The sequence below is a fragment of the Hippopotamus amphibius genome, chromosome 7 (assembly GCF_030028045.1).
Source record: "Hippopotamus amphibius kiboko isolate mHipAmp2 chromosome 7, mHipAmp2.hap2, whole genome shotgun sequence".
NCBI lineage: Eukaryota > Metazoa > Chordata > Mammalia > Artiodactyla > Hippopotamidae > Hippopotamus > Hippopotamus amphibius.
In genome coordinates this window covers 57887753-57959841 of record NC_080192.1, presented here as the reverse complement: position 1 = coordinate 57959841, position 72089 = coordinate 57887753, and the positions used below count along the sequence as shown (strand labels likewise).

At 43.5% G+C, this 72089-nt stretch overlaps 1 protein-coding gene and 1 pseudogene across 1 annotated transcript; one reads left to right on the top strand and one right to left on the bottom strand.

The window, feature by feature from the left end:
* The first annotated feature begins 43266 nt into the window (after positions 1-43266).
* On the top strand, positions 43267-50345 carry LOC130857618 (intelectin-1a-like). Its single transcript, XM_057743353.1, has 8 exons — positions 43267-43278; positions 43507-43570; positions 44119-44229; positions 45179-45430; positions 45745-45920; positions 46350-46470; positions 47682-47785; positions 50193-50345. The coding sequence occupies exons 1-8, from the start codon at positions 43267-43269 to the stop codon at positions 50343-50345; spliced, it is 993 nt and encodes a 330-aa protein (XP_057599336.1).
* A 2139-nt stretch (positions 50346-52484) lies between these two features.
* On the bottom strand, positions 52485-53076 carry LOC130857617 (voltage-dependent anion-selective channel protein 2-like; annotated as a pseudogene).
* Between the last annotated feature and the right edge of the window lie 19013 nt (positions 53077-72089).

The window sequence follows — 72089 nt, the reverse complement described above, 5'->3', positions numbered from 1 at the left end:
GTCAAATATCTAATGTCCACTTTTGGACAAGGGTCTAAAGATTTTCTAAATGCCATGGTGATTTGAATAGCTTCCTGGTTTGCTATAACTGATTTGTAACATCTCACTCTTCCGTTCTTATAGAAAACTTTTGGGGTTTTCTTAGCACTTTTAGATATAATCTCATTTAACTCTTCCAATATTCCATCAACCAGAAAAAGACTGTGTCATAATCTATGAAGGCAACTCCTAAAGAAAAGCTGTAATAACATTTCAAGAAAGAATCATGAAGCACAACACATGATAAAGCCAAGGAATTATGTGAGCAAGAACCTCTCATCTCAGGACCTAGGAACCCTAAAGAGTCTCCTCAGCCCATGGGGAGGCAAAGTGGGGCCTCAGTTGCAACCAGAGTCCACGTGCTTGTGATAAATTAGCAGACCCTAACATGTGCACAAATATTATTTTGTAAGAGCATCAAGGAACGAAAGATGGAAAACACCAAATTAGTAGAAAGTGCTGGTGTGAGGATCAGAACTAAGTTTAAACTCCTCGCCACCTCACTGGTGACCTTAGTGACTTAACTTCTCTGGAGCCCCTCGTCAGGCTGCTCCATAATTATTAAATTAGGACTGGTTTCGGCTACTCCCAAGGTCTCTTCTATCGATAAATTTCTGTAATTTACTTACATTTATGTTTCATGAGTCATTTAATTAATGTCATTTACTTACTTTAAATCACTGGTCATTTAATTAAAATTCCTAAATTCAGTCTGTCATTCAATAGGTATTTATTAAGCACTTAATCTGTGCCAGGCATCCAAGAATCTGGAAAAGAGGTATGGAAGACACAGTCTCCTAGTATGGGGGTAAATACATGTTCTTTTGAATAAATAACCTATTTTATTGTGAACAATCCTTGTGTCTCTTTAAGTGGTTAAACAGTAAAGCATACTGGATCTTTGCCCAAATAATAGAAATCTGCATAGATAATGGAAAGCTTGCCTGTGTAAAATTAAGAAATATTAACTTTAATTGTAGACATGGCTTCTGCCAAGATATTAGGCTTTTCTTCTTTGTATCCTGCACTGGCTTTAAGAAAATTAGAACATTTAAATTTATTGGTAAACTGCATTTATAATCAAAATCAATTTTCAAAGTATAAGTTTATAAAAATAGTTTATTTCAAAGACTCTCCATAGGACTTATTTTCACATATACCAAGAAGAAAATCAATGTGTTCAGTGTATTTTAGTCCATGATGAAGATGTTCCACATCTATTATTATTAGATCTACACACATAATGTTTAATTGGACAGAGTTCAAAGTTTTAATTAAATATATTACATAATTGGATTCCTCCCCCACAAGTTTAACATTAAATTTTCATGAGTACAATTTCACAGTGGTTACAATATATATGAACTTATAACTGAAGCAATCATTTAGTAATTTACAATGCTTTAAAAATCTAGCTCCATAATCTCTCTTTAAAAATCATCCTTCCCATTATATATACATGTATATATATATGTATGTACACATGTGTATATACACTTATATATAAAGTCCACATTTCTCAGGAAATGCATACATCCACCTAATAATAAGGTCCAAAATGAGAAGCATTAGTATCTCCAGAGGAGGAGGGTGGAGACAGGGATGGGGGTAGGGGATATGGTAGGGGAATTAATGGGTGAGGAGCCACAGCATGGACAGCCCAGCCCATGTTTGCAGGTGCAGGTGGGGGTGGGGGTGGTGGATGGGGAGGGAGGGAGAAGTTATGCATGTCAAACCCGGGAGGAGGGAAGGGATACTGTGGCATCGTATGGCCATCCTGTCTCTATGGTGGATATCCTGAAATCTCCTGAGGTACCTTCTGCTCTGGGTTATAAAACTGTGGAGATGGGGGCCTGACAGGGCAAGACTGAGGATATCTACCCTGGGGAAATCCTCGTGTGAACTTTCTGTTGTGATAACCTTTTCAAGGCCCTGAAGCAGAGCTATGAACATTCCAATTCTGATGTACCACTGCAAAATCTGCACCTTTGGGGGAAAAAGCATAAAAACAAAATTAAAATTAATTTTAATACATCAAAAACACCATTTAAAATTTCAATAATGCCTTATTTAATTTCCAGTATATCTTATGTTAATTATAATTTTATAAGGCTTAAAATGATTAATTTTCAATGAATCCAAAATGCCAGAGGATCAGGAAAAGGAAAGTCTAGCAAGACAAAACATGACTAGGGAATCACAGAAACTCAAAGTTGGAAAGAACCATCCTAGTTAGCTATAAAAGGGAATGCAAATTTCTGATCAATTGCAATGTTTGAGCTCCCTCTGTAATACCCGGTTATTAAGATATGCTTGACATCTCCAGTGACAGAAAACATCACCTTTTGAGGCAGCCTATTCCATCTAATTCTTAGAAAGATCTTTCTAATTATGGAGTTGGAGTCTGTATTCCATTAGCTCTCTGTAAAGTGTCTAATATCTATCCCTCTTACATTTTAAACTATTGCTACAGGTACTACAGTTCCTGGCAAACTAATTAGAGCATAATACAGAAAGGAAAAGAAAATCTGGAACTCACCAAGGGAGAGGTTGGAAGTAGGCATAGGGCATGATATCTTTAAATCCATCGTGACAAATGAAATCATTGTGAGAATATAATTTCTAATCAATTAGCACATTTATTAATTTGACTAGTGCAGATGTGACATCCCAAAAGACACAGCTCTTTCGAATTAAAAACTAAATATGCCAAGAGTTATGAACCATTTCCCCAAAAATTCAACCACAATCTCCTTAATTTTTAGGAATATCTATGACACACAATTCTATATGAAAATGTAGAAAATGGAAATAGTAGTATGTACGCATCAAAGGAAAGAGTTTCTCTTAATTTAGATAAATCTGTTTATTCCCTTTTATCATCTTAACACATTTTTCTGATAGAATATATTAATGATATTAACATACTGTTATATTAGCACGATCTTTAGAAAACCATTTTGTTTCACAGAATATGCCCTTTGAAAAGGCCTCTATTAATAATTGTGTACTCCTGGGATTACAGGAAATGCACAGCTTCATGATAGGAAATGAAATCCACTAAGAATCTTCCTTCTCCACGTGCTCACTCCTGCCTTAGCCAGCTGGTAGATAGCTGGCAGAATTCTGGGACTTGATAGTGTGCTGTGATTTTAAGATACTGTAGTAAAGCCAGGAAACTTCCCCAGGCAATTCAACTCATCAGGAACTAAATTATGCAGCAGGATAGTTTATGCATAGCTTTTCTGCTCTGGCATGAAAACTTCTCACTTCCTTGCACAATACATCATTTATACTGAATTTAATGTGTACACTTCAAACGTCCAAACATGGTCATCGGTGACCCAGTTCAAAAGCTAAAATGGTGAGTCATCGATATTTATGGCTGGCAGACGGACTAGACATTGTGCTTGGATGAAGAAACTTTGATGCTATAGATGCAAGAGATGCTCAAAAATGTTCATTACAAAGAGTTAAAGATCACAGCACATGGACATGTAGTCCACGAAAGAGAACTAGACAGGGTGAGCCAATGGGCCTAAATCCTACTGACCATGGTTATAAATGTGATGCAGCTACCTGCCACCAGTGCATGTTCAAGGTCACACAAAGGCAATGTGCTGCCTGGCAAGGCTGGATCAGTCACAGCTGCTGTTGGTTTGGTTCTTTTTAAAGTAAAAGAGGTGTGGGCAGTTATGCAAACCTTGATGGGCAAGGATCCATGCTGTATTCCTTCAGTTTTGATTTTGGTTTCACATTCTCAGAGTAGTGATGGCAACAATGGTCAGGAACCACCCTCTTCAATTGGATATCCACACATTCAGCAAAGTTGAGCTGACACCCTAAAGCAGCACAACAGGAAAGTCTGAAGATTGCATCTCTTTGGGCTTTGCTTGTCAAAGTTATCACATGCCACACACTTTTGTTTTCCTCTTTAAGAAACTTAACTCAGTGGTTCTCAAACCTGGTTGTACAACAGAACTGCTTGGGAGCCTTTAATACACACCAATGCCCAGGTCCCTTCCTGGTCCAACTAAATCAGAAACACTGCAGCCAGGAAATCAACATTTCCATGGGTCAAAGTGGAAGGAGTGGGTGCTTTCCGTTGCCACCACTGTGTTGCAACCAAAGACACACAGCTGGATAGTAGAAGCAGCAGCTGCCCACTGCTTAATCCCCAGGGGGTGTAAGTCTTTAGCCAAAACACCTGTGGAGAGCTAACAATTGGATTGAGTGCTATTTTCATTTTCCTGAACTATTAATACTTTAGGTTTAGAGTTACTTTGGGGAGCGAATAGGTCATGTGTGTCAAAGCTCTGTTAAAAATGTAAATCTCTAGACAAATTCTAGGTGGTATGATGCAGATTGAGAATGACCACTTGAACTGATTGTGTTACTCCTAGCACTTATAACTAAAAAGTTACAACAGAGTCCTTTGAAAATATTTGGAGCTCAGGTGCAGAAGGTCAGTTATTCATTGTCCTCAGTTCATTGTCGCATCTCCCCACGGTCAGCATGGCACTATGCAAGGCTCTTGTTTCCATATATTTCCTTTTCTCCCATCACCATGCCCGTGACAATCCCCCAGAGACACCTATTTATTGTTTACATGTCCTTAAATATACATCTGTTTTGTGTAATGTTGTTTTGTGTGTATCTGTTTTCACTAAATAAATGATATTGTGTTTTAAATCCTGTTCTGTTTTCTACTTTTCTCAACATTGCATTTCTGAGGACTACCCTTGTACTGAGTTTTTGCTTCTTTCTACTGTATGATATTCTATTGCTTGTACCTTTTATTCATTTCCTGCCCTGGGCTACCTAGGGTACCTCTGATAACATAAACTCTCTAACTGGGGAAATAGCATTGTCTATACAGAGAGGAATAAAATCCTCCCCTGTTACATCTTCCCCTGCCTCATAAACCTTCAAAGAAGAAGGCATGAAGACTTATTCCTGATTCTATTAAATTCAATGTGTATAGTCTCTGAGGAAAGTGAACATTCTGCATGGATGAGTGCTATAAATTTAGAAAACAGCTCACAAAATGATGCTTGTATTTCCTGAAAGATTTAATTCCAGGTTTTCTGTCACTACATAAGTGTCAGGTTAAGTTGAAGAAAAGGTAATTTTTCAAAAATCAGAATGAGCTCTTTAGGGAAAAAAAAAAAAAAAACCAACGTTAAGTTCTCAGCCTCAGCCAACTGGTCTAAAGTTCTAAAAATACATTTAAAGGCCCAATTGCCAAGAGGAATCAAATTTTATAAACCACTACACAGCTTTCTACAAGTCATGGCTTAAATGTAAGCTGAGTGTAGAAGTGCAGACTAGTATGCATTATATAAAGCAAGGTCAAAACCACAGGAACAAAAATCCAAATGGAGTCAATAAAATAGTACTTGGGTGCCAATATCTGCCAGAAAGTCTACAATATCAGATGGCAGTGGCAGTCTTGATTCTTTCTCTAAGCTAATCTCAAGTGTCCCACATAGACAAGACCAGGAAAGTCCATGCAAGCACCTTGGAAACCAGCAAGCTAGGTTTCCTGTTTACCCCCAAAATTCTGAAATGCCATTTACACAAATCATGTAGATTTGATTACTACTGTAATTAAATTTTAGTAATGCTTTCCTTGTGGGATTTATGTGTGTTTTGATTTTCCCCCAAACAAAAGCAGAATGAGATTACAGCTCCCTGAGTCACAGAAAAAAATCTTTGTTCTAAATGGAAACGTATTTCTAGGAGGAGACAAGGCACATACAGGTGTTTATAACTTGGGAAGAGACACAATTAATTTTCCTCTTTAATTTTATCAAAGTATGGAGATAACTACAAGAGAAAGAAATAAGGCAGATTGCCTTCCTACGTTATGCACAAATGTAGTGAAATTCTGCTGGTGGGATGTTGGGGGAACCCCCAAAAGGAGCCAAAGTTTCCCTTCTGTCCTTACAGCCAATGCTACCTTTGCTGGATGGTCTCATGGCCAGGTGCTTCCACTGAAGGTTCCAGCAGGACTGGAATCGTGTCTTTCCCTGTGCACCCAGATATGAGAAACATCTATCCTCCTCCCAAGAATTGAACCAACTGAACGAAGCTGAGTCCCATTATAAATTTCCCTCCCAGAATGGAAAGCTTCTCTTTTAACTTAGATGTCCAAATGAGAATATCTCTCTGTGTGTGAGAGCTAGGGAATAAATTAAAAAGAAAGAGAGATTTGTTTTTCTGATGGGTAAGAATTAAAAAGCCCCTATCTTTTTGCTTTTATCTTGGGGTCCATGAGAGACAGGCAAATATGTTTCCAGCTCTTTGCTCAAAGTAAAGGGTGTTTTCTACATCCAGTTGTCACCTGTCTTCAACAATAAAGAAACTGCACGTTCATTAACACCACTGCATTCCAGGCCGCTGAGTAAGATGCTCTGTGGTTACACATCTCTAATTACCACACTAATTTTAAAGCCAGCTTCAAAAAGGCAAATGTGTCATTTTGAACTCTGAGCTCTAAATATTCATGAACAGTCCATGCCTCACCTCCTCCATATGTCACAGTGCAGGGAAAGAAGTCAGTTTGTCTCCATCGATGACTGATTGGTTGGCAAAAGAAGAATTGGACCACGCTGTCCTTGGCCCCAGTGTACCTGGTCTGGATGGAGAGAACTGTGATCACATATTTGCATACAAGCTAGTGCCTTCCACACCTTTAAATATGAAGTGAACCCAAGTCACCTACGTAGACAAGCACGTCTATCACAACAGACTCTGGTACATGAAGTTTCCCAGAATTTTAAGATGTGATAGCATTTTAGTTAGATTTGTCATAAACGGGATCTCAGAATATCTTCAAATAATCTCCCTGGAGTCATTTCCCCAGGTAACTTCATGCCTGGGAATGAGTTCACAAAAATATAGGTGGACATTTTTTGTTTATTGGTTTCACTTTTTTTTTCTTTCTGATACATTTGAATTTAATTTCCATGAGAACAGGAACGGAGACTTAATCTGGGTTTGCTTACAACATGGCACATAATTGGGACTCTTACATTTAGGTAACAACATCTTTAAGCATCTCTAAGCAGATCCTGAAAAATTTTTCTGAAAGCACAACTACAGAAACTCAAATGTACACAAATCCGTGGTGTTTGCATATGAGCCTTTCAGTATCTAATTAAAATAAAGGAGGGGCACTACTGAACATGAGCAGGCAGTTATAGACAGAGGTAAGTTTACTTTCAGGTTATTTTACTCAGGCAGCATTGTCCTCTCCCTACTCTTTTTTTCTTCCCTCCTGATTGAACAAATGAGTGAATTGAGGAAAAGTCTCAGAATGCAACACAAAGAGAAAAAGAGAGAGAAAACAAAGGTTAAACTTGTGGAGGATAGAACCAGAAATGTCAGCATCACATGGAGTTCAAGAGGAAGAATAGAAGGCTTCCCTGGTGGAACAGTGGTTAAGAATCTGCCTGCCAATACAGGAGACACGGGTTCAATCCCTGGGCTGGGAAGATCCCACATGCTGTGGAGCAGCTAAGCCCATGTGCCATAACTATTGATGCCTGTGGGCCTAGAGCCCGTGCTCTGAAACAAGAGAAGCCACCGCAATAAGAAGCCTGTGCACTGCAATGAAGAGTAGCCTCCGCTCTCCACAAGTACAGAAAGCCTGCACGCAGCAACAAAGACCCAGTGCAGCCAACAAATAAAAAATAAAATAAATAAATTTAAAAAAAGAGAAAGAATAGAAAAAATAATGAAGAGGCTCTACACTTGATTACATAATTGTTGAGAATTTCCTAGACCTTAAGAAAGAGAGAAGTACTCAGTCTAAAAATATTCATCACATTCCGAGCAGACACTGTAAAAAATACAACAAAGATAAAGAGAAACTCTGAAAGTTATTAGAAAGAAAAAAATGATCCCCTATAAAGGAGTGAGAATCAGAATGATATCAGCTTTCTTGTGGGCAATTGGATGCAAGAAAACAAAAGCATTCAAAGTGATGAGGAACAATAGGTTTTAAATCTAGAATTCTACAAGTAAATTATTCATTGCTAATCAATAATCAATTGTCAACTTATAAACAATCTATGATCAAATTATCAATCAGTAATCAGGGAAATAGTTTTTTTGAGACACAAAATGACAAATTTTACGACTCAAACTTCACTAGGAAAAAACAACTAGTAAAAGATGTACTGAAAAAGAACTGATATAAATGCACAAGTAAGTCATGGGGTGCAAGAAGTAGTAATGGTGAAATAAATCAGTAAAGATTATTAGTAAATCTAAATAAGGGTTGACTGAAAAAAATAATGTATTTAATTATAAAACAGTAAAAAAATGTAAATTTAGAAAAAGGTGAGAAATTCCAGACATGAGATGTGTGGAGAGGGGGAGGGGCAGGGTTACAGTGACAGGATGAGGAGATCACAGGAAAGACTTCTAGGGAGTTTTGCTTCTGGCTAGGGAAGAATGGTTTGTTTCAGATGAATCCTCCCAGTGAGAATAAGTAAAAGTGCTGCATAAAATACTGTTTAATGTATTTGAAGGCATCAGAGAATTACCATAGTAGTGGGGAATTGCAGGGCCAATATCTCAGACACAAAGGAAACCCAGAAAGGTGAGTATAACACTTGGCACCACCTTTGGTACCACCACCTCTGCTCAAGACATTTTCCATTTTACAAGCAGTGACTGAGAAGCTGAGAAGCTGAACAGGGCTGTCATCAGACTCAAGTGGCCGGGGAGCAAAACCTGGAGCTACAGGCCCACCAAGGTGAGGAGTGTTCACACAGCATGCACAAACTTCCCTGACAAGGAATAGAACCCATGCCCCCTGCAGTGGAAGGGTAGAATCTTAACCACTGGACCACCAGGGAAGCCCTTGTTGCCATTCTTGTAATGAAGAAACCAACATCCACAGGGCTAAAAAGGTATGGTCACATAACTAACATGCCACTAAATCTGGGACTGATTCTAGATTTATCTGGCCCTAAAGGTCACAATGATTTCAGGAAACTGAACTTGGAAGTGGACACCTTGAAGATATTGAGTGCTCTGTCACTCAAGATGTTCAAGCTGCTGCCAGGATACTGCAGAGCAGGGGTTCCTGATCTGAGCCCCATTTCTCCAAGGGAACCATGGACTTGGATGGGAAAAGGATTACATCTTCATTGTCACAAAGCTCTAATGGATAAACATGTAGGTACCAACATATACTAGTATTAGGAATACCTGTGATTTTGTTACCAATAGAAATCATAGCTGTTTTCACATGACATGAACATTGTGGCAGGCATCTCAAAACAGCAATTATGTCCACCATCATTTCAAAATCAATTGTACTAGTACATCCTATTATTTAGTGTGTTAATAGAGAAGCAAATCTCTTACTATACCACACTTTTATTTTCTTCTTATTTTTTAAAGATTTATTGTTCATTTGGGTTTGTTTTTTTTGGTTGTTTTTTGTTTTGTTTGTTTTTTTGGCTGTGTTAAGTCTTCATTGCTGCTTACTTGCAGAAAGCAGGGGCTACTCTTCATTTTGGTGCACAGACTTCTCATTGCAGTGACTTCTGTTGTTGTGGAGCACAGGCTCTAGGGGCACAGGCTTCCGTAGATGCAGCACTTGGGCTCAGTGGTCATGGCTAGCGGGCTCTAGAGCACAAGCTCAGTAGTTGCAGTGTACAGGCTTTGTTGCTCCGTGGCATGTGGAATCTTCCCAGACCAGGGAACGAACCCCAAAACCTGAAAGCTTTTAGCAAAGCCCTCTTATGGGAAAGGTGAGAGAGGGGTGTGGTTAGTTGTTGCAAACTTCTAGGTGTCAGCTCCTTTGTTCTGGAGGTCAGGTCCTGATTAGGTGATGTGTTCCTGTAAAGCTGCACCAAACAAATGTTACTCTCTGTGCTGACAAGAAAGGGCAAGGTCCCAAGGCACAACTCTCACCCTCTGAGGTCTAGAACTGGCTAAGAGAAAGGGATCCCTGTGGGGGGAAGGGGTGGTTACCCCACCCCAGGGTACTCATCCAGCACCTAGTCTGGGTCCCCACCAGTGCCCAGGCCTGGCTGAGGAGGCAGATCTCTAGTGCTGGTCCATACTAACCTCTTATAGTTTCTGCTTTTAGGTGGTTCACGGGTGCATGGTCAGAGTGCTCTGTGTCTTGTGGTGAAGGATCCTGCAGTCACCAAGTGACAGGTCAGTGCACAAGAGCCAAGGGAACTGTGCAGGTTATGCCTCCAAGAGCACATGCCCCCAAAGACAGGCCTCTGGAAAGAAGGCCCTGTTCTAGTCAAGAGTGTGTTCAAGGGCTCGCTGAACCAGGGAACCAGGTGACACAGATACATCTCATGTTTTGATAGTAGAGTCATCCAGGATCACCATCCATTTCCTGTGGTCACACCCAAACAGCAAACAATTAAGAAAGGAGCTTCCCTGGCAGTCCAGGGGCAAAGACTTCACCTTCCAACGTGGGCAGGTGTGGGATCGATTCCTTGTTTGGGGAGCTGAGACCCCAATGAAGACTTTAATAATGGTCCACATTAAAAAATAAAACAAGAAAAAAATCATGCATCAGAGTCCCTCCCCAAGGCGGGGAGAACCTGACCCCTGCATGATAGTCAGGAAATTCAGCGGCACAGGGACCTGACCACAGCACACACAGGCTGCTTCACAGGACCTTGTTATCCTATCATGGGCCTCTTGGTCATAATTAACACAGGCCGCAGGGACAAACGTTCCCCTTGGGGCTTCTGACAATGTTTGGGAATATCAGTGCAGGAAGGCAAAACACGCTTTCTGCACTTCTGCCCCACAGTGCAGCAATTGTTGCTGTTGGGACTCATCGTACTAATTCTTTTAGGTCATTTTTCCATTTAGTTGTTTTGATTAACTCCAAGTACTACATGACCACCCGCTTCTCTAACTGGAAAAATCACAGCCCTAATTCTGTGCAAGGAGGATGCAAAACAGTTTATTAACAATCAATTTAATAAACAGCCACTCTGGCCAGCCTGTGAAGAAAACCCAGGGGTGACAGTGGTGATGACTCTGGGCTCAAGGTGGGACCAGTTGCAGGACTCAAGAACAGGCAGCTAGAGCTCCCACCTACCCAGGGTGGGGGGCCTGTACCATCACTGTCAGCACTGTGAGGCCCTGCTCTTCAACTGAACTCAGTAGCTTAGATGTTGAGCCTTCCCCAAGCCCTGAGGTGTCCACCCTGATACTCACAAGGTTCTACCATGCAGAAAAGGAGCTGCTGCATGAAGACCAAGAGTCAGGGCAGAAGACCAGCAAGTCTGCCAGTCCCCCACCCAGCCCGGAGGAGCGGACCACCACCCCAGCCCAGTGCCTCAGTGTGGCCCTGGGGTCTCCTCCTCCACCAGCAGCACTGGCAGCACGACTGGACCCCCAGAGGAAAGCAAATGTCGCCCGGATGTAGACAACACCAGAAGCCCCTCCCATGCTGGGCAGCCTGAGAGTGTGTCCCCAACCACTCCCTCTGGCCACAGCCAGAAACAGAAGAAGGGGGTGGCTGGGAGAATCTGGAACTGCATCTTAAAACATCCCTGCTGCAGGCTGCCCAACAGGAAATGTTTCAACAAAGTTAAGACCTTGTAAATAAACCCCATGACCATGAAGAAGCAAGATGAAAACACACAGGAGGGAAAATCCTTGGACTCTTTCTCTAGGTGTGTAATACATACATGCAAATAAAATGCCTCAGAGGACAAAAAAATAAAAATTAAAAAATAAAAATAAAATAAACCGCATGGATGACCAAAGGAGGTCAAGTTGCCGTGCTCACTGGGACTGGTCTGCTGGTTGATGGGAGTGTTCTCTGTGCCCCAGATGACTGAAGGAACTCAGGCTGCTGCACTCCAGGGGACCTGGTACAGTGAATGATGAGAGTGATCTCTGCATGGAATTCAAATCCAGCACCTCCATGACCATCAGAAGAATTGTTTAACACCCCCCCCAACCCTGCCTTGTTTCTTCCAGTGGCTCCTCCTGGCCCATGTTCACCCATGGATGAATCATGAGGTCCACTGTGTTGCTTCTGTCACTGGAGTTGATGGCAATCATTTTTTTTACACAGATTTCTGATCACTGATGACAGATACAGCAGAATGCGGTATTGCCCTCTTAGGATTTGCTGCCGCAGGTCCCAAAACCATCATCCCCCAAAGGGCAGAGACCTGGTTACCATGGTGTACAGGACGACTCCCAGGCTCCACACATCCACTGCAGGGTCATACTAGCTCTCCCCCAGGAATGTTTCCGGGGCAGTGAAGCAGGGGTACCACAGAATGTGTCAAACATTTCCCCCCTCCTCACAGTTATTGCCAAGGCCGAAGTCACAAATTTTCAGATTCATGTGGGCATCCAAGAGGAGGCTCCCTGGCTTCAGATCCCGGTGTACGATGCCCCTCTGATGACAGTGCTTCAGGGTGGAGACCAGCTGCCAGAAGGGGCCTCAGGCCTCTGCTTCTGTCATGCAGCCGTGGTCCTCCAAATGGCTAGAAATGTTTCCCCCACAGAGGTACTCCATCACTATGAACAAATAAAATGTATTGGATTACAAATTGGAAATATAAAAAATATATTTCCAATTTATTTTTTAAATGGAAACCAATTATATTGAAATACAGTTATTGAAATATTTTTAAATGTGTGATGTTGCAGAAAATCGATCCCATGAGAGACCAAGCACCACACTCAGAAGGTTGGAGAACTCAGGTTTATTGAGCTGGTGGACCCAGATGAGCTAACGCTCCAAAATTCTGGGGCCCCGTTTCAGGGGAATCTTTTCCTTTTATAGGTTAAGTCATATAGCTATAATTGGCACAAACTGATTGGTTGGTTTAAACGAGGCTCTAGTTGAGTTTGGCACAAACTGGTTACATAATTACTATAGATTAGGGCAGTTACAGAGCTCAGGAGTTGCTATGGGTTACATGCAAGGAGTGGGAAGGGTTCCAAACAGAAACTTGCATGAGCAGGAGCAGGACATTCCATACTTATCAGAACATCTTAAGGTTAGAGCTGATAACTAGGTCATCTTGTTCTTATCGCAGAACAGCAAGCAGTCTTTACAGAAACATAGCTAGCATAAAGTTATAAAATTCAAATTTTCCCCCATCATTCCCCCCTCTTGACGCCCTTTAAAGTTCTTATAAGATGTCAACTTCTTGGTCATCCAGGCCCAGGGGCTGGTAACCTCTCAGAGCTAGGAGGTGTGTGGCGGCCCCCCTATCCGAGGTGGCTTCAACTAGGCTGGATATTATCCTCATGAATAAAGGCAAGCAGCAAGGTAAGAGGAGGCAGGTCCCAAGGAGGAGTACAACTATTTCCACAAGAGTTTTGAATCCTCCTAAGTAAGAGAGCCACCCCCAAATAGCTCCCCGGGATTCCATCCTTTCCAAGTCTGGATTGGGACATGAACTATTTTAGTCATCTTGTTGGCTATTTTTTTTCTATAACCTTGCCCTTATCATTTATCTTTAGACAACAGTTACTGAGATTGAACTTCCCATAGATGCCTCTCTCTGCAGCCAGTAAGTAATCTAGGGCCAGGCGAGTCTGATAAATAGCATTATGCATCTTGGTTTGTCATTTTGTTAATAAATTAAGAGCCTTGTCCATTTCATTAGTAATGATTTCAACTACTGCCTGGAGCTGGATAATTCTGTTAAACATGTAAATTGGGGTGCGGAAGCCCCAGGACCCATCTTCAGCCCAGATGTCACCTTGTAGGGATTTAGTGCTTTTCTAGATATGAGGAGATGCAAGGGTTGGGCTCATAAAATCAGCTCCTGAAGATATCTAACTATCTAAAGACCTATTCTACCCATCCTCCAGGGCACAGAGTGCCTCATTTCTGGTCTCCACCCTGAATTCCCTTCAGGGGATGTGGAAGGTCAGTAGCTGCAGCACCACATAGTGATTTAGTCCTTGTACAGGCAGATGGCAAGTTCCAATTTGTAGTTGACAGGGGCCCCTCATGGTCATAAATTCGATCATGCTTTGGGAGGCATTTCATGACCATTTGTCCCACAGTGCTAGGAAGGCTCATTCCTAGGTCTGATGAAGATCTCGCCGATAGGCCACTCAATGTGCCAGTGCTGGGCTAGGTCTTTGTAACAAAAGCCAAAGTTCTCTGGACCACCTCTATTCCTAACCTGTTATTGTCCAGGAAAAAATCCCTCTTGTTGCATCTTCCCATATCCAGAGTTACACTATTATAATCATTGATAACATACAGAACTATATATTCAATCAACTGCATCAAGTAGCCTAGACATCATTATTTTTGTTGACGGTTCAGTCACACATTTAATAATATGAGAAGTAATAATCTTGAAAAGCAGGCAAAATACAAATATAGCTGGTAGTGTCAATAGAGTTACAAGTAAAAAGCCACGAGCTTCCCAAGCCAAACCAGTTTTTGAAGAGGTCAAGACTTCGGATTGGGTTGCAGAAATCTGAGCAGGTATTATTAATTGGCCAGGAAAGGGGATCCCTGAACAGGACTATTGTTTTTTCTTTTTCTTTCTTTCTTTTTTTTTTTTTTTAGAGCAAATTTCCTAAGGGCCATCTAATTAGAGCCTTGGAGGGGTGAAACCCGCCAAGGCAGCCCAAAAGTACTAGTCATAGATAATTGGCCGCAAACCCAACTATTGGATTGATTTTCAAAATTAGCATAGGATTATGCTCATGATAGAAAAACATGTGATTTATATGTAAAGGTCCAAGAAGTCATGAAAATATTATAAATGCTCATACTATTCAGGTCCAGCATCTTGGGCTAGCTGTCTACTTCTGATGTCGGCTTCTTCTAGTCCTAGTGAGTGTAGTTTCTCCTTTGATAAGTGTCCTTTCATCTAGGTTGCAGGTTGTCTTTTAAATTATGTCCTTTTAGTATCCATAATCATTCAAAGAGAGATTATGGAGATAAGCTTCAGAAACAAACTTAGAGTGTCCTTTTAAAAACTTAGTTGGATTTTACATTACTATAGCACAACAGCAAGGAACTTTCCAGGGAGTGAATCTTAGTAAATACAGACCTCCATCAGCAAAACTGGCATTTAATATTTATTGAACCATAATCTTCTTCTCTTTAAAATTACCCTCATTTTTACCTAATATAACCAGATTAAGGCTAATTTGTTTGCAAAATAAATCTGGTCTCAAAAGCAACTTGGCCTGATAATTGATCATATAGGTTTTGGCTTTGTTGAAACTTGTATAAAGAGTCTCAGGCTGGACTTTTAAAAGACCTTTCAGGGCTAGGAAAGCCATGCCAAGGGCTTGGGCTTAACACAGATTTTTGCCTAACAAATGTAGGTGAATTCCTCCCTTTTCAAGGTTCCCAAAATACCTTAAGTTTTCTACACCTCTTAGTGAGGTAGCCTTTCTAATTTATCTGATAAAGCTGCTGGGAAACTAAGAGTTTCCAATGTCTGGAGGGAACAGAGAGAGAAAAGATAGATGTTTCAACCCTGCTTACAAATGTACAATCTACCAAATTATTGTAAATTATAATTAGTTTGAAGGGAAGGTTTTCCTTACACCTGGAAAACAGATTTAAACCAGTAATTTTTTAGATAGAAACCATAAAATTTATAACCATATTCACCAGTTTACTCAGTCCTATGTAACATCCTTTTGTTAACAGCTTATGAAGCCATCATGTTTCTCATTAGGATTCTTCAATTTTTTTTTTTTTTACCCCATTCAGCATTATGGTCTGAAAGTCAGAAACTTGTATTTATTCAAAAGTCCTTCTTGTAAATCTTCTTGAAGAGGAAGCATTTTGCAAAGGTATCAGAATAAAATCAGAATCATCCTAAGACATAAGGCTTAAGAAGGCATGTTTAAAATCTGATTGCAAGGTCAATCAATTAGGTTATTGTTATGTCATACAACATTTTAAGATAATAACTAGAATTATGACTGATAACATTTTACCAGGACATATCAGAATTTTAGGAACTCCATGTAATTTCTAGAATATCTATATTAATAACAATTACCATACACTAAAATCTAACATTTATTCATTTGACAATACTTCTTATGTAACTTAATGTACCAAATGAACCTAGTTTATATCTCTCTTTGGGATGTTTCAGGGGCCCTTTGAAGCATCTCAAAGTTAGCTAGAGGTCAAAAGGACTTCATTAGAATTTGTTTTAGGAAGTTTTGTCCAAAATACCCAAAAAGGATTTAGAACACTCTGTCAGATAGGCTCACAGGTAACTGTGAAACAATAGTTAGTCACTTAGCCAAAATAACAAGAACAGATCACTTAAAATGTAAAGAAACTTAAAATCTTTTTATCAAAGGGCAGTTCAACATTTTAAGAAAACTTGTCCTCTTAAAGGAGAGAAAAGCCAAAATCAAATTTTGCACCAGCTTACTTTCCAAATTAATTTACTCAACTAAATCTATCTAAACTTAGTCAGTCCTGATCATGCACAAAACTCTTTTCTCGGGGTCCACTTTCCACACACCTTCTTATCACTTTCTGTATCATTACTTTATTTCCCATTCAGTCACCTGTAAGTCAGACCTACCTTCTTTTCCCTTAATAAAATGTAATTCCATTCCTCAGGCCTTCTTTACTGAAAACACACATCCTACTTTTCTTAAGCAACCATGAACTGTCCCTTGTGACAGCATTCTGTAGAATGGTGAACATAAATACCAGTGATATTTTCTAAAAACATTTGCTTTCTTTACAGAACGTGGCACCAAGCATGTTTATCAATAGTCCTAAATATATTTTTGTCTCTCTGTAAAAGCAAGCCAACGTTCAGTAATTTAGGTTTCAGTATCTTATTTTATTTGGAAATGATCCAGCTGGTCATAAGCTTTCATCACTTAATTTAGGGCAATTCCAGAATTTCAAGTTACCAGGATCTGGAGAGACTATTTTAGGTAAATATTCCTAAAGCATAATTCCTCTTGACAGAGTTTATCTAAAAGCTCTTATCTCATTTACATTTTCTTTCCTCAGAAGTTTCTTTACATCAGGTTACTTTCCATGCTGACAAATTTGTAACAGACACAACAGGACCTTATTTAGCTTATATTACATATAGGCACAATAAAAAATTTATATAAAAATTATACTTGATGACTCTAAAACATGTCTATATTAATCAAACCAATTAGCTTAAGCCATCTTCGATATCATATATCAGTTTAGTACTGAATTTTCCAGATGTCATGAACCTGAAATTCATTCTGGCCAGATTATTTTCTATTTCTGAGTATCTATAAGCGCTTAATAATTTTTTAAAGCCAATTAGAGCTCTTTTATGAATTCTTTTTTGCAATACCATACACCTACAACAAACATATAGATACACATGAACACACACACAAACACAGAGGCCTCATGATTCTCATTCTAAAATTTCAGTACTGAGTCAGGTACAACATGAAAGCCATCAGTCACAAAGGGTTGGATTTAAATTGGCTTCTAGCAGATGGAACAAATCGAGGTCACCTATCTAGATCGCTAAACCCTTTTACTATTTGCAGAAAAGACAGGATTTCTATTTATATTTGACAAGTCAAGTTTTAAATTACTTTAATTTTTTTTAATCTGCATTTTAAAAGAAAGCAGAGATAAGTGTTCCTTAGATGACCAGATAAGACATTTACCTCTCAAAGGTACAAGCAAGTTCCTCCCAAGATGACCCTGTTCCCCCTTTGTTGACAAGTGTAATCTATTTCTTTGACCAGGAAGGAGGAGGCGCACATGGAAAGGCCCCGTCCTAGGGCCTAATAATCCAGGTAGCGCCGATGTCGCCACTCCCAGAAAGCCCAGAATTCCCAGACAGCACCACCATGTGCCTCCCTGAAGATGGCCCTGATCATCAACTTTCTCAGGGAGATGGGGCTGAAAGGAGGCGGCCCCTTGCAATGGGGTTCGCAGAGGAATAACTTCAGGTGGGGCTCCGGAGGGTGTCTGGGGTGATTGACCCTCTCGAGGGCACTGAGCAGGCAGAGGAGCAGTATGTGTGTACTCCTCGCCTAAATGAAGAGCCTGAAATCTTTGGGGAATCAGGGGATTATGAAGGACGGGTGGCAGGGGAAGGCAGCCTTATAATGAGAATCCAAAAGTATACAAGAACACATCAGAGTGTGCCTCTCCACATGGACCAGCCCAGGGGACCTAGAGAGAGAGAGGTGTAGACCTGTCTGGCAAAAGGGGCAAGTCTTTTGGGGAAAACCTAATTTCTCAATAAGTTGGCTCAAAAAGTCAGCTGACAGAAGGGGAGAGTGAGCCTTAAAATTTTAAGAAAACTTTGGCGGAGGGCCCTAGGGCAAAAGCGCCGTTTGGACATACATAATTGCTAAATCAAATCAGTAACAAATTCCCCCCCTGTGTCGATGATGCAAAGACAAACAAGGGTGGGTGTCCCCTCTGAAAAGGAGGCCACTCAGGTGCCCACCTGGCCATGTCCCCATGGGGAGCTTAGGTGCCTCTTAGCTTTGGTGGGTGGTATAAAGTTCCACTTGAATCTGACTAGTAGAGAGGGACTGGGTCCCCCAGAGACAGATACTGCCCTGAGCCATATGAGGTCACCACGGAACCGCAAGTTAGGGCCCACTGGGACTCCGTAGCCATGAAGGCCATGGGGCCACACAATTGCCCTGGAATGAGGACAAACCAGGGCACTCATTCACACACACATTCACACCAGAGTTTATCACAGTGCTTCTACCCCAGGAAGGCCTCTAACTGGTGGGTACCCTCCCCCCCTGGAAAGGCCCCTGCCTGATGGGCACCCTCTCCCCCTGGAGAACCCTGCCTGATGGGTAGCTTCCCCCTCTGGGAAGGCCCCTGCCTGATGGTCTTCTTACTGAAGACCGTAGGAGGTGATCAAGCTCCTCTTCCATCCAGAGATGGGACCTGACCAGTTTCAGCACCCCAGGGGCTCACCTGATCCTATGGCCATTCCTGGTGAACTGATCCATGCCTCAAAAGAGTCCAGTTGGGGCCGGCCATCTGGAGAGTCGGAGCACCGGTCCGAAAGAGAACCCGTAATACCATCGGGTGGCGCGCCTCCTCTTTCATCTCGGAGCTCCTTCGCCCCGACCCGGCCAAGCCACCGGTCCGGCAGCTCAAGGGGCTTGGCATGGTTGGAATCTCACTGGGGCCTCCAAAAATATTGCAGAAAATCGATCCCACGAGAGACCAAGCACCACACTCAGAGGGTTGGAGAACTCAGGTTTATTGAGCCGGCAGACCCAGATGAGCTAACGTTCCAAAATTCTGGGGCCCCATTTCAGGGGAATCTTTTCCTTTTATAGGTTAAGTCATATAGCTATAATTGGCACAGACTGATTGGTTGGTTTAAACGAGGCTCTAGTTGAGTTTGGCACAAACTGGTTACATAATTACTATAGATTAGGGCAGTTACAGAGCTCAGGAGTTGCTATGGGTTACATGCAAGGAGTGGTGGTGGGGGGGGTTCCAAACAGAAACTTGCATGAGCAGGAGCAGGACATTCCATACTTATCAGAACATCTTAAGGTTAGAGCTGATAACTAGGTCATCTTGTTCTTATCGCAGAACAGCAAGCAGTCTTTACAGAAACATAGCTAGCATAAAGTTATAAAATTCAAATTTTCCCCCATCAATATAGGGACTTCCCTGCTGACACAGTGGTTAAGAATCTGCATGCTAATGTTACTGAGTCCAAGCTCGTTCTGTTCGCCGCATGACAGGCCAATGAATCCGAGACGAGGTGTTGAGGCAAGGAATCCAACTTTATTCAGAAAGCCAGCAAACTGAGAAGATGGCAGACTAATGTCTCCTTAAAAAACCCATCTTATTGTGGTCTGGATGCTATTTTGTTTTATAGAACCAGAGAGGGAGGGGCTGTGGGGAAGTCCTCAGTGAAAGGATATGTTAATTTCAGCCATTCACACAGGTGGGCAGGGCAGATTGTCCACCCGTGGGCTGAACAGAGGCACTTTAGTTCAACATTCAGGGAGAGGGGCAGTGTTCCCAGAGGCAGGCGATCATATATGATTACAATAACAAAAGCAACAGAAAGCAAAAATTTAAAGTCAAAGAAACAGATCTAACATGGAGTCCAATTTAGCTATACATGGTGACATTGATGCAGGAGACATGGGTCCAAACCCTAGTCTGGAAAAATCCCACGTGCCACGGAGCAGCTAAGCACGTGCGCCACAATTATGAACCTGCGACCTAGAGCCCACTAGCCACAACTACTGAGCCCGAGTGCTGCAACTACTGCAGCGCCTGCCCCTAGAACCCGTGCTCCACAACAACAGAAGTCACTGCAATGAGAAGCCCATGTACCGACATGAAGAGTAGCCCCTGCTCAGTGCCAACTAAGCAGCGATAAAGACCCCATGCAGCCAAAAAAAAAAAATAATAATAAAATAAATGTGATACAGTAGGAGATTTGCTTCTCTATTAACACTCTAAATAATAGGATATACTAGTACAATTGATTTTGAAATGGTGGTGGACATAATTGCTGTTTTGAGATGCCTGCCACAATGTTCATGTCATGTGAAAACAGCTATGATTTCTATTGGTAACAAAATCACAAGCATTGCTAATACTGCTATATGTTATGACCTACATGTTTACCCATTAGAGCTGCATGACAATGGAGATATAATCCTTTTCCCATGCAAGTCCATGGTTCCCTTGGAGAACACCATGAGGCCCAGGTCAGGAACCCCTTCTCTGCAGTATCCTGGCAGCAGCTTGAACATCTTGAGTGACAGGGCACTCAATATCTTCAAGGTGTCCACTTCCAAGTTCAGTCTCCTGAGATCATTGTGACCTTTAGGGCCAGATAAATCTAGAATCAGTCCCAGATTTATTGGCATGTTAGTTATGTGACAATACCTTTTTAGCCCTGTGGATGTTGGTTTCTTCATTACAAGAGTGGCAACAAGGGCTTCCCTGGTGGTCCAGTGGTTAAGATTCTACCCTTCCACTGCAGGGGGGCGTGGGTTCAATAGATGGTCAGGGAAGTTCTGTATGCTGTGTGCTGTGGTAAAAGAAAAAAGAAAAGAATGGGGAACAAGATAACACTTACATAAGATAACATGTAAATATGTAAATATCTCTCAGCACAAAGAGCCCATAGGCCCTTTAATAATACTTTCTTCCCTTGAGTTTCAATGAGTTGAAATCCACCCTTTTGAAACTTCCACCCAATTTCTCCCTAGCTCAACTCGCTGAAGCTGTTACCAAAATGCAAGGGCAGTGAGGCCACACAATACCGAAACATTGGTGTTTGGAACAGAGAACAGTTTATTATAGGGCCATGCAAAGAGGTGGGTGGCACATGCCTGAAAACCCCCCCAAACTCAAAAGCTTTCAGCAAAGCCCTCTTATGGAAAAGGTGAATGAGGAGTGTGGTTAGTTGTTGCAAAATTCCAGGTGTCAGTTCCTTTGTTCTGAAGGTCAGTTCGTGGTCAGGTAATGATGTTCCTGTAAATCTCCACCAAACAAATGTAACTCTCTGAGCTGACAAGAAAGGGCAAGGTCTCAAGGCACAACTCTCACCCTCTAAGGTGCAGACCTGGATAAGGGAAAGGGGGATAGGGGTGGCTACCCCATTCCAGAGCACTCACCCAGCACCCAGTTTGGGTCCCCACCAGTGCCCAGGCCTGGCTGAGGAGACGGGTCTCCGGTGTTGGTGGTTCCCCCAGGGCCAGGTGCCCAGAACCTGCCCAGCTGTCATTGCTGAGGGAGCTGGGTGCCCAGAACCCAACCGGCCCTCATTCTCCTCAGGCTGCCCACACAGTGGGGTCCGGGTAGCCCAGACTATGTCTCATGCAAACGGCCACTGTCATGAGGGTGGCAGAGGTAGGAGTGCGGTAGAGGTTCACCGCTGGCTCAGGACCTTGGCCTGGACAGTGGATGGTCTTGGCCAGGGCTCTGGAGCCCTGAAGGACACACCCCCAGCCTGTTCCCTGGGACCCCAGAGGAGACAGCCGGGATCAGCCTCTTACCTCACTCTCCACCTGAGGAGCACACTCCACCAACAGTTGAGGGGAAAAAATGGTCCCCACTAACGGTCGCTCACTGAGAGTTGCTCATTTGGGGGAGGGGCCTATTGCGGTGCCAACCAGTGGCTGAGGGGGGCCCCCTGTGGTGCCTGCCACTGTCTGAGTGGGACAATTAGAGTGGCATTAGTGGTCTCCTGGTAACCATTGCCTGGTAGTGGGGTGAGGGAGTAACAGCCGGCAGCAAGGGCTGTGTGCTAAGGGCTGCACACTGCTGGCTCTACTATAAAGCCACATGAGCGACAGCTCTTATATCCTTGAAGACGGCTCTATCCCACCTCTATGTTGGTTGTCTCTACATGGTAATTCTGTTGCTTCTCTGAGTAAACAGAATCTGAGAATATGGCTGGGAGTTATCTGTGCTGCTGCTCATTCCCAGAGAGACATGTGAAAGCCCTGAAACAGCCATAATGGCAGGATCAATCTTTCCCTGGTAAGGCTCTCCCTGTAGGGTCTGTCCTACCAGTCTTTACTAAACTCCTGTAGTTTTGTTCTTTGGTTCATGGGTTTGAGGTCAGTGTGCTCTGTGTCTTGTGGTGAAGGATTCTGCAGTTGCCAAGTAACAGGTCAGCGCACAAGAGCCCATGGAACTGTGCAGGTGATGCCTCCAAGAGCACGTGCCCCCAAAGACAGGCTTCTGGGAAGAAGACCCTGTTCCAGTCTTATACTGCAGTATCTTGAAAAGTACAGTAGTATAAGCTATCTCACTGCTGCTTGTATGCATGCTTCCAGACAAACTGAGCTTGAAATAAAGATACTGTGCAACTGTACTCTACACAATACTGTACAGTAAAGTACACAAAAGCACGGCCACTTGTAGAGGATGCACACGTGATAATGTATGCCAGACACGTGAACTAACTTACAGGATTGGACATGCAAATGCATGTTTGCATCTTTGAAAGTTCACAACTTGAAGGTTCATATGGAGGGGACTTACTGTATATTTTTAATACCTACTCATGGTTGAGGTTGTGCCAAGACCTGTCAGTGTTCAGACGAGAGGCTCTCAGAAGCTAGATTCAGGCTGACTGGAAGCTAGAACTTCAGGATCAGTTTTTCCTTTAAGTATGCAGACATATACAGTACTGTGGGACTACAAGTGTGATCCCTGATGACCACCAAAGTCAGAAGATTTGGAGAAGTGGTCTGGGTGGCAGTTGCAGAAATCAGGGCTCCAAATGAGTGTATAAACTTCTTTTCTGGGTGATACTTGTGAGCTAGAGTGAGGAGGAAGGAGAGCGCCTCCACAGCCTACATTGCTTGAAAGTAGCTCCACAGGTCACTACATGTGAGCCAGACCTGAAGCCAGCCCCCTCAGGCTGAAGCTCCAGGACAAGCAAAGAGCCCTCCTTCTCAGAAAGACTGGGGATGTGTTTCAGTCCTCTGTCTGTACAGTGCCCTGGAGGTGGTAGCCTGCTGAGAACTCTCTCTCTGATTGCCACAGTCCTGTGGGACCGAGGAATGCAAGCCCTACAGCCCCCACCACCTCCCTACCCTCCCACACCTGTCCCTACCCCCACCCCTCCCACCCCCAGCCACCAGAGCCACCAGATCAAGGAGCATCCCCTAGGTGGCACTGGATACATATGAACTTATTTACAAAACTGAAACAGACTCACAGACTAAGAAAATGAACTCATGGTTAGTAGGGGGGAAGGGTGGGAGGAAGGGATAGTTAGGGAGCTTGAGATCAACACTCACACACTGCTATGCTTAAAATAGATGACCAACAAGGACCTACTGTATAGCACAGGGAACACTGCTCAGTATTCTGTAATAACCTAAATGGGAAAAGAATTTCAAAAGGAATAGATATATGTACATGTATAACTGAATCAGTTTGCTGTACACCTGAAACTAATACAACTTTGTTAATCAACTATATCCAATATAAAATTAAAATTTAAAAAAAATCAGGGTGCCAGAGGTAAAAATCAGAGCACTGGATGCATGTACACTTGCCACCAGGAAACACTGGTGCCACGGAGCCTAGAAGAGGGTGAGCACGAAGACAGCTTCTACCCTCAGATGTCTCTGGAGGGGATTACAGTCATCCCCAAGATGCCTGTTTAGTCAGAAGACTGACCCTTGGGCATAGCCATGATGCTTAGCTAATAGGCCTCCTTCACAGAAAGAACGAGCACCTGGCTGTGCCCTGGGGGATGGTTGCTGTTTAAGAAGGCTTTCTGCATTGGTCCCAATCCTGTGGGACCCCCAAGTATAAGCCCTTTTGGCCACTAGAGCCATGTGATATAGAGGTGTCCTCTGATAGCAATCACAAAAATCAGGTACCAGATAGGAGTGTGAGCTCTTTTCTGGATGACACCAATTCTTACACTCTTGAGGGACCAGGAACACAGGCTCCCCTGTCCTCCAGAGCTGGGCGATCCAGAGGCATGTGCTATGCAGCAGTCACTAAAATCAGGGCAGCCTTGTGCAAAAGCTCTTTTCTGGGAGATTCTGAAGCTCTGGAGAGCAGCAGAGGGAGAGCTTGACAATGGCGCCCACTGATCCTCCTCCCCAGAGTGTCCCCGCTGGCTCCTCAGAATGTGTGTTAAATTAGATGCCTAATGTTTTTACCTCTCCTCTTAATATCAGATTGCAACTTGTATTCAGTTTACTTACATTTGTTCCTTTTTCGTGTTTATCCAATGGAATTTGAGCAGAAGACTAATATTTAACGAGCTGAAAACTGATTCTGAATATGCTAACATTGGAATAATACATAGTGCTCAGGTTGCATGAAAATATTGGTAATATGGCAATATAGAATATCATTAGTAGTGTTTTATGTGTTTCTTAATTACACTGATACATTGATAAATTGCACAATGGCCCTGATAAAGTCTGTCCTTTCATCTTCCCTTTCTCTCCTTGCTGTAGAAATTGCTATGGATAACAAGAGATGTGGATCAACACTTAGATTAAAGCAGTTAACCTTCTGTTGGTATTGGTTATTATTTTGAATTTGTAGTTTTTGTAAAATAGAAACATTTCACAATAGGTATTTCACAGAAACCTCAAATACTTGATTTTTTCCCCATAAATTCTTCTGTTGGTACTTCAAGTTGGTATCTAATAACAAAAAACAAAATACACCTCCATGTGTTATATAAAGTCTAAAGACAAGAGTGATAGCAAAATAAACCAAGCTTTCAAAGCAAAAAAATGAAAAAAAAAATTAGATGCCTGCCCCTTGGTCCTCAACATGCTTACAGAAATTTATCCTGTTCTCCAGGCAGAGTTTTCTTCCTCTCATTGTCCCTGTTCCAGTGAATGGCACCACCCTTTAGCTGCATGGCCTCCTTCAATCCTTTTTCTGCTTCATTCCCCCGTATAACAACAGTCACCAAGTTCTATTGGTTTTTCTCCTTAATGTTTAATAAAGGAATCTATTCTCTCCAGATCCCCTGCTCCCACCATTGTTTCAGCACCCTTTGTGTCTCCCCTCAGTCGCTTCAGTAACCACCTAACTGGTCCTACTGACCCTTGACTCCCTCTTCCCCATTTTAGGTCATATCCAGAATGATGATTCTAAAGCACCAATCTGATATTTTTAACCACTTCTTACAATAGTTAAACCATTTCCTATTTCCTTAAGGATAAATTCCACCAAACTTCTTATGGTGGAGAATAAATTTCCATCTTTATGGGCACTGGGTGACCTCTGCAGTTCTTTCTCCTCACTCCTACTCCATGTACTTTAAGCTCCAGTCATAAAAATTCAGTTTATGATTTCCCAAATGCACTATATTTTCCTTTGTGTCTGTGCCTTTCTGCACGCTGGTCCCTCTACTTAAAACAGTCTCCCCACCACTCCCACCCCCTTCACTTGGTGTGTTTCACTTGCCCTAAAGTATTAGCTTACATGTTCCTTCATGTGCGAAGCTTCCCCTTCTTTCCAGTCTGCATTAAATACAGCTTTTGTGTGCCAATGGCATCCAGTGTTTACCTTTATCATAAGCCTTTATTTCCTTTGCAATCCTCTGTTTCCCTCCAAAGGAGGCAATTAAAATTAAAAGTTTAAGACTAGGACTTCTCAGGGAGCTTGGGGAAGGCACTCAAGAATCAGACAGGTTAAGCCTACACCATTTGTTTACAATCTTCCATTGTTAAGACCCTAGAGGACCACAAAATCATGGTTTCTAATATTAAGTTTCTTAAGGAAACTTATGTCACATTATATCCTTAGCACCAGCATAGAGTCTCACATACGGTGAGCAATTTGTGAACATTTTTGAATGAATGAAATCATGCTAATGGTTTATTTCCTTTCAAAGTATAAGATATATAGTCAAAGCTGTACTCAGAAGAAAATTAATAGCTTTAAATATTTTAAGTTTTTAAAAAGCCAATTAAACTAAACATTAACTCAAAGATTTAGAAATTCCACGTGAGTTAGAAACAGAAGGAAATTTCTTTGATTTGACAACAACAACCAGAAAAGAAAAGCAAACGACATGCTTAAGGATGAAACATTAGTAATGTTCCCTTTCAAGTTGGAAATAAGATGAATTTGCCTGCTATAACTTATTATTCAGCAGTGTTCTAGAGACACTAGCTAATACAATATAATCATTAATAGAAATTATAGGTATAAATATAGGAAAAAGATAAAATTGGCATTACATATAGTTGATATGATTGCTTACCTTTAAAAAGACAAGGAAATCATTTAAAAAGTGTTCAAGATAATAAAGTTTAGAAAGATGATTGGATACAAGATAAATATGCGAGTGTTCCTTGCTTTCCTGTTTGTCAGCAATAAACGGCTGTAAAATATATTTTAAAAGAGCCTGCTTACTATGACAATAAAAAGTATAAGGTGCCTAGGAATAAATCTATCAAGAATGATACAAGACCTACCTACATTGTGGTTAAGAGGTAAGTTCTGGAGTAAACTGCATGGGTGTGAATCTCAGATCCAGTGTTCACTAACTGGTGAACTTAGGAAAGTCTCACCTCTCCATGTGTTTATATTTGTAGAAGAAACAACAAAAAAGAAATAGGCACCTGTGATTAGCACTTCTCTGGGTATTTAGGTTCTGGGCTAGTTTTGACTTGACCAGCTTTCCCTCCTGTAAGACACAGCTAGCAATGACTGCTTCCCAGAGGTCAGGAAAACCTGTGAGGATCAAAATGTCCAAGTGTTCACGGGAGCATGTGTTTTGCCTTTTGTGAGGTGCATTGTAGATGTTCTGATTAGAGCGATGACATTTTTTTCTTGTCAGAAAGCCTTGTCTGCCACAGTCTCTCTAGCCAGAGCACTGCAGGAAGAGAGGAAATCCTCAAAACTGTAACCTAGCTGGAGCTCAGGCATCATCGGAGGCAGCCCCAGCTCTTAAGAACCAAATGAGATTCCTCCGAGGTTCATATCCCACAGCCCAGCAAATGGCTAAGACTTCTCAAGACGTGGGGAAAGAAATTCTTTCAACTCCTCACACTCCTCTCTGTGTCCAGAGATGTTGCTTACTGTTTGCTCACCCCTACATCGACCCAAACTTAAAACGCAACACTTCTTTGTGTTCCCTCAAATAATCCTCTTTCACAAAAGCATAGATGGACAAAATCCATTTCCCTAAAGATTTTGTCTTCCTCCTGAAGGAGGAACATTACATTGCAGATGCACAGCCAACCACTTAAAGATCCATATTCGATGTTTGTTTTTGAAAACCTTCTTTGTGACACCGCACTGCTAGGAATTTCTCTCTGTGTCTCTGCCTCCACATTTATCCAGCTTGACCAGCTCCTCTTTTCCAACCACTCTCGTGTTACCCCCACTCAACTTCAGATTTTTCTCCCTTTCCCATACAGAGCAAGACCACACTCTTTGGCTCCTATTCCTTGACATCTATACATAAATCAATCTGGTGCTCAGCAGACCAAAGCCCTTTGTTTCAGCAGCATCCCCCACCTGCCATAGAGGAGCTAAAGAAATAGAAAGAGCTGTTTTTCCTATTGCATGTGATTAAACCCATTTGCTGACTTGTGGTCAAAATGCTAAATGGTATTGGTCATATGGTTCTGTGACCCTATTCTTAAAGGAATTCACCTTTGTCATATTTGTTTTTATTCTAAAGGTGTCCCTCAGCCTAATGTAACTTGGTTGAAGAAAGGAAGATCTCTGAGTGAAAATATTTCCTTGCTTTTCAGTGGACCCCTGTTGTTGCAGAATAAACATTATTGAAAATGAATTTTCAAGGGAAACCCCTTGAAAATGAAGGAACCTATGTCTGCACAGCCACCAATGCTCTTGGAAAGGCAATGGCAGCATGCATCCTCCACTTGCTGGGTAAACATCAAATCCTTGTTGTCCTTCAAGTGCTTCCTATACTATGTACAAAGTAGAACCTGGTTTTCTTGGTTGTGGAGACAAGAAGTAAACAAGTGGACATTAAATGGTTTTAACTATTGGTGCCACTACCTACTTACAGACAAGCACTAAATCTAATATTCTCTCTTACCAGTTCTTCTCCTAGAAAGTTGTGACTTTCTTGCTGCTACTACTTCTCTGCATAAGAACCTCCACTGGGATATAAACTTTCTGCCCAGAATCAAGATCCTTCATATCCTGCCTCTACATCTGCTTAAGTCCTTACCCTGACCTCCATTGTAAGCTAACACTAAATTCTGTTCTAGGCAACATGGTTTCCTGCCCTGTGATCCAGTGCTCTTGGACACACATACACACACACACACACACACATACACACACACCCCATGCTGCTTCCCTGGAGGTCTGGCTTCCATTCCTACCGCTGTTCCAGGAAGAAGTGTCCTTCACTGCCTGTATCATGTCATCCCAACACCTCTCATCCTGTGGGACAAACTGAATTCCTATTTCCCATGTGAATCCTGCTCTGATTTTTTTGGACCTCTCCTTTCTCTAGTCTCACCCTTGGTCCCTAAGTCCTCACACACATTGGTCTCCAATTATTTCCTCTTTCACTTATGTTTCCTTAACTAAATTGTGGGTCCTTTAATGGTAGAGACCATGTCTAAAGTTTCTTTTGCAGCCTTAAGAATATAACATAGATGAGGCACACAGCATGTGCTCAGTAAATACTAAGCAGTTGAGTCTTAAGACACCTTAGAGTGGGGTCAGTATTGTAATTTGGGGAAAGTCATTGCAATGAACTCCCAGCACAGGATGATAAGCTGGCTTCATATGTTGCTGTCTGTTAGGGATAAGATGTGGAGCTTACCAAACCCTTGTCACCAGAAAAAGCTTAAGTTGCAGGGGTTTGAGGACTTGACAAATAATACTCCTCTTCCCTCCCCCCCCCCCAAGTTTGGAAGTGATTGAGCTTTAATCACAGAAGTCAGTTAGACTGACGTTAGAGATCATTTATTGCTCCCCTTTGTATCTCCAGCACCTAACCCAGGTGTAAGTATTAAATAAGTGTTTCATAAATGAATAAAATTGACTCACTGGCAGAACTGGTATGAGATTATACTAGAATCCACTGCTGAACTCAGAGGATGATGGAAAAGAGCTTTCTCCATGGCTTTTATTGTTGTCAATTAGAGAAGCCCAGAGACATAAATAGGCAGGGAACTGCAACAGTTGTCATGCATAAAGCACTTTGATGTTTATGAATATCTTTCAATATTTACAATAGCCCAGTGTTGGGGGCAGTAATCTTTTATCACGTTGTATAAACAAGGAAACCTGAGACTCCTAGAAAGTTTGTGCTGGAGCCCAAATATATAGTCATCTCTTTCAGTGTTCTCCATACTCCCCTCCTGGACTCTCAGTGCTGATCACAAAGGTACTGGTGTACCTCCATGTGGCCCTTCCCAAAGAGTCTTTGGTGTCCTCTAGGATCTTAGCATGGAAGATTGTCAATGAATAGGGTAGGCTTAACCTGTCTGATTCTCAAGTGCCTTCCCCAAGCTCCCCAAGAAGTCCCAGCCTTATTCCTTGCTTCTCCCCCTCTCTACTTGTGAGTCTGTGTGGGTGTCAAGTTCTGCACTGCACACCTCTTCTAGACTCTAGAAATCTCTCCAGTCAAGTATCTCATGGCTTTGGTCACATGATTGAGGAATCAAGAGTGCCTTACATCACACAATACACAGCATTCCTCCACCATCCTTCTCCTCTTACACTCATGCTTCACAGACTTCCTAAAAGCCCACACTCATCACCATGTGAGATCCCCTAGAAAACATCGCCCCTTCTCCTTTTCCCAAAGCTGTCTGGAGGGGATGAGCTCTACCAGACCCAGTTGCTCCCTTCAGTCCCTTTGGGAATTCTGAGGAATGTATTTTTTCCTATCTTGTTGGTTAGGCTATAAACCCTGAAAACATGCAGTGATGCTACATGTTAGTGCAGTTAATAGCTCTAAATAAGCCCCTGTGGCACTCCGCAGACCCAGCCCCACACATAGCTCCCAGATCTGTGTGAGCCTGCGTGTCCCAGGACAGAGCATTCTGTTGGAAAGGAATTGTTACCTAGGAGTTGTCATCTTTAAGAATGCCCAAGCTGGAACAAGGATTGGATAATTCATATCCCAAATGTGCATCATTATTTGTGGTAATGTAGGTATTGGTTTTCTAGTTGCAAAATAATTGCTAACTTGGTAAATATTAATAGAGGGAAGATTTGCTAAGAATTGTGGAATACACTCCTTCATTTCTCTTCTTTCACAAATATTTTTTCTACACATGCTAACTTTGTTATGTATCAGTGCTTGGTAACAAGAACCTAATCTAAGCATTTCCAGCTTGAAAAACTCTTTAGGATGCCAAGGGAGAGAGAGTTAAGAAAATCAGAAATGTTTATGAGAATAAGGGGAAACTTTGTGGCTAAGAACTTGCAAATAATGAGGATAATGCGACCTTTTATTCTCAAAAGAGCGACATATTATCTGCAGCCACAGATTGAAATCAGACCTGACAAAAAAGATCTTTGGTACTTAAAAAAAGAAAAGAAAAGAAAATCAGAAATGCTTGAATCACAAGGAACCTGTACTGTTTATCTCAGCTCCTTGTAGCTCAAAAATGAGTGAATCACAGAAGGACACACAGAAGCTACTGTTAGACCTCATATCTTATTATATCTACTATACAGAAACAATAATGGCTACCTCATTGCAATCTTTTAAATCTTAAGCTAGTGTCTTTCTTTTTCAGAATATATCCTATACAATGTAACTCTGCAGGCATAGATTGTAGAAATGTAGGTTCAGGGAGAGCACAGAGGGGAAATAGTGTTGAGGAGCCAATCAACAAGCCAGCTTATGTTAATTATGACATCATTATCTAGGGGTATTCACATGTCACATTTTTCCTCTTCTTTTCAACATAATGCTACCATTATTATGTGCACTATTATCCATTCATTCAACATTTGTCTTAGTCAGTTTGTGCTATTATAACAAAATAGCATAGACTAGGTAGCTTATAAACAACAGGCATTTATTTCTTACACTTCTGGAGGCTGTAAAGTGTAAGATCAAGGCACCATCACATTCTGTGTCTGCTGAGAGCCCAATTCCTGGTTCACAGACAGTCATCTTTTCACTGTGTCCTCATGTCCAAATGAAGGGGCTTCCTGGAGCTTCTTTTATAAGGGCACTAACCTCATTCATGAGGGCTCCACCCTCATGACCTAATTACCTCCCAAAGGCTTACCTCCTAAGACTGTCACATTGGATGTTAGGATTTGACACATGAATTTTAGAGAGACACAAACATCAGACACAAACATAGCCACAGTCGACAAATACTTGCCCAGTGCATACTCTTGCCAGAGCTGAGGGTACAGAGATGACCTAGCCCTTGAGAAGCTCATAGTCTAAAGAAGGAGATGGTCATGTAAACAGATATTCTGAAGCAGTGTGACAAGTACTGTAATAGGATGACCAAAGTACCAAGGAAATGGCAGCACTGAGGAAGGGCCCCTGATGCTTCCTGCAGAAGTCAACCAGGTTTCCATATAGGCCATGATTTTGTTCTGGAAAGAGGAGGAAGAAAGTGCCAGGCAGAGAAATCAGGATGTGCAAAGGCAGAGACAAGTTCCATGTGGCATGGAACATGCAGATCAAAAGAATGCCTTCAAATCAATTAATTGAAAAATTGAGTATTCATGAGGGTAAAATTGCTGGTGAAGGTGAAGTCTTTAGAATATTTAAAAATTAGGTTTATTGGAACTACCTACATTGTTCTGCCACCTCCTACACATGCATGCATGTGTGCTCATGTGTGTGTGCACATATACACGAGTATGTACATTGTGGAATGTGCCAACCCTTCAGTGGTTAGCATTTCAGAGAAATTCATTTATCAACTTAACAAATACTGTTTGAGTACCTAATACATACATGTCCAATCTCAAAGACTTGGTGTTCCAGTAGGAGAGATGGACAATAAGCCAGTAAACAGATACATGTATAAGATATTTCTCTGGAGAGTGCTATGAAGAAAGACAAAATAGGTGGATGAGATGCCTAGTGATTGGCCATAGCTACCTTATTTAAGATAGTCAGGACTGGCCTTCTGAGGAAGTGATATTTGAGCCCAGACCTAAAGGATGGGATAGAGCCATCCATGCAGAGAGATGAGGAAGGAGCATTTCTGGCAGAGGGAATAGTGAGTGCAAGGACCCTAAAGTGGGAACAAGCTTTGTGTGGTCAAGGAACAGAAAGAAGATTCATGCAATGGGGGCAGAGTGAGGAAGAGGGAGAGGGTTATGAGATGAAGTTGGAGAGTTGCTGAGGACCAAATCATTCAGGGCTTTGAGGGTCAAGGTAAAGACTAGAATTTATTCCTCAAACATGAGAAGCCACTGAGGAATCCTATATGGGAGTGAATGTGATCTACATTTCAAATTCATTTGTATCAAAAATCACTCATTGTGAAACAAACAAAAAATGTATCCAATTGGACCTCATCAAAAATTTTAAAATCTGCTCATCAAAGACACTACCAGCAATATGAACAGAGAAGGCATAGACTGAGAAAAAGATTGGTAGTACGTGTGTCTGATGAAGAACTCCTATCTAGAATATATGAAGAACTCCTGCAGGTTAACAATGAACTCTCCCCTCCCCTAGAAAGACAATGCAAAAGCCTTGAAGTTCACAAAAGAAATTTACAGATGGGAATCAGGAAAATGAAAATTGAAAGCACAATGAGATACAGTATCACACGTATCAGAATAGTGGAAACAAAAAGACAGATGATGTAACATTTTGGCCAGCAACTGAAATTCTCATGCATCAGGGATACATGGATAAAACAGGACAACCATTTTGGAAAGCTGTGTGGCAGTTTCTAATAAAGTTAGCATACACCTACACTTGACCCAGCAATTCCACTCACAGGTATTTACCCAAGGAAAATGAAAACATGCTCACCAAAAAATTCATACAAGAACGTTCATAGCAGCCCTCACTTCATAATGTCAATCAACAGGAGAATGGATAAACAAACTATGGTATATTCATACAATGGACTATTCTTCAGCAATAAAAAGGGTGAATCTCAAAAACTTGATGTGAAGCAAAAGAAGCCAAACACAAGCCATCATCATTCCTCATGAGGACCACTCCAGGAGCCTCCCTAGCATGCCTTGTCCACTCTATAAGCAGAACTGTCCTTTATCATGATGCTCCTCTGTTTAAAACCCTTACATGACTTCCCATCATTCTTAGGACAAAGGTTAAAATTCCTAGCATAGGAGCTGTGTCTATCTTGTTCATTTCCCCCCTCCCAATGTCTAAAATAATGTCTTGCACATAGTAAGTGCCCAGTACCTACTTACTGTCTGAATGAATACAGGAGTGAAGGAATAGAAGTCCCTCAGTGCTTGGGTCTCAGGCTGCCATTCTGCCTCATTGCTGTGTCTCCCAGCCTGGTCATCAGATTTTCATCCACATTGGTCTTTTTGGTCCCTTCGATATGCCATTCTCTCTCCTGACTCAGGGCCTTTGCACATACCACTTCCTCTGTTTAGAACACTGTTCCCTCTCTTTTCACTTCATTATTCCTATTCACCAATTTTCAGGGAAAGCTTCTAGGCCCCAAACTAAACCAGGCCCCTGTGCTATGTGTTCTTCTATTTCCTTATCTTTCTTCTCCACAGCTCTTACCACAATCTGCCTGTCTTGCTCTCGCACTGGATCATTAGTTCTATGAGAATAAGTCCATGGCTGTCATGCTTCACAGCACTTAGCACAGTGATTTCCCCATTACACACTTTCTAAAAATACTTGTTGAATGAATGAAGAATGATGGAGTAGCATAGTCCCTAGCAGATAATTGAGCAGTGATGCTCTCAACTGAAAAACATGCACAACCTAAAAGGAGGGAGGTATGTTTTACCCGGTGGACATTTGGAGGACTTCAAGCTTGGAACACAGCAACACAAATAATGCTGAGAAACTGTTCTGAAGAAGAAAAGGGGAAGTGGGGAGGTAGGATATATAGGAATTTTTGCAACCAAAGACCAAGCAATTGGAGCATCAAAAGATTACTGCTAATCAAAGAAAACCAGCTATCTCAAGTTAAGGAATTTAGTGCTTCACTCTGTATGGGAAGATGCAAGAGTCTGGGCTGGCTGAGATCACAGGGTCAACATCCTGTGCTTTCTCCATCCTGAGTCCCCTCAGGGTGCACCATCGGGGAGGCTGTAATGTGATGGCTTGATGGCTGGAAAATCCTTTGTTTACTGATATGGCAGGCAATATTTTAGTTCACAATGCAAAATTCCACATTAAAAAACAAAACCCCAAACCAAACCAATGAAACAAACAGTAGTAGCATTTATTGAGCACAAACCTATGAGGCAGACACTATTATCAACCTCATGTTACTGAGGAGGAAATGAAGGTGTGCATAGGGTTGTACAGCTCACTGCCCTGTGCAGATGCACACACCAGATCGAAGATCTGTGCCTTGGAGGAGAAGTGAAAGGCAGGATCACACAGTGAAACAAAATAGTTGTTTTGGAACACATTGTGTTTGTGTGTTTGTTTGTTTTGGTTGTCACAATGGGCAAATCTAGTGGGTAGAGGCCAAGGATGCTGCTAAACATCCTTAATAAATATTTTATAATTGGAAACCAATTACACTGAAATACAGTTACTGAACTATTTTAAAATGTGTGATATAGGAACTTCCCTGGTTGCACAATGGTTAAGAATCCACCTGCTAATGCAGGAGACATGGGTTCCAGCCCTAGTCCGAAAAGATCCCACATGCCACAGAGCAGCTAAGCCCTTGCACCACAACTATTGCACCTGGGCTCTAGAGCCTGTGAGCCACAACTACTGAGCCCAAGTGCTGCACCTATGGAAGCCTGTGCCCCTAGAGCCTGTGCTCCACAACAATAGAAGTCGCTGCAATGAGAAGCCTGTGCATCGACATGAAGAGTAGCCCCTACTCACTGCAACTAAGCAGAAGTGAAGACCCAATGCAGCCAAAAACATAACCAAATGAATAATAAATAAATCTTTAAAAAATAATAATAAAAAAATAAATGTGTGATATAGTAGGAGATTTGCTTCTCTATTAACACACTAAATAATAGGATATACTAGTACAATTGATTTTGAAATGGTGGTGAATATAATTGTTGTTTTAAGATGCCTGCCACAATGTTCATGTCATGTGAAAATGGCTATGATTTCTATTGGTAACAAAATCACAAGTATTGCTAATACTGCTATATGTTATGACCTACATGTTTACCCATTAGAGCTTTGTGACAATGAAGATGTAATCCTTTTCCCATCCAAGTCCATGGTTCCCTTGGAGAACACCATGAGGCCCAGGTCAGGAACCCCTTCTCTGCAGTATCCTGGCAGCAGCTTGAACATCTTGAGTGACAGGGCACTCAATATCTTCAAGGTGTCCACTTCCAAGTTCAGTCTCCTGAGATCATTGTGACCTTTAGGGCCAGATAAATCTAGAATCAGTCCCAGATTTATTGACACATTAGTTATAGGACCATACCTTTTTAACCCTGCAGATGTCGGTTTCTTCATTACAAGAATGGCAACAAGGGCTTCCCTGGTGGTCCAGTGGTTAAGATTCTACCCTTCCACTTCAAGGGGCATGGGTTCAATAGATGGTCAGGGAAGTTCTGTATGCTGTGTGCTGTGGTAAAAGAAAAAAGAAAAGAATGGGGAACAAGATAACACTTACATAAGATAACATGTAAATATGTAAATATCTCTCAGCACAAAGAGCCCACAGTCACTTTAATAATACTTTCTTCCCTTGGGTTTCAATGAGTTGAAATCCACCCTTTTGAAATTTCCACCCAATTTTTCCCTAGCTCGGCTCACTGAAGCTGTTACCAAAATGCAAGGGCAGTGAGGCCACACAATACCAAAACATTGGTGTTTGGAACAGAAAATGGTTTATTATAGGGCCATGCAAAGAAGTGGGTGGCTCATGCTTGAAAACCCCCAAACCCAAAAGCTTTCAGCAAAGCCCTCTTATGGGAAAGGTGAGCAAGTGGTGTGGTTAGCTGTTGCAGTCTTCTAGGTGTCAGCTCCTTTGTTCTGGAGGTCAGGTCATGGTCTGGTAATGATGTCCCTGTAAATCTTCACCAAACAAATGTTATTCTCTGTGCTGACAAGAAAGGGCAAGGTCCCAAGGCACAATTCTCAACCCTTGAAGTCCAGACCTGGCTAAGGAAAAAGGGGTAGGGGTGGTTACCCTGCCCCAGAGCACTCACCCAGCACCCAGTCTGGGTCCTCCCACCAGTGCCCAGGCCTGGCTGAGGAGGCAGATCTCTAGTGCTGGTCCTTACTAACCTCCTGTAGTTTCTGCTTTTAGGTGGTTCATGGGTTTGTGGTCAGAGTGCTCTGTGTCTTGTGGTGAAGGATCCTGCAGTCACCAATTGACAGGTCAGTGCACAAGAGTCCACGGAATGTGCAGGTGATGCCTCCAAGAGCACATGCCCCCAAAGACAGTCCTTTGGGAAGAAGATCTGTTCCAGTCAAGCGTGTGCTCAAGGTCTCGCTGAACCAGGGAACCAGGTGATGCTGACGCATCTCGTGTTTTGATAGCAGAGTCATCCAGGATCACCATCCAGTCCCTGTGGTCACACCCACCCAGCAAACAATTAAGTAAGGGGCCTCCCTGGCAGTCCAGGGGCAAAGACTTCGCCTTCCAACGTGGGCTGGTATGGGATTGATTCCTTGTTTGGGGAGCTGAGATCCCAATGAAGACTTTAAAAATGGTCCACATTAAAACACACACACACACACAAAACAAGAACAAAAACATGCATCAGAGTCCTTCCCCAAGGGAGAAGGGGAGAGCCCGACCCCTGCATGATAGTCAGGAAACTCAGCGGCACAGGGATCTGACCACAGTGCACACAGGCTGCTTCACAGGACCTTGTTAACCTATCACGGGCCCCTCAGTCATAATTAGCACAGGCTGCAGGGACCAACATTCTCCTGGGGACTTCTGGCAATGTTCGGGGATGTCAGTGCAGGAAGGCAATACACTCTTTTCTGCACTTCTGCCCTGCAGTGCATCAATTGCTGCTGTTGGGACTCATCATACTAATTTTCTTAGGGCATTTTTCCATTTAGTTGTTCTGATTAAACTCCAAGTACTACATGACCACCCCCTTCTCTAACTGGAAAAACACAGCCCCAATTCTGTGCAGGGAAGATGCAAAACAGAGTTTATTAACAATCAAGTTTATTAACAAGAATTGGAAGAACCACGTGGAGGGGGGAGGGAGGGGGGGAGGAGAGGTGAAAGAATTTTTCTGCCAGCTGTGGGGGTGCTGGACCGGGTCCCATGGAACACAGCAGCCTGACCATCTTTGGTCATCTACGGTGTGCAGAGAATACTCCTTAGGTCATCCATGGGGTTTATTTACATGGGCTTAACTTTGTTGGAATGCTACCTGCCTGGGCAGCCTGAAGCAGAGATGTGTTAAGATGCAGTTCCAGATTCTCCCAGCCACCCCCTTTTTCTGTTTCTGGCTGTGGCCAGAGGGAGTGGCTGGGGACACACTCTCAGGCTACCCAGCATGGGAGGGGCTTCCAGTGTTGGCCACATCCAGGGGGCAGTTGCTTCCCTCTGGGGGTCCAGTCGTGCTGCCAGTGCTGCTGGTGGAGGAGGAGGCCCCAGGGCCACACTGAGGTGCTGGGCTGGCAGTGGCAGTCCTCTCCTCCAGGCTGGGTGGTGGAATGGCAGGCTTGCTAGTCTTTTGTCCTGACTTCTGGTCTTCGTGCAGCAGCACCTTTTCTGCATGGTAGAACCTTGTGAGTATCAGGGTGGACACCTCAGGGCTTGGGGAATGCTCATCATCACAGCTACTGAGCTCAGTTGAAGAGCAGTGCCTCACAGTGATGACAGTGATGGTGCAGGCTCCCACCTTGGGTTCGTCAGAGCTCTCGCTACCTGTTCTTGACTCTTGCATCTGGTCCCACCTTGAGCCCAGAGTCTTCACCACTCTCACCCCGGGTTCTCTTCACAGGCTGGCGGGAGTGGCTCCTCCTGGCCCACGTTCAGCCATGGATGACTGAGGAGGTCTGTTGTGTTGCTTCTGTCACTGGGGTTCATGACAATCATTCTCTTAAATAGATTTCTTATTGCTGATGAAAGATAAAACAGGATGCGGTATTGCCCTTGTATGACTTGCTGTTGCAGCTTCCTAAACAGTCATCCCTCAAAGGGCAGGTACCCATTTACAATGGCATACAGGATGACTCCCAGGCTCCACATGTCCATCGCTGGGCCATAGTAGCTCTCCCCCAGGAACATTTCTGGGACAATGTAAGCGAGGGTGCCACAGAAAGTATGAAGCTTCCCCCATCCTCACACTTGTTGCTTAAGCCGAAGTCAGTGATTTTCACGTCCATGTGGGCATCCAAGAGGAAGTTCTCTGGCTTGAGGTCCCAGTGTACGATGTCCCTCTGGTGACAGTGCTGCAGGGCAGAGACCACCTGCTGGAACTGGCCACAGGCCTCTGCCTCTGTCATGTGGCCATGTGCCTCCAAATGGCTGCACATGTCCCCTCCACTGAGGTACTCCATCACTAGGCACAATGTCTCCTCGGTGTCAATCACCTCCAGGAGTTTAATGATATTCAGGTGATCTAGAGCCTCATGCTGTCAACTTCCCAGTAAGGGTCCTGGATCCCAAAGGACCTCAAACCCCTTTTCTTAATGACCTTGATGGCCACCTCTGTCCCAGTCAGAATGTGCCAGGCCAACTTCACCTTGGCATACGTACCTTCACCAATGGTGTGGAGGATCTCATAGTTCTCAACACGAGCCTCCTCGTCAGCAGAGATGGCCGTGAGGCCCTGCATCATAGTGAACTGCTAACTGCACTAACTGACAGCACTAACTAGCAATGCTAACTGTGCTAAATAACAATGCTAACTATACCAGCAATGCTAACTATGCTAACTATACTAACTGTACTAACAGTGCTAACTAATACTATGCTAATAAACTATTAACTATACCAACTATGCTAACTATTCCAATGATACTAACTATGCTAACTGTACTAATACTAGCAATACTGACTAAAAGAACGTTAAGATAAAATGAGAAAAAGAACAAAGGAAAAAAAGACAAAAACAAAAGGAAAAATGGGAAAAATTGAGAAGAAAAAACTAAAACTAAAAGAAAATGAATAAAAGACAAAAATAAAGAAAAACGAGAAAAAGGCAAAAAAAAGGAAAAATGAGAAAAATAAAAACTGAAAAAAAAATGGAAGAAAATAAACAAAATGGCAAAAACAAGGAAAAAACAAGCTAGCTTGGGGTCAAGTCCATCAGGTCACCAAAAGCATCTTCCTGGGCTCTAAGGACCAAAAACCTGGGCCCGGCTGTGGTCCTTTGTAGGGTTATTGGTGAATTTCATCACAGTGGTGCCCTGTGAGCAAGGGCAAAAAACATACTAATCAGGGCTTGAGATAAGCCACAGTGGTTTTCTCACTTTTTGAGTTCAAGGTCCCTTTACACTTAGGAAAAAGGATCCCAAAGGGATTTTTCTTTACATGTGTTAACAGAGATTGGGATTTGCTTTGTTAGAAATTAAAATCTGTAGGATGCTTCAGTGGCCTTTACATTTCTAGTTTGAAAATCTGTGATAATTTTAAAGACCTCATAATGTCTACACTTGAAATATTCAATTCCTTTTCCTTAAACTCTGATCTCAAAATAAATGTTACAACTTAACTGACTTCACAATATAATAGGAAAACATTCTCATGCATAAGACACTGATAAGGTACATTATTCATGTCTGTGAAGCTGAGAGAAGATTTGCCAGGAGGGTCATGAGCAGATTTCTCATCAGGAGCCTCAGAGGCCAGATGGCATGGGCCAGTGTATTTGAAGTGTTGAAGGAAAGAAGCTGTTGACTGAGAATCCTATATCTAGCAAAACTGTCCTTCAAAAACGAGGGTGAAATTAAGACATCCCCAGCTAATCAAGAGTTAAGAGAGTTCTTAACCACAGACCTGCCTGCAGCAGAGAAATCTTCAGGTTGGAGTAAAGGACCCTGGACAGTAATACAAAACCTTATGAAGAAATAAAGATCTCTGATAAAAGCAGATAGCTGGGCGATTAGAAAAGCTAGTCCTAATGTTACTTTGGTTTCTATTTGATTTAAGACATTAATATAGAATTTAAAACACACGAACACATCCAAATCATCACCTTATTTCTAATCCTTTCTTTTTTTAATTTTGGGGGAAAATCTGATTGTTCTATAAAATGAATGTATGTGTCTGACCTCAAGGATTGCATTTAGAAATCATAGTGTGTCTGTCTTCCAATACAAAGGTAAACCAAGGCTGGGTCCCTTTGAATGCAGCAGCTCAAGAACAGAAGCTACAAGATAGATGGATTTGAGGCAATAAGGATAAGAGCAGGCTTCAAGAAAAGGAGCAGAGAAATACTAGTAATATGTGCATGGAAGTATCAGAACCTGTATTCCAAATACCACCTTGAATATTATTATAATAAAAAATATTTGGAAAGAATTTCTGAGAAATGTAGGACCTTGCATTAGTCTGTAGGGTACCATAACAGAAAACCACAGACTGGGTGCCTTAAATAGCAGAAATTTACTTTCTCACAGTTCTAGAGGCTAGAAGTCCAAAATCAAGATGTTGTCAGGGTTGGTTTTGGTCAGACATCTCTTTCTAGCTTGTAGACAGCGACCTTCTCACTATGCCCTCACATGGCCTTTTCTCCGTGCAGAGAGAGAAAGAGAGAGAGAGAGTTCTGGTGTCTCTTCCTCTTCTTATAAAGACACTATTCCTATTGGATTAAGGCCCCACTTTTATGGCCTCATTTAACCTCTAACCTCCTTGTAGACCCTGCCTCCAAATAGTCACATTGGTGGTTAGGGCTTAAATATATAAATTTTGAGGAGATTCAAATTGGTCCATAACAATCTGCCCTTTGCACCCCCAAAATTCATGTCTTTTGCATGTGCAAAATACACTCCATCTCAATACCCTCACAAGTCTTAACCCATTCCAACATCAATTCCAAGCCCAAGGTCTCATTAAATTTCATCTGATCAGATATGGATGAGAAATGACACATACAGTTAACCACCACAGAACATATAAAGAAAAATATCACACATTGTTGTTATTTTTTACCAAACAGCAGAGATGCATGGGAGACAGGTCAGTCTTCTCTCCATCTCTCCCTTCCTCTCTCCTTCCCTGCAACACAAATTCACACAAGGGTAATGTAGAGAAGTGCATGGGTAAGAGTAAGTTATTAATAACTTTCCAGTTCTTGGGTTGGGGAGTGGTTTATAAGTGTATAATGCATTTGCTTTCTTCAGCACTGAATGTGATAATAGCTCCTACACCTTGGACAGCAAAGAGATGTGATGTTCCAGGTCTGGCAGTGAGAGGGAGGGAGCAGAGCCCTGAACATTAGCATCTGGTCCCAGAGAGTAGGCTCAGTACCAGAGGTGACAGGAATGATGAATTGTGGATTCAGTGATCAGCCAGAGCCCAGACACTGGACAGCATTGAAAGGAGGCAGCCTAGGCATGTGTGTGGAGTGGAAAAATATTGTTTGTAAGCAGGTATAGAACATCTCCTGGGGATTATGGGCTTCAGTGTGGACAGGAAATCATCTAGTAACAGGCAGGAATGAAAGCTAGTGATATTTTAGAGCCATGAATATCAGCTGAGTAGAACTCCTTGGCTGGTAGACCCTAGGAAAATACCAGTTTCATTAAAAAGATTTAGTGATATGAAGTTGAAGAATGCATGAGACTATCCCTATGAGGAAAATACTCTCCTATCTATGGGAAAGGCCTTCATGTATGTAACTGACCCTCAACTTGTTCAGAAAAAAAGTGTGTGTGTGTTTATGTATGCATACAGAGAGAGGGCATACCTGACAAAGCAAATGGCGTAAAATATGATCTATAGGTGAATCTGGGTAGAAGCTATATGTGTGTTTGTAATATTCTTATTTTTGCAATGCTCTGTAATTTTCAATTTATTTCTAATCCAAAAATAAATAAAAGAATGACATGACAGTGTGGCACATGTCATAATTAGAGGTTGGATAAAGTGCAGTAAGAGGACAAGTGAGAAATCCATCAGCTTTGTTGGGCTGGGGAGTTAGAGAAGGCTTCACAGAGAGTTTCAAGAGGGACTTGAAGGATGACATCTTGACAGAGACGTGTGAGGCACTGGAGCCTCTGACTGAGGCGGAAGCAGGACAGGCTGCATGGAAGAGCTGTAAGGTCCCGTCCACCCTGAGAGTCTGTTACAGAATGTAACACTGGATGTGCTCTGACCCAGCGGGTTCCCCCTCCTCAGTGGTGAGTGCCACCTGTGTGACCAGGAGCACTGCTCCCTGCCCCTCCAGCCAGTCACATATCCCTTCTCATTGCCAGTGTTCAAGGCCTGGGGACCTTCAAGGGCAGGATGCCTGAGGGAGGGACCTGCAGCCTTAAGTGGGCAGGGCTGGGCAGGGCCTGATTGGTTTGCTCTCCCCATAAAGGCTCAGAACTTCACCCACCTCAGGACTCTCTGCAGAGGCAGTAGCTCTGAGTCTCCATCTGGCAGGGAACTCTCAGCTCCTGGCTTCTGTGAGGAAGGAAGGAGCGATCTCTACGTGCTGTGAGGAAGCTGTTTCTGAGTCGGAGACAAGATCTGAGTGTGTGAGAAGCCAGGATGCCAGCTCAGGTCTGGTCTTGGTTTCAGCAATGGGGAGTTTTAGAGAAAGGAGCCTGTGGCCCCTTAAGGATTTGTGGGGTTGGATGGGATGGAGGCTACTGCAGGAGATTCCAGAATGCCCAGGAGCCCATCACTTTCCATTTGAGGTTTCTTTACTCAGAAATTTCAGGGAGCAAGGATGGGAGGGAGAGAAGGGATGGTCCAGCCAATGACCTTGTGCATCTCCTTGCCCCTTAGGGGCCAGGGGCCAGATTCTTCCTCCTGCTGTTCCTCTCTGTGGCCACCAGAGGGCCGAATGCAGGTAAGTCAGTCAGGAGCAGCAGTTTCTTCAGCTCACCCAGGTGTGCAGTGGAGCAGAGGGAGTAGAACTGGGCTGGATGCTGAAGTCCTGAGCCAGAGGGGGAGTTGTGGAGATGCAGAGAAGCCACACTTTGCAGCCGACTTGAGGTGTGGCCTGGGTGCGGATTGCTGGCCTCTCTGGGAGTTTGTTATGAAGCTTGGTGAGGGGGTGGGGTGCGATTCTGTGCTTCTGTGTGGCCTTGGGAATCCCAGAGGAAGCTGGATGGCCAGAGCTGTGCTCAGGGAACATCCTTCTCTAGTCCTCATCCTCACAGTTCCATTCCTCACAGTAGGCATTATGATAGTTTTCATTTTTAATTATTTGGGCAGAAGGATGCAAGTGTTAAGCGTGTACTAGATTGTGGGCCAGCTGTCTTAGCAGAGAGGATCCTGACCTCTGAGGCCTCACAGCCCAGTGATGAACTGGTGCAGTGGCTGGTACCTGCTAGCCAGGAAGGCTGGTGTGAGCAGCACTAGACTATTAATGAGAATTATCCTCGCATTCTCTAGCAGTGGCCCCATCTCCTAAGATGTTTTGGGAGCGCAAACCCTGTGCGCAGTTCCTGTCTTTCCTGCCCAGAAGCTGCAAGGAAATCAAAGAAAGTTATGGTGAAGCAAGTGGTGAGTTATAAACCAACTCAGCATCCTCTCATTTTAGTCACTTTTAAGCTAAACAGACCCCACCCATAGACAGCACGAGGAGTGTGCCCACCACTCCTGTCTGCTGTGACCTCCGTAGCCAAGGAGATTTACAGTGGGAATTTTGAGGCTTTTTGGTCCCACCTAGGCACAGCAGACATGATCTTCTGAACACAGAGAGAATGCAGTCCTCCTGTTGACTCTTAAGGAGGTGACCAGAGCAGTGATGAGTTTAAGATTTTTCCCCTTCTTTAAGCTAAAGAGTTAGCCAGGCACAGTTTCACATGTGCTGGCAGAAAATATGAAACTCCTGACTAAGAAACTTATTATTCCCACTCACAGCAGTAGCCAGAGCGTCAGCATTTTCCTATGCTGATTCCCTGAGTCCCAACCCAACAGGGTGATAGGAAGAGGGCCAGGAGACAGGTGCACAGGTGGCTTGTTTGCCAAGCAGGCTGACAAGTTGGGCTGGGCAGGAAACAGCAAGTCTTCTTCAGATCAGTTTCTTCTCTTTGGGGCTGGACACAAGAGAGGTGCCCTGTGCTTAGGAAATCTGAATCTCATATAATGGGCTGTGACCATGCCTGCTCTTTGCTCTGAGCTGCAGAGGCAACATCCTGATGTAGACTTGAGATGTGGTCAGGTGCTGATTTCTGGCCTCTCCTGGCCAGAAGGAGGCACAATCTATTGAGAGTTAATATCTGTCTTCTAAGGCTGTTTTCATTACAAAGTCTTTGAATAGGTAGCATGGAACAAAGGCTGTCGGTGTCCCTGTTCATAGAAGACCCATAGAGAATTGTCCTCTGAGAACAGGATACGTGTGGGAGCCTCCAGGATACATTTCTGACTTCCCAGGGTCTTTCTGGTTGTGGGGCCTGAGATGGACTCTGTGCTTTCAGACAGGGGGTCTCAGCGCTGGTTCCCTCTGCAGATGGCCTGTATTACCTCCACACTGAGAATGGCATCATGTACCAGACCTTCTGTGACATCACCTCTGGGGATGGCAGCTGGACCCTGGTGGCCAGTTTGCACGAGAACCACATGCATGGGAAATGCACGGTGGGCGATCGATGGTCCAGTCAACAGGGCAGCAGGGCAGACTACCTAGAGGGGGATGGCAACCGTGCCAATTACAACACCTTTGGGTCTGCAGAGGCAGCTACCAATGATGACTACAAGGTTGGTAGCACTGACCACCCAGCTGGGAAAGTGTGGTTAGCTGAGTGTGGGCGGAAGAGAACCTGTGGAAGTGAGGGTGGGAGATGGGGATGTGGAGGTAGGGCTGGAGAAGGAGAAGGAGAGAAGTCCATGTCTTGAATCAGAACTTCCTCCCACCAAGGCTGTTTGGGTGGCGGAGCCTCATCATCTGCTGGAGGTGGCGAGTGTATGAGCACTTCTGCTACCACCTGTGCCCTGGCACCCAGAGCTCTCAGTTCAAAGGAGGGCTGTGTGTGTGGTTCTTTGGCTGGTGGGACCTCCTGGACTGGGCAGGCTGAGTGTGTGTTGCTCTGCACAACCCTGGCTACTATGACATCCAGGCCCAGGACCTGGGCATCTGGCATGTGCCCAACAAGTGCCTCCTGCATTGCTGGAGGGACAGCTCCATGCTGAGGTACTGCACCAATACTGGCTTCTTCCAAGACCTGGGACACAATCTGTTTGGACTCTGCCAGGTATATGGGGCTGCTGGCTGGGGGCGGGGGCACTTCCTTTAGTGAACTGAGAGCCAAGTGTTTGGGGTGAGGAGGAAGTCTGCTCTGGGTCCCGTAGCAACAGCAGGTGCTTGTGCTTGGCTGTTTCTTCCACCTCTGGATCAGGTGAAGTCATGTGTTACCTCTCTCGGGAATTCTGAACCGAGCATGGGAAGAGGCCTATGGGGGAGAAGGGTGGGGGTAGAGAGGAAGAAGGACAAGGGGCTTGAGGCTAGTTAGGGACATAGTTACTCCTTCGTTATGTGTGCGGGGCAGAATGGGGGGAGGAAGGAGTCACTGATATTCAGGCCGAGTTCTGCATATTGACACCCAAGGGCTCTAAGTCTGCTTCTTCCCAATGGGGCAGCTTCTCTACTGTCCTCACACGAGGTCTATTTTGGGTCCCTACAGAGATACTCCATGAAGTACAGATCAGCGCATTGTCAGACTGACAACGGCCCAGCCATTCCTGTGGTCTACTACTTTGGTGACACTGAGAAAACTGCATCTTATTACTCACCAATTGGTCAGAGTGAGTGTCTGCTTCCAAACCCCATAATCAATCCATCCCTGCACTATTGGGGAAAGTGTAAATAATAATAATTAAATATTGCTAGCATTTATTGAACACTTACAATGTGCCAAAGTGTTTTCTAGGAATGTGACATGGTTTTGTGTCATTTAATCACCATGAAAAAACTATAAATTTAGATTTACTATCCTGTCCATTTTATAAGCAATAAATCCAGGCTTCCTAACCAATGACACTGTATGTCTCTTATAATAGTAAAGAAAAGATTAGGCTAATCTTCACAGGTGAGAACAACTTGCAACGTGGCAAGAAAAATGTATTTCTGTTATGATGGATAGCTATTGTTTTAAAAAAGATATTTTTTCAGCATAATAAAGCCACAGAACATGTCTTTGGTGTGAAAAATAAGACCCATCACTTTTTTATATTTATTATTTCAATAAGAGCAGATAATGGGGGACTTCCCTGGTGGCTCAGTGGTTAGGAATCTGCCTGCCAATGCAGGAGACAAGGGTTTGAGTCCTGGTCTGGGGCTATCCCACATGCCATGGAGCAACTAAGTCTGTGCACCACAAGTACTGAGCCTGTGTTCCACAACTACTGAATCCCACGCACCTAGAGCCCATGCTCTGCCACAAGAGAAGCCATGACAGTGAGAAGACCATGCACTGCAATGAAGAGTAGCCCCTGTTTGCCGCATCTAGGGAAAACACACATGCAGCAATGAAGACCCAATGCAGCCAAAAATTAAATAAATGAATAAAATAAATTAATTAATTTAAAAAAGAGCAGATAGTGGTAAGTAGGGGAAAAAAAGTCACGGTAATTGTATGAGAAGTGTGCCAACAGAAACAGATGGCCATATCTGATCATTGCTTATTCCTGCTGGACCTTGGGAGGTCTTCTGCTGATCTCTTAGATGTGGGTAATGTCTCCTATGAGCCTTAGGCAGACAAGGGACCTCTTGTGAGCCCCAGGCTTGGTCCTCTTGCCCCAGATGGAGGGAGGTTCTCTCCCAGCCAAGTTCAGGATCTGGATGAGCAGCTGCTGTCCTGAGGTGCTGGGCTCCATCCCCACAGCTTGGAGTGCTGGGCTGTAACCTGAGCTGTTGGTTTAGGGAATCTCTGGGCTGGTGAAAGGGAAGCTGGAGGGAAGCTGTTTCCAGCTCCTCCTTTGAATCCTTGGCCCTTTCTCTGCCTCTTCTTTCCCAGGGGAATTTGTTGCAGGCTTTGTCCAGTTCAGGGTGTTTAATAATGAGAGAGCAGCCAATGCCCTGTGTGCTGGAATGAGAGTAACTGGCTGCAACACTGAGCACGTGAGTTTTGGGAAGATGGGTGACCTGTGCGCGCACGTACGTGTGTGTGTGTGTATGTGTGTGTTTGGGTGCACGCACTAACCCTATGGGGTATGTTGCATTTCACTCCTTTTCTGGTATGTTGTGGACATAATTTTTAAATTGTTACTATTATTTTTTAATTGAGATTCAATTAACATATAACATGATATTCATTTTAGGTCTGTAACATAATGATTCTATATTTTTATATATTGTGAAATAATCACCATAATAAGTCTAGTCAACACCCATCACCACACATGCTCAGAAATTATTTTTTATTGTGATGAGAACTTTTAATATCTATTCTCTTAGTAACTTTTCAGTGTACACTAGAGTATTACTCAGTATAGTCACCATGCTGTACATTATATATGCAGGACTTATTTTATAACTGAAAGATTGTACCTTTTCACCACTGAACATAATTTCCTACATTGAAGTCCAATTTATCTATATCCTCATGTATGATTAGTACTTTTATGTTATGTCTAAAAAGTGTTTCCATATGTTGAGATCATGTAGATATTCTCCAATGTTTCTATTAAGTTGTAGAAGTTTTATGTTTCTGTTGTTTTTCCAGTCTTGTAGGAGACAGCACCATGGGTGTGGTGACTGAAGACTGCCTTTGAGGGAAATTTTGTGGCTGGAGGAGCAGGAGTGAGATGAAGTCAGAGCTCTAAGAACAAGGGCATTCACTTAGGGCCATTTCCTTCCACACCTGTCAGTCTGAGAAGTGTGACCCTAAAGTCAAAGACATCTTCACTTTCCCATTCAGTTATCAGTTTGTCCATTTGTCAGTCAAGATGCAGCATCTGTGTCCTTGTGGAAGGGCCCCTAGTTTGTGATTTGGAAGACAATGCAGATATGGGCTCTGGGAGTGAGGTGGGGTGTGTCCCCCCCCCACTGGCTTCCATGTAGCCTTACACTGTTCATTAGTGCCTGTTTGCAGTGCAAAAATTGATTCCTTAAAAACAGGTGATAGGGCACCTACAAAGTTCTAGGTATTAGAGATGCCAATCTGACAGAGTCATCTTAAGGGACCCAGATGAAGTGGGAAAGAGATAAATATGCATGATTACAATCTCATAAACAAGGGGCCCTGGGAACACAATAGAGGAGATTCTCCCTCTACTAATGGCACAGAGTTGATTATGCAGGAAGGTGACATTTGTGCTGAATCTCAAAGATGTATGTAGAGTTCAACAGGTAGCAAGGGGCAGAATATTGCCTTTCTAGCATGAATGACTAACATGTTCAAGATCATTGGTGTTTGAGAGACCATGGTTTCTTGAGGGGGCAGTGAGCTGCTGTGTAATTTTGGAGCATTGTGTGCATGTCGGGTAGAAGCAGGACCCAATGCTGAAATTATCTATAGAAAGCAGGGCAAGTAGGGACTTTTCATTCTATCCAGGAGGTAGAGTTCATGTTGTAGACAATGGGACTCATCAGAGGATTTTGAGCAGAGGAGTGACCTGATCAGCTTTGTTTTTGGTAAGATGATTCATAGCTGGGTGGAGGATATGGATTCCAGAGCAGGGAAATTAGGAGCAGGGAGGTCACGAGACAGGTGTAAAGGTGTAGATGTGAAATAATAAGGACCTGAGCCAGGGTGTTCTTGATACAGTTGAATGAACAAGGATGGATACATAGATGAAGGAATCTACAGTTCTTGATGGCCAAATGAATATGGCATGTGAAGGAGACTGAACGGGCTTCAGGTTTTTGTTTTGGGTGCCTGGGTGTTATCACTTAAGATGGTGACAAGATGAGGAATAGATTCAGGGGCAGCAAAAGAGAGAATTAGTTTGGTTTTGCTCAAGTATATACTTTTTCTTTTATTTATTTATTTATTTATTTATTTTTGAGGTACACCAAGTTCAATCATCTGTTTTTATACACATATCCCCGTATCCCTCCCTCCCTCGACTTCCCCCCACCCCAAGTATAGTTTTATATCTAGAGATATCTAGGTGGAGACATCCATGTGGAAGTTGGATATGGGGTTTCAAGCTCAGAAAGTGTGTGGCTGGCCTTTGAGTTTTAGGCTTGTACTGATAATATATGATTATACTGGTATTAGCTGATGTCTTGGGAGAAGATGAGCCACCATTGGGGTAGTGAGGTGTGGAGAGAGCCATGGCGAATAGCACTTGGGGGACCGATTGAGGAAAAGAGGTGGGCTGAACGGGCCTGAGAATTAATGTTAAGGAAGTAGAAAGGGTTTCAGGAAACTGCATGGTTTCAGAGCCCACTGGAGGAGAGGGTTTTATGGGAGGGACAAAGCCAAGCAGGAGGAGGCCCAAAGATTCCAGTGGATTCGACCATTGAGATCTCACTGGTGTCCACAGCTAATCCCTCATGTGTCTCTTCTCCCTGCCCCCAGCACTGCATTGGGGGAGGAGGCTTCTTCCCAGTGGCCAGTCCCTTGCAGTGTAGGGACTTCTCTGCCTTTGACTGGAATGGGTATGGAGCTCACAGTGGTTACAGCTGGAGCCAGGAGATAACTGATGCAGCCGTGCTCTTGTTCTACCACTGAGAGCCCTGTGATGTGAGGCATAGAACCCAACTCCTAAGCTCTGATACTCAGTGATGGAAACATGGAACCCTAACAAGGAGGATAGGTGAATAAATTACATCACATTGTGCACTTTCTGGTTCTAAGTTTCTTTGTGTTCTTTTTACAAATTGATTGAGACCTGGAGGGATTTTTTTTTTTTTTTTGGAGGGATGTTTTAAAATAATGCTTCCTATTCTGGTGATTTCCACTTTAGACATTCTGAGTTTGGAGCTTCAAGTCTCAGATATCCCAGAACACAAGCTTGCCCCTCTGTCTAGGGAAAGCCTGAGTGATATTGAGGAGCAGGGGAAAATCATTCTCCTTAATTTTCCTACAATACTGTTTTTGGTCAATGAAGTAAAGCCCTCAACATAAACATCACAAAGAGGAAAAGATGACTATTATTTAAATTCAGTAGGAAAAAAAGAAATTGAGGTCACAACTGCCCATTCCCCCTATTCCTCCAGCTCAAACAGTGGGGATAGTGTCCCTAAAATAATTCTAGTACCAATTCCAATGTGTGTGTGTTGGGGAGGGTTCTCACTGCACCAAGAAATTCACTGACAGCTAGCTGGGGATCCTACAACTTAAGTCAATGTGGATCCAATCTACCAGGAGACAGCATCAGATCCCCATGTGAAGGGCTCAGTCCTACAAGTCTGTGCCTTGAATCCACCACTTTGGACACCAGTTACAACTCCAGATTGTCACTTGGGATTCTGACTGACTAGCTATAGATTGGGGGTTCCAATGAATCCTTCCTTGGGTTCAATTAACTTGTTAGAGTGGCTCACAGAACTCAATGAAGCATTTTAGCTACTAGGTGATTGGTTTATAAGAGAAGGAGATAACTGAGGAGCAGCTGGATGGAAGAGATGCCTGGGGCCAGTATGCGTGAAGGGTGCAGAGTGTCCTTGCCCTCTAAGCATAGTATTTTCCCCCAGTGTCCACATAATCACCAGCCCAGAAGGTCTCCTAACCCTATCCTTTTGGGCTTTTATAGAGTGTCCATTACACAGGCATGATTGATTAAATCATTGGCCAGGACAATTGATTCAAACTTCCACCCTCTTTTATCCAGGAGGGTCAGGGTGGGTGGGACTGAATGTTTCAGCCCACTCACCCCAAGGCTGTTCTAACTTCATCAACATAACCGAAAACACCCCCACTTTTCTCTGATCCCTTAGGAAGTTTTAAGAGTTTTAGGAGCTCTTTGCCAGATACACAATGAAGGTCAAATTTATACCTCATATTGCAATTCACAACATCACACTCCCCAAGGATGGATGTGGCTGGAAACATCTGGGTTCCCATTTTCAGTTGCTTATTCAAAAGGGAGCCAAAAGTCCAATGAGGCCTCAGTGTTTCACCTGTGGAAACAGGAAGCTGAGGACAGCATTCCTAGCCTGTGAGAAGATCAGTCTTTCTTTACTTTTGCCCCAAATGTAAATCTGATCATAACATTCCCCACCTCCCATCACCATGCATTTCTTTCTTGCTCCTGTGGATTATGGCAGTGATTCTCAAATGGGGTGGGAGGTGGGTGATATCTCTTCTCAGGTATGGCTGCCAGATTTAGCAAATAAAAACACAGGAGACACAATTACATTTTAACTTCGCATAAACAATTAATAATGATTTAATTCTAAATACTTCTCCTGCAATATTTACCTGGTGCCTTAATCCAGGCAACATTTGAGAACATCTGGAAATGTGACAGGGAGGTTATGTGGGGGTGGCAGGAGTACTAACGGGAGAGAGGCCAGGGGTGCTGTGAAACACCTTCCATTGCACAGGACCCCTTTACTGAACGGAGAGTGATGGGATCTGAAATGTCAGTAGTGCTGTGGTTGAGCAACCCTTGATAGAGGATTTTGTCTTTACTTTTTTTTATGATTTTCATAAAGGTCAGTTTCATTAATGGTGGTTAGTACATTTAACAGTTAAGTAGATTTAAATAATGCAAGGTGACTACGTGACTGCAGAACTGATAACTAGACAGATAACCAATTTAACTAGAAGCGAGGTAATGTGAAACTCTCTACACATTTAAAACATAATTCTTGTATAGACCATCCTTAGTTTTGATCACTGGAGTCAGGGGAGGGGGAGTGAAGCCTACAGGTCACAGCAGAATTGTATTAAGGCCAAATCTTCCCATATCTCTTCCCTGAGGTTTCTACAGCTGGATTCACCCCCCCACCCCAGAAAAAGCCCAAGTTCATGGCCTGTAGCACTAACACTCTTCCTGTTTACCAGAACAGACAGCGTCAGCTTCACACCAGGCACAGAGGCTCAGTGTAGCCCATTCCAGCTGAAATAGAGTTGTTGACTTTTGCAGAAAAAGAAGCAGTGGGATTCAGCTGATATTTTGCTGCAAGGCCCAAATGAGTGCAGCTGGTTCCTAATATCCAACCAAGAATCACTCAAGTGTCAAGACCTTCACATCCTTTCTGATAAATTGATCCTTCAAATCATGTCCCAAGGATCATGGATATCACTGATATTAATATGTAGCTGGGAGTCGCCAGTCCTGTAATGCACTGGAAGTTATTCCTTGTCAGCTTTGATTCAGCACTGTCCCAGGTCATGGGCTGGTCCCCAGCAAGCCAGCCCTCACAGTCAAGACAGCTGAACCTTGGATTGCAGGTCCATCAAAATCAGAGTCAATGTCACAATCAAGGTTTATACCCTACCTCTAGTAAGAAGATTTGAGTCAGGTATGATGTGACAGTTGGGCATTAAGAAACATGAGGTGACAATCACATGAGCATTGTGACAGTTGTGATGTGACAATCATAAGCAGCTTGTGACAGATGTGTGGCAACAATCACATGCCAGTTGTTACCATGTGAGGTGACACACAAGTGGGGTGTGCCGGATGTGATAGGACACTATCATGTGGGATGACAGATATGATGTGACACTCCATAAAGCATATGTCAAATGTGAGGTGACAATCACACTCTGAGTGTGACAAATGTCAGATGACACGGCCACATTTGTTGAGACAGAAATGATGTGACAGTCATGAGCATGAAGTAACAAATATGATGTGACACTCTGTAAAGCATGTGACAAATGTGAGCTGACAATCACACTCTCGATGTGACAGATGTCAGGTGACACTGACATGTGTGTGAGACAAATATGATGTGACAGTCACAGACATGATGTGACAGATATTATGTGACACTTGCATATTATGACACAGATGAGGTGACAATCACATGGGCATGGTGACAGTTTTGATGTGACACACATAAGTGGTGTGTGACAGGTGTGTGGTGACAACCACATGCTAGTTGTGAGCATGTGAGGTGACACATAAGTGAGTTGTGCCTGATGTGCTATGACACACTCATGTGATGTGACACATATGATGTGACACTCCAGAAGTCATGTGACAAATGTGATGTGACAATATCACTCTGGGTGTGACAGATGACAGGTGACACTGCCACCAGTGTTTAAACAGAAATAGAGTGACCCTAACAGGCACGATTGACCAAAATGTTGTGACATTTGCACATTATGACACACATTAGGTGATAATCACACAGACATTGTGACAAGTGTGATGGAACATTCAGAAGAGGTTTGTGACAGATGTGCAGTGACATTCACATGCCAACTGTGATAATGTGAGGTGACACACAAGTGGGTTGGAACTCATATGATGTGATACACACATGTGACATGTGGCAGATATGTGACTCTCCATAAGTAATGTGTCAAAGGGGAGGTGACAATCACACTCTGGGTGTGACACATGTAAAAGGAAACTGCCACATGTGTTGAGACAGAAATGAGGTGACAGTCACAGGCTCAATGTGACAGATATGATGTGACATGTGTGATGTGACACAGGTAAGCTGACAATCACAAGGGTGCAGTGACAGCTGTGATGTGAACCACATAATCAGTGTGTGACAGGTGTGTGTTGAAAACTACATGCCCTTTGTGTCCATGAGAGGTGACACACAAGACAGTTGTGCCTGATGTGATATGACACTCTCATGAGTGATAACAGATATGATGTGACTCTCCATAAGGCATGTGTCAAATGTGAGGTAACAATCACACTCTGAGTGTGACAGATGTCAGATGACACTGCCATATTTGTTGAGACAGAAATGATGTGACAGTCACAGGCATGATGTGAAAAATAGGATGTGACACTACATAAAGCATGTCACAAATGTGAGGTGATAATGACACTTTGGATGTGACAGATATCACAACTGCCATGTGTGTTGAGACAGAAATGATATGACAATAACAGGCATGTGACTGATATGTAGTGGCACTTGCACATTATGACACATGAGAAGACAATCACAAGGACCTTGTGACAGGTGTGATGTGACAATCATAAGTGGTTTGTGCCAGTTGTGGGTTGACAATCACTCGATGGTTGTGATAATGTGAATTGTGGAAAAACAGGTTTGTGATATAGACTTTGACATGCACATGTGTGATGTGACAGATATGCGACTCTCTCTAAGGCATGTGTCAAATATGAGGTGACGATCACACTCTGGGTGTAACAGATGTCAGGGGAATCTGCCACATGTGTTGAGACAGAAATGAGGTCACAGGTGCAATGTGACAGATATGATGTGACAGTTGTGCATGATGACACAGAGGAGGTGACAATCACAAGGGCACAGTGACAGCAGTGATGTGACCCACAGAAGCAGTGTGTGTGAAAACCCACATGCTGGTTGTGACTATGTGAGATGACACACAAGGGGCTTGTGCCTGATGTGATATGACACTGTCATGTGTGATGACAGATATGATGTGACACTCCATAAAGCACATGACAAATGTGAGGTGACAATCACACTCTTGGTGTGACAGATGTCATGTGACACTGACATGTGTGTTGAGACAAATAGGTGACAGCCACAGGCATGATGTGACAGATATGTGACACGTGCCTGTTATGACACAGATGAGGTGACCATCACATGGGCATGGTGACAGTTTGGATGTGACACACATAAGTGGTGTGTGACAGCTGTGTGGTGTCAACCACTTGCTGGTTGTGACCATGTGAGGTGACACACAAGTGGGTTGTGCCTGATGTGCTATGACACACTCATGTGATGGGACACATATGACATGACACTCCAGAAGTCATGTGACAAATGTGATGTGCTAATCACACTCTTGTTGAGACAGATGTCAGGTAACACTGCCATGTGTGTCGAGACAGAAATAGTGTGACCCTAACAGGCACAATGTGACTGAAATGTTGTGACACTTGCACATTATGACACCCATGAGGTGACAATCACACAGGCATTGGGACAGGTGTGATGTGACAATCATGAGTCTTGTGACCGATGTGTGGTGACATTGACATGCCAATTGTGACCATGTGGGGTGACACACAAGTGAATTTGGAACTGTTGTGATGTGACACACGCATGTGCAATGTGACTGGTGTGATGTGACACTCCTGGGAGGCATGTGACTAATATGAGGGGACAATCACACTCTGTGTGTCACAGGAGTCAGGTGACACTCTCAAGTGTGTTGAGACCCATGTGATGTGACAATCACATGTGCAATGACACAGGTATGATGTGACCCTTGGGCATTAAGACACATGAGGTGACAAATACATGAACATTGTGACAGTTGTGATGTGACCGTCATAAGCAGCTTGTGACAGATGTGCGGTGACAATCACATGCCAGTTGTGACCATGTGAGGTGACACACAAGTGGGCTGTGCCTGATGTGATATGACACTCTCATGTGTGATGACAGATAGGATGTGTCACTCTGTAAAGCATGTGCCAACTGTGAGGTAACACACTATGGGTGTAACAGATGTCACATGACACTGCCACATTTGTGGAGGCAGAAATGCTGTGACAATAACAGACATGATGTGACTGATATGTTATGGCACTTGCGTGTTACAACACAGGTGATGTGACAATCACATGGGCCTTGTAACAGTTTTGATGTGACACACATAAGCATGTGTGACACATGTGTGGTGATCACGTGAGGTGACACACAAATGGCTTGTGCTTGATGTGATATGACTCTCATGTGTGATGACAGGTATGATGCGATGCTCTGTAAAGCAAGTGACAATGTGAGGTGACACACAAGTTGATTGGAACTGATCTGATGTGACACACACATGTGTGATATGAGAGGTATGATGTGACACCCCTGCATGGCATGTGACTTATATGAGGTGACACTCACTCTCTGGGTGTGACACATGTCAGGAGACACTCTCATGCGTGTTGAGACAGATGTGATATGACAATCACAGGTGCAATGCGACACATATGATGGGGCATTTGCATGTTAAGATACATGTGGGATGACAACCACAGAAGCGTTGTGACAGTTGTGATGTGACAGTCATAAATGGCTTGGGACAAATGAGTGGTGACAATCGTATGCTGATTGTGACCTTCTGAGTTGACATGCATGTGGGTTGTGATGGACATGATGTGACATGCGCATGTGAAGTGACAGGTATGCTGTAATGCTTCTGGAAGTCTTCTGACAAATTGAGGTCACAATACCACTCTGAGTGTGACAGGTATCAGGTGACAATGCCACATGTGTTGAGACAGAAATGATATGAGAGCCACAGGCATGATGTGATAGCTATGATGTGACACTTGCCTGTTAAGACACATGGTGAGGTAACAATCACATGAGTGTTGTGACAGTTGTGATGTGACACACATAAGCAATGTGTGACAGGTGTGTGATGACAACCACATGCTGGTTGTGACCATGTGAGGTGACACAAGTGGGTTGTACCTGATGAGATATGACACTCTCACATGTGATGCGACAGATATGATGTGACACTCTGGAAGGCATTTGACACATGTGATGTGACACTCACACTCAGGGTATGACAGATGTCAGATGACACACCCACATGGGCTGAGACAGAAGTGACGTGATAATCATAAGTGTGATGGGATAGATACGATATAATGCTTTCATGTTATGACACATGTGAGGTAACGGCCACATGGGTGTGGTGACAGTTGTGATATGACACTGATAAGAGGCTTGTGACAGATGTGTGGTGACAATCATATGCCAGTGGTGAACACATGAGGTGACAAATGGGTGGTGATGGATGTGACGTGACAGTCCCATATGTGATGTGACAGGGAAACATGACACTTTGTAAGGCACCTGACAAATGGGAGGTGACAAACACACTCTGGGTGTGACAGATGCCAGGTGACACTGCCACATGTGTTGAGACAGAAATGATGCGAGAGTCACAGGCACGATGTGACAGCTATGATGTGACACGTGCATTCTGACATAGGAGAAGTGACAGTCACATGGGTGTTATAACAGTTTTGATGTAACACACATAAGTATGTGTGACAGATGTGTGGTGACAATCATATGCCAATTGTGACAATGGGAGGTGACACACAGCTGGGTTGGATCTGATGTGATGTGACAATCACATGTGCAATGTGACAGGTATGATGTGACAGTTGTGCATGAAGACACATGTGAGGTGACAGTCACTTGAGCATTGTGACAGTTGTGATGTGAGACTCATAAGTGGCTTGTGACCAGTGTGTGGTGACAATCATATGCAGATTGTGACCATCTGAGATCACATACATATGGGTTTTGACTGATGTGATGTGACCTGCACATGTCAGAGGTGACAGGGATGATGTGACACTCCCAGAAGACGTGTGACAAGTGTGAGGTGACAATCACACTGTGGGTGTGACAGATATCAGGTGACACTGCCACGTGTGTTGAGACAGAAATGATGTGATGATCACAGGCATGATATGAGAGATATGATGTGACACTTGCATATTATAACACAGATGAGGTGACCATCACATGGGCATTGTAACAGATTTGACGTGACCCACATAAGCATGTGTGACAGATGTGTGGTGACAATAACATGTGGGTTGTGACCATGTGAGGTGACACACAAGTGGGTTGTGCCTCATGTGATATTTCACTCCCATGTGTAATGTGACAGATATGATGTGACACTCCATAACACATGTGACAAATGTGAGGTGACAATCACACTCGAGGTGTGACATATGTCAGGTGACACTGCCACATGTGTTGAAGTAGAAATGGTGTGACCAATAACAGGCACAATGTGACTGACATTTTTGGATAATTGCATGTTATGACACACATGAGGTGACAATCACTCAGGCATTATGACGGGTGTGATGTGACAATCATAAGAGGCTTGTGACAGATGTGTGGTGACAATCACATGCCAATTGTGACAGGGTGAGCTGATACACACGTGGGTTGTGCCTGAAGTTATGTGACATTCTCATGTGTAATGACATATACTGTGTGATACTCTGTAATGCATGTGACAAATGTGAGGTGACAATCACAGTCTTGGTGTGACAGATGTCATGTGACACTGCCATGTGTGTTGAGACAGAAATGGCATGACAGTCACAGGCTCAATGTGACAGATATGATGTGACACTTGCCCATGATGACACAGGTGAGGTGACAATCACAGGGGGTTGTGAAAGTTGTGATGTGACACACATAATCAGTGTGTGACAGGTATGTTTTGGCAACCACATGTAGGTTGTGACCATGTGAGATGACACACAAGTGGGTTGTGCCTGCTGTGATGTGATACTCTCATGTGTGATGACAGATATGATGTAACACTTCATCAAGCATGTGGCAAATGGGAGTCAACAATCACACTCTGGGTGTGACAGATGTCAGATGACACTGCCACGTGTGTTGAGACAGAAATGATGTGACAGTCACAGGCATGATGTGAAAAATAGGATGTGACACTACATAAAGCATGTCACAAATGTGAGGTGATAATGACACTTTGGATGTGACAGATATCACAACTGCCATGTGTGTTGAGACAGAAATGATATGACAATAACAGGCATGTGACTGATATGTAGTGGCACTTGCACATTATGACACATGAGAAGACAATCACAAGGACCTTGTGACAGGTGTGATGTGACAATCATAAGTGGTTTGTGCCAGTTGTGGGTTGACAATCACTCGATGGTTGTGATAATGTGAATTGTGGAAAAACAGGTTTGTGATATAGACTTTGACATGCACATGTGTGATGTGACAGATATGCGACTCTCTCTAAGGCATGTGTCAAATATGAGGTGACGATCACACTCTGGGTGTAACAGATGTCAGGGGAATCTGCCACATGTGTTGAGACAGAAATGAGGTCACAGGTGCAATGTGACAGATATGATGTGACAGTTGTGCATGATGACACAGAGGAGGTGACAATCACAAGGGCACAGTGACAGCAGTGATGTGACCCACAGAAGCAGTGTGTGTGAAAACCCACATGCTGGTTGTGACTATGTGAGATGACACACAAGGGGCTTGTGCCTGATGTGATATGACACTGTCATGTGTGATGACAGATATGATGTGACACTCCATAAAGCACATGACAAATGTGAGGTGACAATCACACTCTTGGTGTGACAGATGTCATGTGACACTGACATGTGTGTTGAGACAAATAGGTGACAGCCACAGGCATGATGTGACAGATATGTGACACGTGCCTGTTATGACACAGATGAGGTGACCATCACATGGGCATGGTGACAGTTTGGATGTGACACACATAAGTGGTGTGTGACAGCTGTGTGGTGTCAACCACTTGCTGGTTGTGACCATGTGAGGTGACACACAAGTGGGTTGTGCCTGATGTGCTATGACACACTCATGTGATGGGACACATATGACATGACACTCCAGAAGTCATGTGACAAATGTGATGTGCTAATCACACTCTTGTTGAGACAGATGTCAGGTAACACTGCCATGTGTGTCGAGACAGAAATAGTGTGACCCTAACAGGCACAATGTGACTGAAATGTTGTGACACTTGCACATTATGACACCCATGAGGTGACAATCACACAGGCATTGGGACAGGTGTGATGTGACAATCATGAGTCTTGTGACCGATGTGTGGTGACATTGACATGCCAATTGTGACCATGTGGGGTGACACACAAGTGAATTTGGAACTGTTGTGATGTGACACACGCATGTGCAATGTGACTGGTGTGATGTGACACTCCTGGGAGGCATGTGACTAATATGAGGGGACAATCACACTCTGTGTGTCACAGGAGTCAGGTGACACTCTCAAGTGTGTTGAGACCCATGTGATGTGACAATCACATGTGCAATGACACAGGTATGATGTGACCCTTGGGCATTAAGACACATGAGGTGACAAATACATGAACATTGTGACAGTTGTGATGTGACCGTCATAAGCAGCTTGTGACAGATGTGCGGTGACAATCACATGCCAGTTGTGACCATGTGAGGTGACACACAAGTGGGCTGTGCCTGATGTGATATGACACTCTCATGTGTGATGACAGATAGGATGTGTCACTCTGTAAAGCATGTGCCAACTGTGAGGTAACACACTATGGGTGTAACAGATGTCACATGACACTGCCACATTTGTGGAGGCAGAAATGCTGTGACAATAACAGACATGATGTGACTGATATGTTATGGCACTTGCGTGTTACAACACAGGTGATGTGACAATCACATGGGCCTTGTAACAGTTTTGATGTGACACACATAAGCATGTGTGACACATGTGTGGTGATCACGTGAGGTGACACACAAATGGCTTGTGCTTGATGTGATATGACTCTCATGTGTGATGACAGGTATGATGCGATGCTCTGTAAAGCAAGTGACAATGTGAGGTGACACACAAGTTGATTGGAACTGATCTGATGTGACACACACATGTGTGATATGAGAGGTATGATGTGACACCCCTGCATGGCATGTGACTTATATGAGGTGACACTCACTCTCTGGGTGTGACACATGTCAGGAGACACTCTCATGCGTGTTGAGACAGATGTGATATGACAATCACAGGTGCAATGCGACACATATGATGGGGCATTTGCATGTTAAGATACATGTGGGATGACAACCACAGAAGCGTTGTGACAGTTGTGATGTGACAGTCATAAATGGCTTGGGACAAATGAGTGGTGACAATCGTATGCTGATTGTGACCTTCTGAGTTGACATGCATGTGGGTTGTGATGGACATGATGTGACATGCGCATGTGAAGTGACAGGTATGCTGTAATGCTTCTGGAAGTCTTCTGACAAATTGAGGTCACAATACCACTCTGAGTGTGACAGGTATCAGGTGACAATGCCACATGTGTTGAGACAGAAATGATATGAGAGCCACAGGCATGATGTGATAGCTATGATGTGACACTTGCCTGTTAAGACACATGGTGAGGTAACAATCACATGAGTGTTGTGACAGTTGTGATGTGACACACATAAGCAATGTGTGACAGGTGTGTGATGACAACCACATGCTGGTTGTGACCATGTGAGGTGACACAAGTGGGTTGTACCTGATGAGATATGACACTCTCACATGTGATGCGACAGATATGATGTGACACTCTGGAAGGCATTTGACACATGTGATGTGACACTCACACTCAGGGTATGACAGATGTCAGATGACACACCCACATGGGCTGAGACAGAAGTGACGTGATAATCATAAGTGTGATGGGATAGATACGATATAATGCTTTCATGTTATGACACATGTGAGGTAACGGCCACATGGGTGTGGTGACAGTTGTGATATGACACTGATAAGAGGCTTGTGACAGATGTGTGGTGACAATCATATGCCAGTGGTGAACACATGAGGTGACAAATGGGTGGTGATGGATGTGACGTGACAGTCCCATATGTGATGTGACAGGGAAACATGACACTTTGTAAGGCACCTGACAAATGGGAGGTGACAAACACACTCTGGGTGTGACAGATGCCAGGTGACACTGCCACATGTGTTGAGACAGAAATGATGCGAGAGTCACAGGCACGATGTGACAGCTATGATGTGACACGTGCATTCTGACATAGGAGAAGTGACAGTCACATGGGTGTTATAACAGTTTTGATGTAACACACATAAGTATGTGTGACAGATGTGTGGTGACAATCATATGCCAATTGTGACAATGGGAGGTGACACACAACTGGGTTGGATCTGATGTGATGTGACAATCACATGTGCAATGTGACAGGTATGATGTGACAGTTGTGCATGAAGACACATGTGAGGTGACAGTCACTTGAGCATTGTGACAGTTGTGATGTGAGACTCATAAGTGGCTTGTGACCAGTGTGTGGTGACAATCATATGCAGATTGTGACCATCTGAGATCACATACATATGGGTTTTGACTGATGTGATGTGACCTGCACATGTCAGAGGTGACAGGGATGATGTGACACTCCCAGAAGACGTGTGACAAGTGTGAGGTGACAATCACACTGTGGGTGTGACAGATATCAGGTGACACTGCCACGTGTGTTGAGACAGAAATGATGTGATGATCACAGGCATGATATGAGAGATATGATGTGACACTTGCATATTATAACACAGATGAGGTGACCATCACATGGGCATTGTAACAGATTTGACGTGACCCACATAAGCATGTGTGACAGATGTGTGGTGACAATAACATGTGGGTTGTGACCATGTGAGGTGACACACAAGTGGGTTGTGCCTCATGTGATATTTCACTCCCATGTGTAATGTGACAGATATGATGTGACACTCCATAACACATGTGACAAATGTGAGGTGACAATCACACTCGAGGTGTGACATATGTCAGGTGACACTGCCACATGTGTTGAAGTAGAAATGGTGTGACCAATAACAGGCACAATGTGACTGACATTTTTGGATAATTGCATGTTATGACACACATGAGGTGACAATCACTCAGGCATTATGACGGGTGTGATGTGACAATCATAAGAGGCTTGTGACAGATGTGTGGTGACAATCACATGCCAATTGTGACAGGGTGAGCTGATACACACGTGGGTTGTGCCTGAAGTTATGTGACATTCTCATGTGTAATGACATATACTGTGTGATACTCTGTAATGCATGTGACAAATGTGAGGTGACAATCACAGTCTTGGTGTGACAGATGTCATGTGACACTGCCATGTGTGTTGAGACAGAAATGGCATGACAGTCACAGGCTCAATGTGACAGATATGATGTGACACTTGCCCATGATGACACAGGTGAGGTGACAATCACAGGGGGTTGTGAAAGTTGTGATGTGACACACATAATCAGTGTGTGACAGGTATGTTTTGGCAACCACATGTAGGTTGTGACCATGTGAGATGACACACAAGTGGGTTGTGCCTGCTGTGATGTGATACTCTCATGTGTGATGACAGATATGATGTAACACTTCATCAAGCATGTGGCAAATGGGAGTCAACAATCACACTCTGGGTGTGACAGATGTCAGATGACACTGCCACGTGTGTTGAGACAGAAATGATGTGACAGTCACAGGCATGATGTGAAAAATAGGATGTGACACTACATAAAGCATGTCACAAATGTGAGGTGATAATGACACTTTGGATGTGACAGATATCACAACTGCCATGTGTGTTGAGACAGAAATGATATGACAATAACAGGCATGTGACTGATATGTAGTGGCACTTGCACATTATGACACATGAGAAGACAATCACAAGGACCTTGTGACAGGTGTGATGTGACAATCATAAGTGGTTTGTGCCAGTTGTGGGTTGACAATCACTCGATGGTTGTGATAATGTGAATTGTGGAAAAACAGGTTTGTGATATAGACTTTGACATGCACATGTGTGATGTGACAGATATGCGACTCTCTCTAAGGCATGTGTCAAATATGAGGTGACGATCACACTCTGGGTGTAACAGATGTCAGGGGAATCTGCCACATGTGTTGAGACAGAAATGAGGTCACAGGTGCAATGTGACAGATATGATGTGACAGTTGTGCATGATGACACAGAGGAGGTGACAATCACAAGGGCACAGTGACAGCAGTGATGTGACCCACAGAAGCAGTGTGTGTGAAAACCCACATGCTGGTTGTGACTATGTGAGATGACACACAAGGGGCTTGTGCCTGATGTGATATGACACTGTCATGTGTGATGACAGATATGATGTGACACTCCATAAAGCACATGACAAATGTGAGGTGACAATCACACTCTTGGTGTGACAGATGTCATGTGACACTGACATGTGTGTTGAGACAAATAGGTGACAGCCACAGGCATGATGTGACAGATATGTGACACTTGCCTGTTATGACACAGATGAGGTGACCATCACATGGGCATGGTGACAGTTTGGATGTGACACACATAAGTGGTGTGTGACAGCTGTGTGGTGTCAACCACTTGCTGGTTGTGACCATGTGAGGTGACACACAAGTGGGTTGTGCCTGATGTGCTATGACACACTCATGTGATGGGACACATATGACATGACACTCCAGAAGTCATGTGACACATGTGATGTGCTAATCACACTCTTGTTGAGACAGATGTCAGGTAACACTGCCATGTGTGTCGAGACAGAAATAGTGTGACCCTAACAGGCACAATGGGACTGAAATGTTGTGACACTTGCACATTATGACACCCATGAGGTGACAATCACACAGGCATTGGGACAGGTGTGATGTGACAATCATGAGTCTTGTGACCGATGTGTGGTGACATTGACATGCCAATTGTGACCATGTGGGGTGACACACAAGTGAATTTGGAACTGTTGTGATGTGACACACGCATGTGCAATGTGACTGGTGTGATGTGACACTCCTGGGAGGCATGTGACTAATATGAGGTGACAATCACACTCTGTGTGTCACAGGAGTCAGGTGACACTCTCAAGTGTGTTGAGACCCATGTGATGTGACAATCACATGTGCAATGACACAGGTATGATGTGACCCTTGGGCATTAAGACACATGAGGTGACAAATACATGAACATTGTGACAGTTGTGATGTGACCGTCATAAGCAGCTTGTGACAGATGTGCGGTGACAATCACATGCCAGTTGTGACCATGTGAGGTGACACACAAGTGGGCTGTGCCTGATGTGATATGACACTCTCATGTGTGATGACAGATAGGATGTGTCACTCTGTAAAGCATGTGCCAACTGTGAGGTAACACACTATGGGTGTAACAGATGTCAGATGACACTGCCACATTTGTGGAGGCAGAAATGCTGTGACAATAACAGACATGATGTGACTGATATGTTATGGCACTTGCGTGTTACAACACAGGTGATGTGACAATCACATGGGCCTTGTAACAGTTTTGATGTGACACACATAAGCATGTGTGACACATGTGTGGTGATCACGTGAGGTGACACACAAATGGCTTGTGCTTGATGTGATATGACTCTCATGTGTGATGACAGGTATGATGCGATGCTCTGTAAAGCAAGTGACAATGTGAGGTGACACACAAGTTGATTGGAACTGATCTGATGTGACACACACATGTGTGATATGAGAGGTATGATGTGACACCCCTGCATGGCATGTGACTTATATGAGGTGACACTCACTCTCTGGGTGTGACACATGTCAGGAGACACTCTCATGCGTGTTGAGACAGATGTGATATGACAATCACAGGTGCAATGCGACACATATGATGGGGCATTTGCATGTTAAGATACATGTGGGATGACAACCACAGAAGCGTTGTGACAGTTGTGATGTGACAGTCATAAATGGCTTGGGACAAATGAGTGGTGACAATCGTATGCTGATTGTGACCTTCTGAGTTGACATGCATGTGGGTTGTGATGGACATGATGTGACATGCACATGTGAAGTGACAGGTATGCTGTAATGCTTCTGGAAGTCTTCTGACAAATTGAGGTCACAATACCACTCTGAGTGTGACAGGTATCAGGTGACAATGCCACAGGTGTTGAGACAGAAATGATATGAGAGCCACAGGCATGATGTGATAGCTATGATGTGACACTTGCCTGTTAAGACACATGGTGAGGTAACAATCACATGAGTGTTGTGACAGTTGTGATGTGACACACATAAGCAATGTGTGACAGGTGTGTGATGACAACCACATGCTGGTTGTGACCATGTGAGGTGACACAAGTGGGTTGTACCTGATGAGATATGACACTCTCACATGTGATGCGACAGATATGATGTGACACTCTGGAAGGCATTTGACACATGTGATGTGACACTCACACTCAGGGTATGACAGATGTCAGATGACACACCCACATGGGCTGAGACAGAAGTGACGTGATAATCATAAGTGTGATGGGATAGATACGATATAATGCTTTCATGTTATGACACATGTGAGGTAACGGCCACATGGGTGTGGTGACAGTTGTGATATGACACTGATAAGAGGCTTGTGACAGATGTGTGGTGACAATCATATGCCAGTGGTGAACACATGAGGTGACAAATGGGTGGTGATGGATGTGACGTGACAGTCCCATATGTGATGTGACAGGGAAACATGACACTTTGTAAGGCACCTGACAAATGGGAGGTGACAAACACACTCTGGGTGTGACAGATGCCAGGTGACACTGCCACATGTGTTGAGACAGAAATGATGCGAGAGTCACAGGCACGATGTGACAGATATGATGTGACACGTGCATTCTGACATAGGAGAAGTGACAGTCACATGGGTGTTATAACAGTTTTGATGTAACACACAGAAGTATGTGTGACAGATGTGTGGTGACAATCATATGCCAATTGTGACAATGGGAGGTGACACACAACTGGGTTGGATCTGATGTGATGTGACAATCACATGTGCAATGTGACAGGTATGATGTGACAGTTGTGCGTGAAGACACATGTGAGGTGACAGTCACTTGAGCATTGTGACAGTTGTGATGTGAGACTCATAAGTGGCTTGTGACCAGTGTGTGGTGACAATCATATGCAGATTGTGACCATCTGAGATCACATACATATGGGTTTTGACTGATGTGATGTGACATGCACATGTCAGATGTGACAGGGATGATGTGACACTCCCAGAAGACGTGTGACAAGTGTGAGGTGACAATCACACTGTGGGTGTGACAGATATCAGGTGACACTGCCACGTGTGTTGAGACAGAAATGATGTGATGATCACAGGCATGATATGAGAGATATGATGTGACACTTGCATATTATAACACAGATGAGGTGACAATCACATGGGCATTGTAACAGATTTGACGTGACCCACATAAGCATGTGTGACAGATGTGTGGTGACAATAACATGTGGGTTGTGACCATGTGAGGTGACACACAAGTGGGTTGTGCCTCATGTGATATTTCACTCCCATGTGGAATGTGACAGATATGATGTGACACTCCATAACACATGTGACAAATGTGAGGTGACAATCACACTCGAGGTGTGACATATGTCAGGTGACACTGCCACATGTGTTGAAGTAGAAATGGTGTGACCAATAACAGGCACAATGTGACTGACATTTTTGGATAATTGCATGTTATGACACACATGAGGTGACAATCACTCAGGCATTATGACAGGTGTGATGTGACAATCATAAGAGGCTTGTGACAGATGTGTGGTGACAATCACATGCCAATTGTGACAGGGTGAGCTGATACACACCTGGGTTGTGCCTGAAGTTATGTGACATTCTCATGTGTAATGACATATACTGTGTGATACTCTGTAATGCATGTGACAAATGTGAGGTGACAATCACAGTCTTGGTGTGACAGATGTCATGTGACACTGCCATGTGTGTTGAGACAGAAATGGCATGACAGTCACAGGCTCAATGTGACAGATATGATGTGACACTTGCCCATGATGACACTGGTGAGGTGACAATCACAGGGGGTTGTGAAAGTTGTGATGTGACACACATAATCAGTGTGTGACAGGTATGTTTTGGCAACCACATGTAGGTTGTGACCATGTGAGATGACACACAAGTGGGTTGTGCCTGCTGTGATGTGATACTCTCATGTGTGATGACAGATATGATGTAACACTTCATCAAGCATGTGGCAAATGGGAGTCAACAATCACACTCTGGGTGTGACAGATGTCAGATGACACTGCCATATTTGTTGAGACAGAAATGATGTGACAGTCACAGGCATGATGTGAAAAATAGGATGTGACACTACATAAAGCATGTCACAAATGTGAGGTGATAATGACACTTTGGATGTGACAGATATCACAACTGCCATGTGTGTTGAGACAGAAATGATATGACAATAACAGGCATGTGACTGATATGTAGTGGCACTTGCACATTATGACACATGAGAAGACAATCACAAGGACCTTGTGACAGGTGTGATGTGACAATCATAAGTGGTTTGTGCCAGTTGTGGGTTGACAATCACTCGATGGTTGTGATAATGTGAATTGTGGAAAAACAGGTTTGTGATATAGACTTTGACATGCACATGTGTGATGTGACAGATATGCGACTCTCTCTAAGGCATGTGTCAAATATGAGGTGACGATCACACTCTGGGTGTAACAGATGTCAGGGGAATCTGCCACATGTGTTGAGACAGAAATGAGGTCACAGGTGCAATGTGACAGATATGATGTGACAGTTGTGCATGATGACACAGAGGAGGTGACAATCACAAGGGCACAGTGACAGCAGTGATGTGACCCACAGAAGCAGTGTGTGTGAAAACCCACATGCTGGTTGTGACTATGTGAGATGACACACAAGGGGCTTGTGCCTGATGTGATATGACACTGTCATGTGTGATGACAGATATGATGTGACACTCCATAAAGCACATGACAAATGTGAGGTGACAATCACACTCTTGGTGTGACAGATGTCATGTGACACTGACATGTGTGTTGAGACAAATAGGTGACAGCCACAGGCATGATGTGACAGATATGTGACACTTGCCTGTTATGACACAGATGAGGTGACCATCACATGGGCATGGTGACAGTTTGGATGTGACACACATAAGTGGTGTGTGACAGCTGTGTGGTGTCAACCACTTGCTGGTTGTGACCATGTGAGGTGACACACAAGTGGGTTGTGCCTGATGTGCTATGACACACTCATGTGATGGGACACATATGACATGACACTCCAGAAGTCATGTGACACATGTGATGTGCTAATCACACTCTTGTTGAGACAGATGTCAGGTAACACTGCCATGTGTGTTGAGACAGAAATAGTGTGACCCTAACAGGCACAATGGGACTGAAATGTTGTGACACTTGCACATTATGACACCCATGAGGTGACAATCACACAGGCATTGGGACAGGTGTGATGTGACAATCATGAGTCTTGTGACAGATGCGTGGTGACATTGACATGCCAATTGTGACCATGTGGGGTGACACACAAGTGAATTTGGAACTGTTGTGATGTGACACACGCATGTGCAATGTGACTGGTGTGATGTGACACTCCTGGGAGGCATGTGACTAATATGAGGGGACAATCACACTCTGTGTGTCACAGGAGTCAGGTGACACTCTCAAGTGTGTTGAGACCCATGTGATGTGACAATCACATGTGCAATGACACAGGTATGATGTGACCCTTGGGCATTAAGACACATGAGGTGACAAATACATGAACATTGTGACAGTTGTGATGTGACCGTCATAAGCAGCTTGTGACAGATGTGCGGTGACAATCACATGCCAGTTGTGACCATGTGAGGTGACACACAAGTGGGCTGTGCCTGATGTGATATGACACTCTCATGTGTGATGACAGATAGGATGTGTCACTCTGTAAAGCATGTGCCAATTGTGAGGTAACACACTATGGGTGTAACAGATGTCACATGACACTGCCACATTTGTGGAGGCAGAAATGCTGTGACAATAACAGACATGATGTGACTGATATGTTATGGCACTTGCGTGTTACAACACAGGTGATGTGACAATCACATGGGCCTTGTAACAGTTTTGATGTGACACACATAAGCATGTGTGACACATGTGTGGTGATCACGTGAGGTGACACACAAATGGCTTGTGCTTGATGTGATATGACTCTCATGTGTGATGACAGGTATGATGCGATGCTCTGTAAAGCAAGTGACAATGTGAGGTGACACACAAGTTGATTGGAACTGATCTGATGTGACACACACATGTGTGATATGAGAGGTATGATGTGACACCCCTGCATGGCATGTGACTTATATGAGGTGACACTCACTCTCTGGGTGTGACACATGTCAGGAGACACTCTCATGCGTGTTGAGACAGATGTGATATGACAATCACAGGTGCAATGCGACACATATGATGGGGCATTTGCATGTTAAGATACATGTGGGATGACAACCACAGAAGCGCTGTGACAGTTGTGATGTGACAGTCATAAATGGCTTGGGACAAATGAGTGGTGACAATCGTATGCTGATTGTGACCTTCTGAGTTGACATGCATGTGGGTTGTGATGGACATGATGTGACATGCGCATGTGAAGTGACAGGTATGCTGTAATGCTTCTGGAAGTCTTCTGACAAATTGAGGTCACAATACCACTCTGAGTGTGACAGGTATCAGGTGACAATGCCACATGTGTTGAGACAGAAATGATATGAGAGCCACAGGCATGATGTGATAGCTATGATGTGACACTTGCCTGTTAAGACACATGGTGAGGTAACAATCACATGAGTGTTGTGACAGTTGTGATGTGACACACATAAGCAATGTGTGACAGGTGTGTGATGACAACCACATGCTGGTTGTGACCATGTGAGGTGACACAAGTGGGTTGTACCTGATGAGATATGACACTCTCACATGTGATGCGACAGATATGATGTGACACTCTGGAAGGCATTTGACACATGTGATGTGACACTCACACTCAGGGTATGACAGATGTCAGATGACACACCCACATGGGCTGAGACAGAAGTGACGTGATAATCATAAGTGTGATGGGATAGATACGATATAATGCTTTCATGTTATGACACATGTGAGGTAACGGCCACATGGGTGTGGTGACAGTTGTGATATGACACTGATAAGAGGCTTGTGACAGATGTGTGGTGACAATCATATGCCAGTGGTGAACACATGAGGTGACAAATGGGTGGTGATGGATGTGACGTGACAGTCCCATATGTGATGTGACAGGGAAACATGACACTTTGTAAGGCACCTGACAAATGGGAGGTGACAAACACACTCTGGGTGTGACAGATGCCAGGTGACACTGCCACATGTGTTGAGACAGAAATGATGCGAGAGTCACAGGCACGATGTGACAGCTATGATGTGACACGTGCATTCTGACATAGGAGAAGTGACAGTCACATGGGTGTTATAACAGTTTTGATGTAACACACATAAGTATGTGTGACAGATGTGTGGTGACAATCATATGCCAATTGTGACAATGGGAGGTGACACACAACTGGGTTGGATCTGATGTGATGTGACAATCACATGTGCAATGTGACAGGTATGATGTGACAGTTGTGCGTGAAGACACATGTGAGGTGACAGTCACTTGAGCATTGTGACAGTTGTGATGTGAGACTCATAAGTGGCTTGTGACCAGTGTGTGGTGACAATCATATGCAGATTGTGACCATCTGAGATCACATACATATGGGTTTTGACTGATGTGATGTGACCTGCACATGTCAGAGGTGACAGGGATGATGTGACACTCCCAGAAGACGTGTGACAAGTGTGAGGTGACAATC

Bases quoted from the DNA above. Each gene is read 5' to 3' on its own strand.
- LOC130857618 (XM_057743353.1), top strand. The intron at 45,431-45,744 runs GTAGCACTGACC...GGGCAGGCTGAG, and splicing joins CAATGATGACTACAAGGTTG to TGTGTGTTGCTCTGCACAAC. The intron at 46,471-47,681 runs GTGAGTGTCTGC...CTTCTTTCCCAG, and splicing joins TTACTCACCAATTGGTCAGA to GGGAATTTGTTGCAGGCTTT.